The sequence below is a fragment of the Equus quagga genome, chromosome 13 (assembly GCF_021613505.1).
Source record: "Equus quagga isolate Etosha38 chromosome 13, UCLA_HA_Equagga_1.0, whole genome shotgun sequence".
Taxonomy (NCBI): Eukaryota; Metazoa; Chordata; class Mammalia; order Perissodactyla; family Equidae; genus Equus; species Equus quagga.
Window position 1 is genome coordinate 33,443,131 of NC_060279.1, and position 64,064 is coordinate 33,507,194.

At 53.2% G+C, this 64,064-nt stretch overlaps 3 protein-coding genes across 6 annotated transcripts; 1 reads left to right on the top strand and 2 right to left on the bottom strand.

The window, feature by feature from the left end:
- Nucleotides 1-872: 872 nt before the first annotated feature.
- On the bottom strand, nucleotides 873-25,494 carry LOC124251123 (sodium/potassium-transporting ATPase subunit alpha-2). Its single transcript, XM_046683629.1, has 23 exons — nucleotides 25,356-25,494; nucleotides 20,728-20,832; nucleotides 20,460-20,519; nucleotides 19,120-19,323; nucleotides 18,505-18,618; nucleotides 18,106-18,240; nucleotides 17,283-17,400; nucleotides 15,365-15,633; nucleotides 14,317-14,515; nucleotides 14,075-14,184; nucleotides 13,786-13,920; nucleotides 12,888-13,077; nucleotides 12,591-12,766; nucleotides 9,007-9,143; nucleotides 8,344-8,494; nucleotides 8,067-8,235; nucleotides 7,679-7,833; nucleotides 7,289-7,412; nucleotides 6,943-7,088; nucleotides 6,608-6,738; nucleotides 4,104-4,205; nucleotides 3,900-3,991; nucleotides 873-2,945 (listed from the first exon to the last, which is right to left on the bottom strand). The coding sequence occupies exons 1-23, from the start codon at nucleotides 25,365-25,367 to the stop codon at nucleotides 2,917-2,919; spliced, it is 3,063 nt and encodes a 1,020-aa protein (XP_046539585.1). The 5' UTR covers nucleotides 25,368-25,494; the 3' UTR covers nucleotides 873-2,916.
- Nucleotides 25,495-39,626: 14,132 nt separating this feature from the next.
- On the top strand, nucleotides 39,627-47,329 carry IGSF8 (immunoglobulin superfamily member 8). Of its 4 annotated transcripts, none has more exons than XM_046684250.1 (8): nucleotides 39,627-39,747; nucleotides 40,241-40,411; nucleotides 43,559-43,936; nucleotides 44,633-45,094; nucleotides 45,472-45,879; nucleotides 45,980-46,393; nucleotides 46,751-46,881; nucleotides 47,061-47,329. In XM_046684250.1, exons 2-7 carry the CDS (start codon nucleotides 40,369-40,371, stop codon nucleotides 46,864-46,866), a joined length of 1,821 nt encoding a protein of 606 aa, XP_046540206.1. In that variant the 5' UTR covers nucleotides 39,627-39,747; nucleotides 40,241-40,368; the 3' UTR covers nucleotides 46,867-46,881; nucleotides 47,061-47,329. The 4 variants fall into 4 exon arrangements, with proteins under 4 accessions (XP_046540206.1, XP_046540205.1, XP_046540208.1 ...); XM_046684249.1 differs by having other exon boundaries at nucleotides 39,668-39,813; XM_046684252.1 differs by lacking the exon at nucleotides 39,627-39,747 and adding an exon at nucleotides 39,974-40,033.
- A 3,331-nt stretch (nucleotides 47,330-50,660) lies between these two features.
- KCNJ9 (potassium inwardly rectifying channel subfamily J member 9) lies at nucleotides 50,661-54,555 on the bottom strand. The gene is made up of 2 exons (XM_046684186.1): nucleotides 53,706-54,555; nucleotides 50,661-50,992 (listed from the first exon to the last, which is right to left on the bottom strand). Exons 1-2 carry the CDS (start codon nucleotides 54,553-54,555, stop codon nucleotides 50,661-50,663), a joined length of 1,182 nt encoding a protein of 393 aa, XP_046540142.1.
- Nucleotides 54,556-64,064: the final 9,509 nt, after the last annotated feature.

Genomic DNA, 64,064 nt, shown 5'->3' on the forward strand with positions numbered 1-64,064 from the left:
CAGGAAAAGTGTTGCTGGCAGAGGGACTATCAAGACTAGAGGTCCTGAGGTAGAATTAAATGAAATTACACAAATAAAGTTTTGATGTAGCTTTGGCAGAAAGTGAACTGCAGTTAATGCTCTAAAACCACTCCTACAATCACCATCACAATCACTGTTGGAGTGGTGACAAACGGGCCAAGAACAGACTCCTGACTGCTTTCCAAGATCCTGCCACAAGGTTGTAACTGTTGATGTCCTCAATCCCATTCCTCGGAGGAATGCACACCACCCCTCCACGCCTCCATCTCCAGCACACAAGCATCCCTCCCTACTGCCCATCACACCCTATTCATGCAGGTCCCCAAAGTCTACTACTTGGGTGAATTTCAAGGATTGCTTTGACTTTTCCCTCCACGCCTTAAAGACAGCACCCAGAACAGGGCTCTGGATACAGCATAGACTGTTTGATGTTGACTGTCAGGGCCCGTCAGTCCACCATCTCCTCCCCAGCTCCCTTAAGATTGAGAATTGGCCTGATTTTGGTCTGGAACAGAAAAAGCCAAAATGGCTTTGAGGATTTGGGCCTAAATAGAATCATAGACCCTTCCCTGTCCTGGACAAAGCTTTGTGGCTCTTGGGGTGGGATCAGCCATGAGGAAGGAGGCCCCTACTATTTTTTCTTCTAGATCATTTTGCAAGCTAACTTTTTCCCCTCTAGCTTTCTCCACCGACATTATCTGCTCCAGCTTATTTCGCACCTAGCCCTATCTCCTGCCTTCTCTTTATTGCTTCCTCTATAAGCCAAGTCCTGCCACAGCATACTTTGCAATGCCCAGTTCGGGAGGGAGGCAAGTATCAAGTATAGAAATCGGAACTATGGAAAAGATTTCTTTTGTCATAAAGAAATGCAACTTTATTATTTTCAAGTACATATGTAGTACCTCAAACTAATGTCTTACAAAAGATCACCAAGTAAATGTCTGGCAGATGTTTCTTTAACAAATACATAAGAACCGATGATAATTAGCCCATGCACGCACTAATTCTAAATGGATATTCCTAAAGTGCCTGAAAAGTATTGTTTTAGGTAGATTAAATATGCCACCCCTAGCAATATTGTTTATGCTCTTAATTTACTAAACAAATGCCATTTTTATTGATTGTGCAAAGATAAACTTTTGTCCACAGTCAATAAATCTCAAATTAATCAGGCCCAAGTTAATACAGTTTCCTATTTAGTTTTCCAAGCCCAAGGCAATGACTCATTTATTTCAAGGTACTTCTGATAAAGTAGAATTCCAGTGTAATGAAGTAATAGCCCTTGGGTGGTTGTTTATGGGCCTGACCTAATGTTTGTTTTTTGTGCTTCCTTCCTTTCTGCCTTAGGCCTTCTATTTTCCTTAGGTGTTTCTGTCACTTGCTTGGTTCATCTGGGTCTTTCTCTACAGGACATTCTCAGTACCTTCTAAGCCAGGCTTAGAGAGTGGGCAGAGCTGCCTGCAGAGCAAACGTGTTAGGTTGGGAGGGGGTAAAGGAAGGACAAGTTTCTCTCGTAGGAACCTGAAACCAGCTGCTCATCTCAGAAAGTGGGCACATCAGCTGAAGGACATTTGCCAGGGGAGGAAGAGCCCTGTCACCTGAGAGGTCAAAGGCAGGTCTCCTAACGCCTTCCCTCTTGTTGCCCAGAGGGTCTGACCACCTTCAGGACCCAAGCTGATTCTGCATGTCCCTGGAAGACAGGGAGGTTCTGGGAACTTGTCCACTGCGATTCTAGACGGTTGCCAGGGGACTCCTTTTCCAGGGCTGGCTTGGCAGTGCCTGGGAATGACGCAGGTTCATCCACATGGGCATGAAGGGAAAGGGGGTGGGAGGGGCAGAGAATGTACTGGCAGCTATCCATTTTGGAACAACACGGAACTCTGAGGATTTAGTCCTCTAAAGGGTGGGGTGTTATCAAACTGTGTGTCATTGAGAGAACTGGAGCATCTGTGACACCTGGGCCTCGTGGACCAAATAGACCACCAACCAAGGGTCAGTGGGAGCTCTGTGGCAAACGGGTGTGGAATCTCAGTGAAGCTCCCGGGATTGCCTTCTGGCCCCACCTCTGCTGCTACTCTGACATTTGAATTTGGCCTGCAGGCGGGGTGCTCTCTCAGGGCAGGACACAGAGCTGGAGCCCACAACAATCTGGAGACTCGACACATCTGTCAAATGCCCTGTCTTTGACTCTCTCTCCTTTCTGTCTCTCTCCCTTTGTTGTTTCCCTCCTCTGCCCATACCCCAACCTCCCACCTGTCTGCCCAGCTCTCTTCTAGAAGTTCCTAACTAGCCTTGACTGGGAGACAGGCCAACTTCTCCAACCAGCTCCCCTTTCTGGCCTCAGGCCCTAGCACTCACCAAGAGGAACCATTTGTGATTTCCAGGTCTGAGGGGGAAGCAGAGGACAGAGTTGGGCAGGAAGCTAAGGAGGGGTGAAGGTGGGAAGTGGGGTGAGGCTGGAGAGATAAAGGGACATTGACAGTTTGGGATGGTTTCCCTCCCCCCTGTTTAGACAGGTGTCTGCCTTTGGATGTTGATCTGTTCTAGTGGGAGGTGAGGGTGAAGGGATAGGGAATAGGAAGGGATGGGGTAACACTCAACTCCTCAGAAAAAATAGACAACCTATTGGAGTGGGATGGAGCAGGATCTGAGGAGGGGACCCCAGCATGTAGTGTCTAATCTGCTCTGATTGTTCATAGTTTGGTCCATGGGGCAATCATCCCAAGCTCTTTTACCCACTCCCCCGAACTTAGTCTGCTTAATTGCCTCATTCTCTTCCCCCAAATCTTCCCCCCAAACACCACCCCAGTTTTTTCCACCCCTCCCCATCACCATCCCTGCAACATGTCCAGGGCACCCCGTGTTTCCCGTGCCTGGTTCTTCTTTCCGATGGGCTCAGTAGTATGTTTCCTTCTCCACCCAGCCTGTTAGAGAGATTGGGGTGGGGGCTGCAGCATGAGTGTAAAAGGAGGCAAGAGAGAAATCTCCTAGGGGCCTGAGGGGTTGAGGCCAGGTAGAACAGAAGCCTGGTGGAGGCACTCAGGAAGGTAGCTGCGGGCAGGTGGAAAGGGAGGGGAAGGCAATCCAGTGAGCTGAGGACACAGACTAGGGGAAAGGAGAGACTTGTCTTTAGCACAATGGAGGGTGGGCAGAGTAGGTTGGGGGTGAAAATGCAAATGCCTACAGGGGCTATTCGGGTAACAGATGAGCTCTAAAGGGGAGCTGTCCGCTGTTGCTGTGCAGAAACGTGGCCACGGGGTTGACAGCTCTTGTGATTTTTCAGAAGTCAGAAATTCAGATTTTATGTGAAAGCCTCTAAGTTTTAGACATTGGACCAGTTAAAAAAAATACCCACACAAAATACGGAGGCCAAACCAAACAATATCCATGGACCATATTTGGCTTGTAGGCCATCCGTTTTCAACCTCCAGTAAGTGATCAAAAATGCTTGTTGGAAAAAAAAATACTTGGTTGATGCCTGGGTTCTAGTGCCAGTTCTGTGGCTCCTTACTTTGTGACCCTGAACGAATAAATTCACCTCTGTGCCTCTCTTCATCTGTAAGATGTGGAGGTGAGACTAGATGACCTCAAAGGACTCCTCTAATTCTGATGTTCTATGATTCCAGGTGGAAGGTGGAGGGCCTCAGAGACCAACTGTGTGTTAGGTGGGGCCGGAATCTGAGAGCAAGTGGGCAGGGAGAACAGGTTCCACAGAGTCAGGGCTCTTCCCACCTGAGACCCCAGGATCTGAGGGCACCGAGGAAAAGCAGCAAGGATCTGGGGTAGGAATGGAGTCTGGGTTTGGAGCACTGGGGGAGCACCCAGCAGTGGGGGGTGGCACTTGGCTGGGGGCTGGGGTGAGGTTCGGAGGTGCTTACCACCAGGATATCGCCGCAAGATGAGCTTTCGGACCTCATCATAGATGAAGATGAGGAGACTATAGGGGAAGGCACAGAACCACCAAGTGACCCTGAAAGAAAGAGAGGAGCCTGTCAGAAACATCAGAGGTTGGTCACATAAAGTAGAATCTGAATAGACCAAAACTTGAATCCTAGAAGGGTTCCTTCTAGAGAGACACTCACTTGAGTGGGTACATGCGGAGGGCCACACCCATGCCAGGGCAGTAAGACAGAAAGGCAGCCAGTGCAGTCTCCTCCAGGAGCCCAAAAATCAGAATCTTGTTCCTGGGAAGGCAAAGAAAGCAGGTTTAGGTAGCATTTGAAGGGAGGATGAGACGGGGAGAGATCCAGGGAGAGCCCTGGTGGTGGAATGGAAAGAGGAGAGAAGAAAAATACAAGGGAAGGGTTATAAATGACATCTTCCTGCACCCTCTTCAAACACCCTCCTCTCATGCTTTATATGTAACCAAGGACAGATTTTCTTTAGTTTTTCTGCTTACAGATTTTATCTCCAATTGTTGTCTATAACACATATATTCATCTACTAAATACATGTTTCTTATATGTTGAGCGTGCTGGAGATGCTGTGGTCCACACAAACTTCTTTCTGGAGACACGGGGCCTGCCCTCATGCAGCTTATAATCTTATTATCCAGGCACATGCTCTGTGAAAGTGTCGTCTCCCCAGCAAACTGCTTCGAAAGCTCCTTCAGTTCAGGGCACAAGTATGTTTCATACATTCTCAGCCCCTGGTAGTTGTTGGTCATAGATATTTAATAAAGAAGAGAATGTTTGTAAAGTACTTAGCAAAGAGAAAGCTCACTGGATAGTAAGTGCTTACTATATGGGCACTATATCAGAATTGACAAGCAGGGTAGAATAAGGTTTTGAGGGCAGAGTTTCTGGAGTCAGAGAGGCAGTGTCTGGTCCCAGCTCTGCCGCTTACAAGCTTTTGGTTGTAAGCAATGTCTCTTAACTTCTCTAAGCCTCATGTCCCTTCTCTGTAAAATGGACATATTACCTTTATACCATAAGATTGCTGGGAAAATGATGGGAGATAACGCGTGGAAAGCTCTCAAACACGGAAAGTGCTCAGTGGCATTATTACTCAACTTTTTATAACCTCAGGCACTGCCCCTCTTCACGGCTTAAGCCAGTGGTTCCCAAACTTTTCACTCACCAAGGACTCCTCTTAATTTTCTCCTCTAAAGGCCAGATTTTAATTGATTTTTGTCTCTCAGGCTGCCTTTGTTATAATGAACATATTTCCCCACTTAAAATGAATTAGAAATATCCACGGCTTCCAAATAGAACTGTGCAGTAGCATGCGATCTCTACCTTGTACTTAGGCTTCTGCCCGAGAATACACTTCAGTAAGCCTAGGAGCCTTCTCATAGGTAAGTGCTTGATTTAATGAAGCTTTTGAATGATGCAAATAGCATCTCTGAGGACCCCTGAGGGCCCAAGGACCCCAAGTGGGGCTTGAGCTGAGGCCGCCTCCGGCCAGATGACTTGTTAGTACTAGTTCCCCTTCCCTGTATCCAGCCTGACTAGTTTTGTTTCTTTTTCATTGCCTCTCAGATGGGCTGGATTTAGCCACTTTAGTTATGTTCCCACCTTCCCGTGTCACCCATGCGCTGCGCAGAAAGCAAGCCCCAGAACTGGACCCAACTTCTTGGACTCTCTGCTCCTTGTTTGCTTCTCACTGAACTTTCCCCAGTAGTGTTTGTAGCTTCCAGGAAGCTCCTTCCTTCGTGTTACCTTTATTTATCTAACAGACTTCTCACTTTCCTCCCCCTGGGATCTGAAATGCTATTAACTTCACCAGGGTTTTGGCATCTTTTTTTTCCCCCATAGTAAGAAATTGTGACAACTCACTTGGGAAATTATACCCATTGTTTCCAGTAGAAGAAACTAGAACAGGAATGGCACCCTCAGCACTAACCACCATCCGCGCCGGAACCACAGAGCAATTCCTGAGGACCTCACAGGTGCCAGAGTCTGACAGGTGAGCCACTCAGTGTGGTAGCCAGGAGCGTGGGTGTTAGAGACAGACCTGGTGAACCCTTACAGCGGGGTGACCTTGCACACATCATTTAACTTTTTTGGGGTCTCTTATCCATAAAATGAAAATAATACCTACCTCACAGAGCTATTGTGAGGTTAAAGCACATCACTGAATCACTTAGCGCATTGACTGGCACATGGTCACTCACACTATGAGATGGCACTGAACTTGATCCTGGGCAGCTCACAGCCCCCACGTGGGTACCACATCACCACAGGGCAGGGCTATAAACTACAGCTACCTGCTGAGTGTGGGGCAGCACGGCAGACCCTGTATTTAGGGCTGGGCAAAGGATGGGGGTGGGTGCCGCTAGAGTATGAGATGGAGGAAGGAAGGAAGGGAAGAAGTATGGAGAGAAGATTAAAAGAAGGCAGGTTGAAGACCATAACAAAGCACATTTTAGGAACAAAATTAAAACTCATCAGAAATGGTCATATCACTGCTTCCTCTTCTCTCATCCATTTCAAACATGGCTATGGATATATAGCTGGATAATGAAAATCTGACGTCCCCGCAGCAGACCTGGGCCCAGGGGTTGAGCAGAGCCCGTGTGGGTTGGTGAGTGTGCCCGGAGCGCACTCTCCTGGGGTGGTGCGTGGGCGGCGGGGTGGGTGCTCACTTCATGCCCTGCTGGAAGACAGAGTTGCGCCGGGTCTTGCAGATGATGAGGTCGGCCCACTGCACGACGACGATGCTGGCAAAGAAGGCCGTGTGGCAGGTGAACTCCACCACCTTCCGCTGCTCATAGGTCTGGGGGCAGGGCGGGTAGAGAGAGGAAAGTGGGAGAGGGAAGTGTAGGACCAGCATGTAGCACCGTTCAGGGCAGTGGTTAAATCCTGGGCACTTCACCCACCTTTAGCCCCCATCCCCCTTAGCCACTCCTACCCACTACTGCCAGGCATTTAGCCCCACCCTCTCATACACATGCATCTGCATTTGCACAGCCCCACTCACCCACTCCTGTCCGTAGCTGTCCTCCAGGTCATTCATGGACCGGTCATCCCAGTCAAGGCGGATTCCCAGAAGCCGTGATGGCAGGAAACCATTCTCTGCCAGGATCACAAAGTAGGTGAAGAAGCCACCCAGGGCCTGGATCATCCCTGTGGGTCGTGGGCAAAAGGCAGGGCCTGGGTCAGAGAAGGCAGCAGGACGGGGCCAGTCCCTACTGGCCAGAGATGAAAATCCTTGACCCTCGGGAGGCTGGCCCCTGGTCTGGAATTTTGCTGGGGGCTCATCCCTCCAAAAGCTGGAGAAAGAATCCACATGGGGTTCCCTCCCGAGCCCCAGGGCCCCGCCGCACCAATCTGTCCGTAGGCCATGCTGATAAGCCTCTCATTCACCAGCTTGTCTGTCTGTGAGTTTCTCGGCTGCCGCTTCATGATGTCACTCTCAGCTGCCTCATAGGCCAAGGAGATGGCAGGGACCTGTGTGACGTGGGAAGTGGGGGAAAGGAGGGTATTTGAAGGGAGATGATAGGAACAGAGAACTATCAGCAGTGAAGAACATTTGACACAATTCAATAAACATTTAAGACTCCACCATATTCTAGGCCCTATGCTCATCTTCCCTTCACCCTTCATGGCCTGGTCAGATGCCCTGGCGACATCCCTCCTTCTATCTGCTGCCCATCCCTGTCCACTGCACCCATGTGATTGCCTTGCCTGTCCCCTGTGCCCACCCCTGGCCTCACCATGTCAGTGCCCAGGTCAATGCAGAGAATGGTCACGGTGCCCAGAGGCAGGGGGATGTTGGCGATGATGAAGAGCAGGAAGGGGGTGATCTCGGGGATGTTGCTGGTCAGGGTGTACGCAATGGATTTCTTCAGGTTGTCAAAGATGAGGCGGCCTGTGGGGAGGTTCTGAGGGCATCAGGGAGATTAGAGGGACCCTTCCCCACCCCTAGCCCCTGAGGCTGCCCATCTTCCTGAGAGGGGAAGATTTTGTGTTTGAGGGAAGCCAAAGGACGCAGTGGATGCCTGAATCCTGAGTTGACTCTGTCATTGGGGTAAAAGGCACAGGAAGCAGATGTGCCGACCTCAGCCATCCTGGATGCCATACCAGCCCACCCAGCCTCCTCACCCTCCTCCACGCCCGTGACGATGGAGGCAAAGTTGTCGTCCAGCAGGATCATGTCGGCTGCCTGCTTAGAGACATCAGAGCCAGAGATGCCCATGGCAATGCCAATGTCAGCCTTCTTCAGCGCGGGGGAGTCGTTCACTCCATCACCCGTCACCGCCACAATGGCTCCCTGGGGAGAAGATACAGCCAGAGCTGGAGGGTGAAGCACCTGCACACACCTGGCCCCTGGCCCCACACTCCTTCCTCACCCTGTCCTTGCCTTCCTCGCCTTGCTCACCTGCCTCTGACAGCCCTCCACGATGATCAGCTTCTGCTGCGGAGATGTCCGGGCAAAGACAATCTCTGTGTGGTTCTTGAGAATCTCATCGAGCTGCTCGGGTGTCATGTCCTTCAGGTCAGAGCCGTGCACCACACACGCTTTGGCTTCTCTGGAGGGCAGGGGCAGAGGCGGCTGATTCCCTGGGGCCTGAGCCAGCCCCGCTGCCTCTCCTCACCGCGGCTGGGGCTCCAGTTTCCCTGCTCATTAGGGTCCCCCACAGCTTCAATTCTCTCCCTCCATGCTCAGTGACCTCCTCTCCCCATTTCTCTCTATGAGGAAGTGATGCTAAATCCTCGCCATGCAGCATCATCACCATCATCAGTGCGGTTTGCTAGGCCCTGTGCTAGTTCCTTATACATATCCTACTCCTATTGCCACCCTGTGATGTAGACACCATCCTAATTTTGTGGTTGAGAAAATAGAGGCTCAGGAAGGTAAAGTGATGTCTCCATGGTTACAGCTAATCAGTGGCTCAGCCTGGACACACATGCTAGACTGAGGAACCAGAGGTAAGGCCTATAAAGATCCCAGAGGTGCTATCCAAATACCCCAGGGGACACTCAAGCAGTCTGTGGGACAGGATGGGTTGATCTGGAGGTGGGGGTCCTGCAAAGGCCTCACCTGGGGTTGACCTGACTGACAGGAATGTTGAGCCGGGCTGCAATGTCCTCCACAGTCTCGTTGCCCTCTGATATAATGCCCACGCCTTTGGCAATGGCCTTGGCTGTGATAGGGTGGTCCCCGGTCACCATGATCACCTGGTGGGAGACAGAAAAGTGAAAAGGAAAGCAGTATTAAGGATTTTCCTCCTCCTATTCGTTTCCCAAAGCCAGACCCCCAGATGGTGGGGCTAGTAGATCCCAGCCAAAATAATGGAATGGTATGTGTGTGTTTGGGTGGGTGGGTGAGAGGGAGAGACAATGACAAGTGTTCAGGGGATCAGAGATAGTTTGCTTTAATAGAGGACAACCTCTACGACAAGTAGCAAGTTAATGAGGGACTCGTGGAAGAGAAGCCTCAAAGATTGTTTAGGAGTTTGGATTTCATGGGATATGAGGCTGTCAGAGCTGGAAGAACCTTTAACAGCTCCCGCATTTGCTGATGAGCAAACAAAGGCTTAGAGAGGGCCCGTGATATGCTCAAGGCCAGAGGGAACTAGGACATGGTTTTCTTAGTGTCCAATGTGATTGCTGCAGGCAATGTAATCGGACACAGTAGTGATGAGAGGGAGACATGTCCTCCCTCCCTCCCGTCCACCTTCCACTGCCTTGTTCATCATGCCTTCACCATGTGGGAAGAAGGTAATTCCTGCCTTAACCATGGTGATGTTCATTGCCATTGTTGCAGAATGGATAGAGTTGGCTGGGGAGGACGGTTGGCATCTGAGAATCCACTTAAGAGACTATCACAGGCATAAGGTGATCGGAGCTGGATTCGGATAGCATTTGCATGTGTGGGTTGTGGGGCAGATCCCACAGATACTGAGAAGGAAGCTACTTTAGGCCTCATTGCCTTCTCTTCCACCGCCACCACCCCACTGAAGCTGCCCCCCCAAGGCCACATGGGCCTCCCAATTGAAAAACAAAATCATCTTTGCAGTCCTCCTCCTACTTGACCCTCTGAGGCATTTGGCACTGTTCACCACCTCCTCCTTGAAACCCTATCCTCCCTTGGCTTCTGTGGGCTTCTTTATTCCTGGTTCCCCTCCATCCCTCTTCATGCTCTTTACCCCCCTTCTCAGGGTGGCAGCCAGGTAGACTGGACGAAGCGGCTTTGGAGTCAGATGACAGACCCAAGTTTAAACATTGACCTTCCCCAGCTATAGGACCTTAGATGTGTCCATTCACTGAGTCTCAGCACAATGGAGAAGATGAGTCCTACCTTTCAAGGTTGTCGTGAAGAGTAAATGGCATTAGGTGGACACAGTAAATGTTAGCTGTGACTTACCACCCCCACCCCTCCTTCACTGGTTCCTCTTCCTCCACTTGCCCCTAAATGTTGGTATCACCCAAGATTTCATTCTCCTCCCCTTTCTTAAACCATGTTTGCTTCTGGGCAATATAATAAGACATACTAGTAGGTCTTTAATTTGCACTCATGTGCTAATGAGACTCAAATCTCCAGTCCTAACCCTCTTTCTTGAGCTCTAAGCCATATTCCAACTTTCCTGGAACATCTCTTGCGGGGTGTCTTACAGACGCTTCAAACTTAAGGTCAAAATTGAACTGATGATCTCTACTCCCACCAACTCCACCCATCGTGCTCCTCTACTCCCTGTCTTAGATACTCTCCTCTCAATTCATTCTGTCCATTTGTCCCCTATAGCTTCCTCACCTCCCATATCCAGTTTGCTCACCAAGTTCTCCAAACATTGCTCAAAGGTAACTCCTCCTCTCCACTCCCTTTGTCGCTGCCCTTCTTCGGGTCATCATCCTTTGCCTGAACTATTGCAATAGCCTCTTTCCCTGTCTCCCTGACTCCAGTTCTTCTTCACATCCAGTCCCTCTTCCATCCAGGTAGGCCTCTAAAAGCTAGATCTGCCCTGTGACACCTGTGGCTCTCTGTGGATCACAGGATAAAGCCCAAGTGTAGCATTTAAGCAAAGTCTTTCCAACTGGCCTTGGCCCAACGTTCCAGTCTCAATCCCCAGTGCTGCTCTGCCACCTCCCCCCACAGCCCACACACATGCCCCGTACAGCCTAACCACGCAGGGTACGCTCTGTTCCCTGCTCTTGACATGCTTTCCTCTCCCTCCTGCCTTACCAAATACTCTTCAACCTTCAAGGCCCAGATCAAATATCATGCCCTCTGTAAAACATTCTCTGAGGCAGAATTAACTGCTCCCTGATCTGAGTTCCTGGGGAGGTACTTTCCCCAGGCCTCCTTGATAGTTCTGATCGTGGCCAGCAGCAGCCTGATGAGCAGGACGAGCACGTGCTTTCCGGACAAGCAGCCCATGCTTCATATAGCCAATCCACCTCTTACCGGCAGTTTTATTTTGGGAAAACTACTTGCCCACTCTGAGTCTCAGCTTGTTTTATTTTTAAATAGGGATAATTATGCCTACCTTAGAGACAGAGTGGTTATTGAGATTCAGAAATCACATACAAGTCCTCTAGTGGGATGATTAAGAAACAGCAGCCTGCCTGGGTTCAAATCCTGGCCCTACCACTTACTAGTTGTGTGGCCTCGACTATGTTACTTTGTGCCTCAGTTTTCCTCTCTGTAAAAAAGAGCAAATACTGGTGCTTACTCGTAGGGTTACTGTGGAGATTAAACAAGATCTTACAGGTTTAGTGCTAAGAATAGCGACTGATTCATATAAAGGATCACAAAACAATTGGCTGTTTCGACTATCTGACCCATAGTAGGTGCTCAGCAACTCTAGCTATTATGATTATTCTGTCATTAATTTTAAAGGCATTTGTTCTCCCAGAGGCCAAGCACTGTCTTATTCCTCTTTGCACGTCCAGTGCCTAGCGCACTACCTGGCCCTCGGTAGACAGGTTGAGTTGAACTGATTTGGTAATAAGTGAGATGTTGAGAAATGAGGAGCAAGAGACAGCACCAGAATTGGTGACTGGATAGGTTAAGGGGGATGGCAAAGAACCATATCTTGGAACCAGCAAAGTAAGCTCTAAGATGGAAGAGATTTCTGTTTGTTTGTTTGTTAAACTCCAGCACGTTGAACAGTGCCTCGTACATAGTTGGTAAACAATAAACATTTGTTGAATGAATAAAAAATGTACCACAGAGGAGGGAGTGGTCACTGAGAAGCAATTGCAGTTGGACAGGAGAGCCTGGGAGAGGTGTGCTGGGTGGGATGAGGGCTGGAGCCCGTCTACAGGGTTATGAGTCGGGGCTGACAAGAGCTTACTAATTCCATCCCAAATGGCTAGAGAGAGTGGGCAGTAGTTGGGCAGGCAGGACAACCAGATCTCCAAGACAGGGGTGCCAGATCAGCTTGACATCAGAACAGCATAATCCGTGCCAGGGAGGGAGAGGATGGACGTGGGAAAGTGGCCCCTCGGAGCAAAAGGGATGAGGGTGAGGGCCCCAAGGCAGGGGTCGACCTTCTCTTGCAGATGGCAGCTTCTCCTCTCAGTCAGTGTTAAGGAAGCCATCAGTGCCCGGGCAGCAGCCCCTGCAGTCCCTCAATCTTTGGTGTCTGGGAGAAGTTGAAGGGAAGGGAGTGAGGCCAGTACCTTGATGCCTGCACTTCGGCACTTGCCCACAGCATCTGGCACAGCAGCCCGGGGAGGGTCAATCATAGACATGAGCCCCACAAAGCAGAGCTTCTCCGTGGGAAAGTTCAGCTCATCTGTGTCAAACTTGAAGCCCCGAGGAAACTTTCCAGAGGGCAGATTCAGTTGACAGAACCCTGAAGGGGCAGAGAAAGGAGGAGTGAGAGCAGCAAGGTGGCTGCCTGGATGTTCCCAGTGCTCCTCACCCCAAATGGGGGATCCCTTTCTCAGCCCTGCCCCCAGGCTCTGGCCCCTCACCCAGCACACGCTCCCCTAGTCCTCCCAGCTCCATGTAGGCATTCTGAAAGGCATCTTGCATCTCCTTATCCAGAGGGATCTCCTTGCCCTGCACCAAGATGGTGGAGCACCGGTCCAGGATGCGTTCTGGGGCCCCCTTCATCACCAGCACATGGCTCTGGGGGCTGTCTTCTCGCTCATGGATGGACAGCTGGAAAGAGGATAGGCAGTTACGGAGGGGGCCATACCTCCAGTACCCACTATGGGGCCTGGAAGAGAGCAGAGGCTGGTAAGGAACCCTTCCTTAATAAAATAACCCCTGGTCCATCAATCATTGTCAACATAGGGAGAGTATCCATGTATGGAGGGGTGTTTGGACCTCATAGTCTCAACCTTGTAACCAGAGTCACCTCCCCATAGGACATTCATTCACTCAACAAATAGTTACTAAGATCAGTTAAGATAGGCTCTGTGCTAGAGGCTGGATGGCTCTCTTGTCAGCATCCCCCACCACCATGCTGCCTCAGTGGGGCTTTACCACTATGACTGATATGGGACATAGCTGAGACTGCGTTCTTGGCATTTAACAGATGCCTACAGGCTGAGGGATACTCTAAGGAAATTTCAGAAGTATGGTTCAATGGGATGGGAGAGTTGAGGGACCAAGGCCAGAGGATGGGGAGCTATGGGAAGAAGAGTTGAGAGGGGGACAGATTGCAGTAAGGAATGAAGATCTGGGAGTTAGGGGGTAATTGCTACCAGAGATGTAGTCACAAAAGTTGCCTTGGAGCTAAGGCAGAGGTAAGGGGACATGATCCTCAGATGTCCCCACTCCTCCTGTTGATGATTCCCCCTTGGCTCTGTGCACTCCCTCGTTTTTGTCCCTCCTTCTTTCCCTGTCCCAGCACCCCAACCAGACCTGGTACTTGTTGGTAGAGTTGAAAGGAATCTCCGCCACCTTGGGGTTTCTATCCCTCATCTTCCGCACGGAGCCACAGGACAGCTCAATGCACTTGAGCAGAGCTGACTCGGAGGCATCACCGGCTGTGTCCCGCTGACAGAAGAGAATTCAGTGTCATCATGGGGCCAGGGAGGAAGTGGAAGACCAAGGGAGGAGGTCACCAAAGCCTTCAAGGCAGCAGGGTGCGATAGGAAAAGCTGGGAGTCAGCAAGGTGGGCAGGCTATGGACATGCCCCTGACTCCTTACCTTAGACACGGAGATGTTCTCCTGCCCAGCCTTGAAAACTGCACGGTTGCAGAGACCAGCAATCCGAGACAGGGCCGTCCATGTTGGGGATCGTTTGTCAAAAGTGGCCCCTGGGAGGAAAGGAGGGAGAACCAGGAGCTTGGATCTCCTTTAGAACACTTATCTCACCCCCACCCTCCTCACCACACCAGCACCCTGAACATCCTCCAGTCTCCTTCGCCCCCTCTGGAGCACCCAATCACCAGACTGGTCTTCAGTGGTGTCAGCCTCATGGATCTGGTTGTCAAACCACATGTGGGCAACAGTCATGCGGTTCTGGGTGAGGGTGCCTGTCTTGTCAGAGCAGATGGTGGAGGTGGAGCCCAGCGTCTCTACCGCCTCCAGATTCTTCACCAGGCAATTCTTCCTCGCCATGCGCTTGGCTGTCAGAGTCAGACACACCTGGTAGAGAGAGAGGAGAATAAAAAAGGAATAAGTCGGGAGTCAGGGATGTCCATGATCTTACCCTAGACCATGGCTCTATCCCGCCCCCTTGATCCCACTCCACAGACACCTTGGGACCTAGGTGTAAGAGTGAATGTGTTGAATTTAGATGTGTCGAACTGAGATCATGGGTGTATATTTAGACAAAATGTCTAGTAGGGAGTTGAACATATTTGGCTAGAGCTCCGGAGAGAGTGAGTAGAGCTGGGCATAGAGATGTGAGAGTAATCCACACAGAATGGGCACTGGAAACTGGGAGCAGATGGGCTCACTCGAGGGGCATAAGAAGAAGAGCAGAGAGCTGAGGCTTGAGAATCAGCATTGGGGGAGGAGGAGACATGGCAGGGGACAGAGGAGAGGAGAGCCAGGATAGCGACGCGTCACAGCCATCAACGAAGGAGGGAATTCTAGGAGGGTGGACAGCAGTATCCATTTCAGCAGCAGAGTTAAGGATAGGGGCTGAGAAAAGGTCACTGGATTTGCCAGTTATTCACTGATGACCTTTGAGAGAACCTTTACAGGAGAGTTGGCAAGAATGAGCTCCACACTGCAGGGGGGGGATGAAGAGTACATGAGTTGTGAGAAAAGGCCATCAGGACAAGCTCCAGGAGAGAAACTAGTGCCAAGGTGTAGCCTAACCTGAGATTTTTTCAGACTCACACTTTAAGCCATGTATTAAATGAGTATCTGATACGTGATTTTAGAGGCTGGAAGTAAAAAATTGCTGAAAAGCAATAAGCCTCTATTACTTTTGAGGAAAGGGAAGCAAGACCCTCCCCTGGTGGCACCTCATCCTGACCCACTCACGGTGACAGTGGCCAGCAGACCCTCAGGCACATTGGCCACGATGATGCCGATGAGGAAGATGACTGCCTCCAGCCAGCTGTAGCCCAGGATGAGGGAGAGCACGAAGAAGGAGACCCCCAGGAATACGGCCACCCCTGTGATCAGCTGGATGAAGTGCTCAATCTCCATGGCGATGGGTGTCCGCCCAACCTCCAGGCCTGAGGCCAGGGTGGCTATGCGGCCCATCACTGTCCGGTCACCTGTGGCAATCACGATGCCCCTGGCAGTGCCTGCAACACAGGAGGAGACACGAGGCTGGGTGCTTTGGGGGCTCCCAGGAACTGAAGTCCCATCCTACTTCCTGAAAAAGGAAAACATCACAGAGTAAACAAGCCAAAGACTCCAATCCTGGAGGTCGCTTTCAGTGGACTGTACCCCACTCGGCTTCCTCTTCCTGCATAGATCACCAGTCCCAGACTGAAGACAACAGTGGATTATTTTCTCTTATACTTGGGCCTGGGGAAAAGCCTTGCAAATAAACTCAAAGTTCAAATTGAGGAGATTCCGTTAGTGAAATAAGAATATTGCCTGTGGTATTTCAGTAAAATCAATCTCACACTTGTTATCATCCGAAAGTATATTGTGAACACAAAGTAAAGCGCTTATTATGGATTCTCCATGTGGTCTCAAGATTTTCTTTCTCAACATTAGGCATGAATCTCTATAGAAGAAGCTAGGCAATTACTGACCCTTATGTAGACATTAAAGGGATCTTCGGGGGAGGCAGTGTGGTTCAGTGGGAAGAGCACGCATGTTGGGGCCAGCCAAACCTGCGCTTGCATCCTTGTTTGAATCCTACCTAGGGATTGCTTTAATAATTAAATGACAGGGTGCTGTAAGGAACCTAGACTAGTGCCTGGCACATAGCAGGCATTCAGCAGATGTTAGTTCCATTCATTGCCCTCCTCTTGTCAAAGCCAGTTTCAGAATCAGCATTGGAAATATTTTACCAGGCATTTTTACCAATTGTGGGAAATGTAGAACAAATTTCAAAGTCTCAGTACATTTAAAATTTAGGAAGTTTAATGTGTGGTGATTTTTATTGTAATTCCAACTTGCTGAAGGAGGGGGAAAGCCCAGAGAAACATAATACACTGAAGAGAAATGAGTGACAGGAAGGGAAAGGTGTGGAGGCTGGGTACAAGACCTCCTTTGCCTCTTTCTCCCAGCTCTCCTCGACTCCCTCTCCAAGTCAGCCCTGATTCAGCTCACTGGCATGACCAGAGAGGGCACAGGTTTCTGTTGTGCTTGGACTCCTGCTATTAAGTGGTGGCAGGTCCAGGAGCTCTTATAGAACCCAAAACAGGGATGATGCAAACTGGGCAGCCTGTGCATGACGTCCAATTCCCTTTGGTGAAGCACAGGCCTGGATGCAGCCGGAAGGAGGGCCCAAGTGTTCACCTGACCTGAGAGCTTTCCTGACCCTCCCCAGCCTGAGGCTGTGGTCAAAGCAAGGGTTGGAGAAGGAAGCAACCAGTCCCAGAGCCAGGGGCAATGGAAGCCATCAACAAACCAAAGACTCCTAGGAGTCAAGGCTAGTTTGGGAGGCACGTGAGTGCATGTGTGTTTGTATTTGTGTGTGTGTGTACAGGGGCTCTTCATCCAATATCTGAAGGCTTGAGAATCCACTCAGGCTTGGGGCAGACAGAATAGAGAGCTCCCCACAAGGAGGTAACTTTTCCATGGAGTCATGCCGCCCCAGCCAATACCCTGCTCTCTGGAGGGGACTATTTCTGTAATGTTCCCCTCAAGTCCCTCCTCTGTAGCAGAGATTTTGACAAGTAAGTACAACCACAGCCCCTAATTCTGACTGGGGATTCAGGATTCAGGCTCTTCCCTCGGTTACTAGGAGGAGCTCCTCAACGGGCTAGCTTCTCACCTTCCACACAGTTGGTAGAGAAGAAACAGATATTGCGAGTCTCCAGGGGGTTCTCATGGGTGAACTCGGGGGAGCGGGTCTGGGGCTCTGACTCGCCTGTTAGGGATGAGTTATCCACCTGAGGAGGAAGGGGGTGTTTAGTCAGCAGCCTGGCAGACACACTGGTGCAAACACAGCTGTCTCCTGACTCCAACCACTCTCATTCTCCATGACTCGAGAGACAAAATTACACTCACCCTCATCGCATAGTTATAGCATTACTCAGCTATTGTCCCTGCTCTGGCGTGGAATTCTGGCTCTCACTGACTTCTTATGTGACCTTGGGCTAGTTACTTAGCCAGCAGAGCCTCCACTTACTCATCTGTAAAATGGAGAATGTAACCAGAATCTCTGCATCGCACAACTACAGGGGGCACCCCTAACATTGTAGTCTATGAAAAGGGCACTTCCTAGGGCTGTGCATGGCACAACTTGTGTGACCACATGCAACAGCCCTTCCTGATTACACCATTCTTGCAGAGTTAAATTAGATAGCATGTGTTTATGTATACAAAGCATCTGACATATAATTGTTCCTCAATACAAGATTGCTATAAAGTGGATACCAAAGAAATACCCAGGGCACAGGGCATTCATAACACCTAGATACCAGGAGACAATGCATAAGCGCTGTATGTGAGACAAGGTTCAGCTGGGCGGTAGGGGACAGGTGTTGGCATTTGCACCTGGATCTCCTAACCTTTAAACCTCTAACTGGGTCCCTCTGAGCTCTATGCAAACTGATTCTTAGACCCAGCCAGTTGCTCTAAGGTCGCCTCCTCACCTTACAGCCATGAGAAGAGATGATCCGGAGGTCAGCAGGCACGCGGTCTCCACCCTTCACCTCCACCAGGTCTCCCACCACCACCTCCTCCGCATTGATCTGCATCTTCTCTCCTTCCCGCACCACAAGGGCTTGCTGCGGGGAGGCCACGGGCATGTCGTGAAGTGCTTATCTCTACTCCTACCTTCCCCTCCTGCTGGTCTCCCACCTCTCCTCCAACCCCACCAAGGAGGAGGAGAAACCTTGCACCCTTAGCAATAAAACTAGATCCCGGTGTGGAGAGCTGGAGGGTATTTTCTGCCTAAGCCTCCATCTCAGAGCACAAGGAATTGAGAGGGGATGAGCTGGAATCTCCCAGAAACCTTATGCCCCAGCCTGGAGTCCAGCTGGACCATCTACCTGAGGCACCATGTTCTTGAAGGAATCCATGATCTTGGAGCTCTTGGCCTCCTGGTAGTAGGAGAAGCAGCCAGTGACAATGACCACAGCTGCCAGCACCACACCGAGATAGAGCTGGTAAGGAGAAAGAGTTTGAGGGATCTGCCCTTCTCCCAACCCCAGAAGGGCAGCAGCCACCCAGGATGAGCATTCAATGCCACCTTTATCTGTAACTGGGAGTGCAAATGGTAGAGGAACGTCCTTCTCTCCAACCTCTCCCTCAGTCTTCCAATCCCCAGCCTCCCAAGACTGGAAGGGACAGGAAAGTCTCAGGAAGTTCCCAGGACTAGGACTTTCTCTAGGGGGTGAAGACCCAGGGATGCAGACAAGTCTACTTAAATGTGAAAGAAAGTAGGGGCTGTCTCATTTGTTAATGATTTTGTGTGTGTGTGTGTGTGTGTTGGAGGTGTTTAGAGATATGTATAGAAACCTCACCCCTTTTCAGCCTAAAGAGCAGAGGGGCCTGTGGGACTGTGATGTGAGGGTCTTGCCCTCTGTCCCCCCAACTGTTTTGGAGATTCGGGGTTGGAAGACAGAGGCATGGGCTGGTCCAGGGGTCAGGCGTGCCCGGCTCACATTATCATTGGATGGTTCATCTTCCATGGCAGCCTGGATGCCGTAGGCCAGGAAGCAGAGGATGGCCCCAATCCACAGCAGGATGGAGAAGCCCCCGAAAAGCTGGCGACAGAACTTGACCCACTCAGGGGTTGTTGGAGGTGGAGTGAGGGCATTGGGCCCATCCCGAGCCAGAATGTCCTGGGCCCTCTGGTTGGTGAGGCCCTGAGAGAGGTAAGGAGAATTGTGGGAGGAGGCATCCAGAACCAACCTGGGCCCTCAGCACCTCCCACCAGCTCCTTGGCAGGGGAAAAATGTCCAGTGGAGAGAAAAATCCCGCCTGGTTGGGAGGGGTGGGGGTTGATCAGGAGAGGCCACACGGAGGAGGTGGCATTTGCAACGGGTGTTGGAAGCCTTAAAGGCTGAGAAGGATTTTTGACTGTGGCCCCACCTCTGGTCATCCTTGGATTGAGACACGTTTTGGTTAGGGCCACAATATCTCCTCTGGAGGCAGCCTGGATAAGGCTCTCTGGAAAGACATCTCATTTTTTCCTCCCCATGTCTCTCTTCCTTCAGAGTCCCCCTTACCAGGGATTCAAGCAGAGTCCTACGTAGCGAGGTGACCTGTTACTATGATTATGGTAATATGTTGGGGCCCTGCTCTGTATGCAGCACTGTGACAGATGCTTTATATGCATTTCTCTAATCCTTACAATAGCCCTGTGAGATAGGTGTTGTAGACCTGCTTATTAAAGCAAGGAGACTCAGAGAGAGAGAGGAGAATCAAAAGGTCACATAAATAGTAAGTGGCACAATTGGATTGCCAGGCTCATAATTTTGAAAAGTAAAAAAAAATCATACACCAAAAATGTAGTGGTGCACACCTCCTCCTGCAGGCCTTCCCTGACTGCCCTTTTGAAAATTCCATGTCCCATTCCTTTACCTTAATTTGTTTTCCTTAAGGACACTTTTCATTGTCTGGCAGTGATACCTATTTACTGTGTGTCACCTCAGTAGACCATGAGTTCCACAAGGCAAGGACTTTGTGGGTCTTATCCATCTCTGGATCCCCAGAGCTGACAATAGAGCCTGGGGTAGAGGAAGCTGGCTGCCTGGAGGCCCTCTGGGGTCTGGGTTCTGAGGAGTCCTGGCTTCCAGATCCACTGGAAAAGAGCTATGGACTAGGAAGCAAGGCATCTGGGTTCTGGTTCTGGCTCTGCCACGAACTAGTCACTTGTCTCTGGGCCTCAGTTTCCTCATCTGTAAAGAGGGTTGGATTACAGTTCTAAGCTCCTCCCACCCTGAGGCTGCATGGTTCTCTCACCTCTTTGGTGCCCGCCCTAGAAGCCCCCCCCACTCACCTTAGACAGGTCCACTTGGTATTTGCGGCCCAGCTCATCCAAGGACAGCTTGTGGTCATCCTGGAGAAGGGAAATCGAGTTACTTTGGGGAAGGAGGCTGAGCGCGTGTGTCTAGAATGCACGTGAGGGCACTGAGGGGCACAGGGGTGAGGCAAGGAGCACAGGCGGGCTGGGCACGAGCTTCTCTGAGTGCACTGGGCTGACAGAGCAGCTGTCCCAGGACGGGGCCCCTTTCCTGTGGCCCGGGTGGGCAGGCTGTGGGCCTCACCATGGCCACCTCCTTCTTCAGCTCATCCAGCTCCTTCTCCTTCTGTTTCTTCTTGCCGCCCCCATTCTCCGCAGTGGTGGCTGCAGGCGAGTACTCTCGGCCAGCCTGCAGGAGGAAGGGAGGGCCCAGAGAGTCAGAGACGACAGAGGCTGGAGCTTCTCTTCCCACTGGACAGTCCAGCAGCCCAGGCATTGGGAGCGGGGGCCAGTGGACTCAAAGGCAGTGATCGTCCCAGGGGAGGAAAGGGGAGTGGAGGGTGGAGGGGACCCCAGCCCTTCAGTTTGCAAACTATTAGCACAGCCATGGGCTCTATGTGTAAACTTCAGGGAAGGCTGAGGGCTCTGGACTCAGGAGCCCACTCTTAGCTGTTTAGTAGTTGGGCTTCTGCTAAGATTTCATTTGTTGAAAGAATGCTGCTGCTAAATACAAAACAAAATAAACAAAAACTTTAAAAAGCACCATTCCATGCTATTTAGAATTCTGGAAGGGAGTGGACAGGGTTGTGGGGGTGGTTTGAGGAAGTAGAAGCAGCCTGTAGGACTGTCCTTGTCCCGACACCATGGCTGCTTTACTTAGAGAGGAGTAGAGACAGTTCGGAATTTGGGAGAGTCAGAGTCTTTGCGGAGCCAGGGGTCAGGGCAGGGAAGTGTCTGGAGGATGGGGAGCTGAAGGGTCTGGTGGTGGAGTGTGGAAATGGAATGAGCAGGGGTCATGACTGAGAAAGGTCCACAGTTGGAGGGTCAGAGCATGTCCAGGGAATAGGCACAGAGAGCATGCTGGCAGCCCTCTCCATCCTGCTGGGCCGCCCTGCCCACTACCAGGCAAAAGGCAATTGACAGGACTTGAGGCCCCAAAGCACAGTTGGGTGAGAAGGGAACTGGGCCCCTTTTGTCCAAAATATAAGAAGTTGTCTCTGAGAATAAATCTAAAACTAAAATGCATGTAACTCTTAGGTCCAGGCATTCCTAGGTCCTCTGATAAAATCAGGTGAACACTTAACTCATGAGGCCGCCATATTTCCCTTCCTCTTCAGGGCTTGTGGTCTCCTTACCACCTCCAGCCTTCCAGAGTCTCATAGGGAGCTTCTGGGGCAGAGGGTGGGGAATTTCTCCTTCCAAGGGGAGGCTGTCTTGGGGTGATAGGATAGGAGGGGGGCTGGGGAAAGCCTGGGGTGGCCATGACAAGGGCCTTCTCCCTCCCTCTTCCTCCCCAATCCACTTTCCTCCCACTTCCCTCAGGAAGTGCTGCCCTTGTTAGAGAGCACTGCTCAGTTTCTGTCCCACGCCTCCATTTCTCCACTGGGTCCTAAGGGCTGTGCTAGGTTTTCAGGGTGTCATTTCTTTTCACAAAGAGGGGATACCTGGGTGGGATCTACAGTCAAGGTGCTTGCCCTTTTTTGCAGGATGATGGCATTTTTTTTTAAAGTAGACCTTTCTTGTAGAGCAGTTTTAGGTTCACAGCAAAATTGAGCAGAAAGTACAGAGTTCTCATATACCCCTGCCCCTGCACGCACAGTCTCCCCCACTATCCACATCCCCCACCACAGCGGTATATTTTTTGCAATCGATGAACCTACATTGATACATCATTGTCACCCAAAGCCCACAGTTTACATTAGGGGTTACTCTACGTGTTGTCCATTCTATGGGTTTGAACAAATATACAACGACATGTTTCCACCATTATAGTATCCTACAGAGTAGTTTCACTGCCCTAAAAATTCTCTGTGCTCTGGGATAACGCATTAGTTTTCCCATCACAGAGTCGGGAGCAATCCCAGGAATGTAGAGCTGCCTTGGTCTGACAAGTGAAATCAGGAATTGGGGGGAGGCAGCGGGGGGGAGATGCAGTGGGAGGTGGACATTGATGTCCCGTAGACACTAATGAGCTAAAAGGATATGAGCTTTTGGAGGCTATGTTGCTCAGAAATGATCTTTTCAGCAAAAGTGATGAGTGAATCTTGCATTTGTTTCCATATGAAGCATCTACGAATCAAGTGTCATTTTGGCTTGCAAAGGCTGATCATCCTGGGGAGACTGAAGCAGCTACCTCTCCCCTCCCCAGTGACTTAAGGGCGTTCATTCAATTGAATGAATTGAAATGCTTTGGAGTCACAGCCCTAAGGCTTTGGGTTCTGTCCATGGTGGGGCAGGGCTGAGAAATTGATGAAAAGGAATGAAGGGACAAGAGGGAAGAGATCAGGCTGGGCAAGCCTCAGTGTGAGCCTCCAGACCTTCAGGGGCAGGCACAGGTCTGGGTACGTGCAGAGGAGGGGGCTGCGGCTGGGGGCAAAGGAGCAGAGCCCAGAGAATTTCTGTCCATTCTGATGTGAAATAAAGTTTGTGAAAATTAGAATCAAAGGCACGGTTTTTAAAAATTGCCAGCCCACATACTCTTGGCATGTTGACCGGTGGCTGAGCTCAGCAGCGCCAGGCAGCGCCCCTTTCCTAAGCCCCCACCCTATTCTGCAGGCAGGGGCAGGACTTGGGACACACTGCCCCTGCCCCCTCCTCCTGTCCTGGCAAGGATCTCAGGCTCTGCAGCCAGGAGCCTGCGGAGATTTGGGGCCAGCAGGCTGCCCAGGCAAGAAAGAAAGAGAGGAAGCAAGGACCCCCCCTCCACTCCTCCCTCTCCCAACCACAAGTCCCCCTCTCTGGGTCTTGAATGCTAAAGGAGAACAGAGAGTTCTTTCTGAGAAAGCCAGAGGCTGGGACAGAGTGGGGGCAGCTGGAAATCAGCCACCACTCCCCGCACTGCAGTCTCTTGGTGGCAGCTGGAGCGGGCTGGGCTCCCGCCCACCAGTTTCATCCCTTCCCCCAACTCCCACGCTGCCCTTCATGGCCACACATAGGGTGACAGTTAGGCCTTGCCCTGGAGAGATGATGCAGGGAGAAAGAGGTAGGAGGCAAAAAGAGTCTTAGAAGGGGGAGACGGGTAGGGGGTGGGATTTCCCTCTTCAGGGGTCTTCTTGTAGGTTCAACTCCAAGCTCCAGCCCCAAATTCCCCCACTTCACCCATCCTCTTGGTCCACACTGAACCAGATCTGCTCCCTGACTGTGATGGGGAGGTGATGGGGAATTCAGGGAAACTGGGGGAGAAGCCCAGACCCGAGACCGCTGGGGTCCTGGAAGAAGTCAAAGTCAAATCGCTTCCCAAACGGGACCTCTTGAGCTGGGTCCCCCCTGTTCTAAGGTGGAGGTGGGGAGTGGAGGGTCAGCCTGGCCTCTCCTCAGAGGTCCTGCTCCTCAGCCGGGGACTCCCTTTCCCTGGGGGAACAAAAGATGTCAAGGAGCAGCTGAAGGTGTATCTTCCCACGGTTGTGGCCTCTTCCTCTGTGAAGGCCACACCTCAGAGACACTCCTCACAGACCCTCACACACTGGCACAGACTGGCATCCATGCTCACGCATGGCGGAAGGCCTGTAGGTTCGCAAATGTCTCTGCTGAGACACAAACACAGGTGCTCATCCATGGGTATCTGTATCAACTCCAGCCTATGGAGAACCCATGGGTCGTGCGCGCACGCACACACACACAAACACACACACACACACACACACACACACACACACACACACGGTTCTATTTATAGCTCCTACCCTAGCTCAGGAACCCTGGTGTCCAAGCTCGGAGTTTTCCCAGCTGCTAAACTCAGTGCAATAACATGTCCTTACCTGACCCCTCCTGGGCCCAGAAACTGCCCCCAGGTCCCCACAGGCACCCTCTTTCCGCAGCACCCTCCCATTGCTCAGCAGGCCCTGTTCCTCCCTGCCCTCTTCTGCCAGCCTTCCACAAAAGGAAAGCAGCTCGGCACAGTCTGTCAGGGGATTGGATCACTTTTCTCCATATGGAAATTTCATTTCCAAGAATTCGAAGCCCTGTCCCTGCCCGCTGCCTCGCCTCCGTGGTTGTTAATCTTCCCCTTGGCATATTTGGTGCTGCAGAATGCCACGGGCGCTGGTGGATCGAGGGGGGTGCAGGCAGCTCTCACCAGCCTCTGGGAAAGTCCTCAAAGCCGATGGCCCGGAGCCCGAGGACAGTGCTGCCCGGAACATCCGGAGGGGTGCTGGGGGCCCATCTCTCTTCCTCACCACACCTCTCCCAGCTGTCCTGGGAACTCAGGGCCCCTGGAGCTGGTGGCTGGGACGGATGCTCCCCTGCCCTTCTCCAACTTCAAATTGGACACCCATCCTCTCTGGCTGGGACTCCCAGAGGAATGGGCATTTTCAAGGGGTGGCAAAGGAGGGGAGGATTAACGGTGCCAAATATCCCTTCAGGAGATACAGTGAGAGAGGAGGACTGTGCTGGGAGATGGCAGGGAGGAACCCTGATAGAGATGCCGGGTGGAGTGGAGGGAGAGCTGGAGGGATGTGTGTGGTGGGCTGTGCGGCTGATACTGGGGGGCAGCTGATGAAGAGGAGAACACTTGGTCCTGTGACACAGTGAGTCTGGGCTGCATTTGTAGCTTGGAGACTGTTTCCAAATTCAAACTACCCAACTCGGTCAGCTTCCCTCTGCCCCTCCCTCCACATGCTATCCCCATCTCATCCTTTCACTCTAGCCTCCCTCACTCTCCAGAGAGCCCTGCTCCTCCCTACAGAGCGACTCCTGCTCTTTGGGAATACTCACCCCACGGCCCATCTTGGCGTAGAGTGGCTGAGGGGACCTAGACTGAAGAGGTCACCAGAAGGATCCCAAGCCCACACTGCCGTTCTGGGACAGCCAGAGACCCCGGCAAACAGACAGAGACGGCGAGCAACAGGGTAGCTTTAAATAGGTCCCTCTCCCCCTCTCCCCCGCCTTCCCCTCCGCGGGAAAGAAACGTTTGTTGAAACAGGATCCCTGAGGACTCCTCCCCTCCCGCCCCTTAAGCAACTGGCTGATGGAGGTCTGTTTGTCCCACTCTGTGCTCCCCCTTGGCTCCCTTCACCCTCTCCCTGGCCTGCGGCAACCCCTACTGAGGGAGGCAAGGCAGTGAGGGAGAGGGGAAAGAGGGAATGTGCCCCTTAGGGGCAAGTGGAGGGGGAGCAGTCCCTCAGCATCCTGGGATGCCAGAGGCCATGTGATCCGACTCTTCTTATTTCCCTGATGGGGAAACTGAGGCCTAGGGAGATTAAACAATTGGAACTGATAAAACAGAACCGGAATGTCCCTCTTCTGAGTCTACATCCAACTTCCCAGAGAAAGAAACAGACTGTTCCCTCTACTGTTGAGGTTGCGGGGACCCCAAAGCTGGAAGCAGTAGTTAGTGCTGGAACCTAGGCCAGCCCTTGTGAATGAGGCACCTCAGAAGGGGCCTTGGTGAGAGCCAAATTGGCTCTAGAGGAAGCTGAAGTCGAGATGGAGGGCAGAGGGTCTCCCCAAGCCCTCTGGATGTAGGCTTTCCAAAGTGTGAGAGGAGAATCAAGACTCCTGGGGCCAGGGAGGTGGCTGGGGGTGGGCAGGCCGGGTGTAGAGGAGACAGCCCTGGACCCAGCCCAGCAGAGATCCATGATAATATCTCTGGGTTTTGTTTACCCCTTGTTTATGGATTGAATATGCCACTCCCTTTGTCACTGTTGAAGAGCTCTAGGTTCAATCTATGCCTGGGGTTGGCGAGTGGAATGGGGAGAAGCTAAAAGAGAGAAAAATACAGAGTTTCTGAGAGGTATACAGAGGTCAATATCATGACAGGTACCAGACCCATGAACTAGAAAGGGGGGCAACTGCTTCCTTCTTCAGTAGGGGAAGGAAGGCAAAGCTGCAGCATGCAGGACCGAGGTTAGACACACAAGAGGCCTCTCTGCCACGAAGTGCCCGGGAGTGGGGAGGGGGCCTCACCTCTACTGGGAGTGTCTTTAACTTTGTACCAGCTGGAAACAAGGGTAGAGGAGATAACCTGGGACAAGGCTTGATGATTCAGGGTCTTGTTGCTGCTCCTTTGATGAAAGAGCCAAAGAATGAGAGGCAGAGGGAGGAAGAGGGAAAGCAGAAGGGCAGAGAGAGAAGAAAAAGATCCTGTCCCTGCCTTTTCCTGGGAGCCATCAGAGGACAGGATTCTCCTGGAGTGTCCCCATTTCTCTGGGCACAGAGATGGAGTGGAGGGAAGCCAGTGGATTGGGGGCAGGTCTGAGCACCCTGAGCCCAAAGGAAGTGAGGAGGAAAGGAGGGAGGGGATGGGGCCCTGAGTCCTGAGACACAAGTTGCCCACTGGCTGGACTGGTTCCCTCCCAGGCCTCAGAGGGAACTCCCTACTGAGGGATTATCAACCTCTCTTCCAGCAAATCCACTCTCTCGGCACAGGGCTCATGTCTGAATTCCCCAAATAACTGGCCCCCTCTGCGCCTGCACTTGGGATTTTCCATTACAGGGATCGGGAAGGTGGCATCCTGCTTCCCCACTTCTCCTGGGCTAAGCTGGTGGGTGAGTAGGATGGAGCAGATACCTTCTCTCCACCGACACTTCAGTGGGAGGAACCAGAGGGGAAAGAGATCCCAGTCTAAGCCCCTGTGTGTAGAGGAGAGAGTACGAGAGAAGTAGCTGAAGACGTAGCAAGAAGGCTTGTGGGCAGATGTCAGGAGAGACTGCTGAGGGGAGAAGTCAGTAGAAGAGTGGCCCACAGGTGGCTGGGTCATTCAACACTGGGGCAGCTAAAGGGCAGCCTCGTCCTGGGCTCGGGGTGGACAAGAGCATGACGCAGGGTTTAGGAAGCGCTGTTCCTTAGGTTCCCAGGGTGGACCCCTGGGTTATCTTCTGCCCGGTCCTGTCCAGGACACAAGGTGAGATAGAAGAGAAAACCAGCCTCAGAACTCGAAGGCATGTAGACTTCAGGCACTGCATTCTCACAGTTTTTACTCCCCCACTCTCACCCCTGCTGGCACCTCCCAGTACTGCCCAGTCCTTTCAAGGCCCTGGCTCTGGTCCCTGTAGCCAAGCCCAGTACCGGAAAGGACTGTGCCCTTCCTCTGCCCATACGGCCTGGCGGGGGCTCCCTGCCATGCCCTGTGCTGGGGTTAGCACACAGCCCCCAGAGCACCACTGCTCGCACACTGGGGGCTCGGAAAAAAGACAGGGTAGACAGGACACTAAGGGCCCTTCCTCACCCATGCCTCACTGACCACCTCTCTGCCCAGGCCAGTGTGGAGTCTCTGGGAGTCTACCTCCTTCTCCTCCATCATGGACCTCAGATTTCAGGACATCAACGGGTGTAGCCACCAGGTCCTTTGATCTGAGGGACCTGGGCAGGACTACTGCTTCCTTTGAACACAGCCAGTGGTACCAGCTTGGATCAAGGCCCTTGGAGTAAGAGGAACAAAGCAGAGAGTAAGAAAGACTTGACAGTAGGAGGTGGGAAGGCCAGGGTGACTGGGCTGGGGGATGGGTTTGAGAGAAATTCATAGGTCAGAAAGGGGATCAACAAAGGGCAGGATGGGTGGTCTTGAATCAAATGTTTAGTTGGTATGGGAAGATCTGGGAGGTAGGGGGGTGTGTGTGTGTGTGTGTGTGTGTTTGTGAAAGAGAGAGAGACACCAAGAGAGGGTCAGAGAGAGACGGAGAAATGTATATTTATCTGTGTATGCGTGTGTGAATGCACACGTGTGCTACCTATGACTTTGGGGACGTGATTGTGTGGGATCCTGTGTGTGAGGAAGAGATGGTGTGAAGGTCCCAAATGGTGACTCCAAAGGAGGAGCTCCCCCAGGCAGGAGAGGGCAACACTCATTTGGACCTGTGGTCAATCTATTAAAAATCAGTTATTCGTATCCCCTAGTGCATTAGTATACTGGTGTGTGTGCCAGTGTGTGTGCGCGTGAGCACGTGTGCGTGCCTGTGGCCAGCCCCGGGGTGGGTGTACGTGAGAGTCCATGGGAGAATATGTGTGAGCACGAGGGAGGGGGTGGGGATGCCGCTCAGCTGCAGATGGGTTTTCAAGGTCTCCAAGAAACAGTTTTGTTTCCTAAGTGACTGGCCTCCTGGGGCTTCCAGCCCAGATTTGAAGGTTGTTTCAAGATCATGAAAGAGAGAGAGGGAGGGAGAGTGGGAGGGAAGGAAGCGCTGTGCTCTATCACCCCCCACTGTCCCTCCTCCTGCCCCCTCATCCCACTTCTCTGCCCCAGGCCCCATCTGGGTCCAGCTCACCAGCCCTGCTCCCTCTCTTCCTGCCTTCCTGCTGCCAGCCCTCTCTGGGCGATCTCTCCTTCTCTCCCCTCTTCCATTCTCTGCTCCTCTCCTTTTCCCTTCTTCTTCAGGGCCTGTGATCGTTGTCACCACTGCCAGGCATCTGATGCCTTCTGAGGGAGTGAGTGAAAATTTTCTCCTTCCAAGGGAGGCTGTGTTGGAGTGACAGGATGGACAGGGAGCCTGGGAAGGCCTGGGGCGGCCATGACAGGTATCCAAGAAAGGTGCCTCTTCCCACTGCCCGCAGGTTGTAGTGACCTTGTGGTGGGAAGGTAGGCTGGGAGCTGCAGTGTGGCTGTCCATGTCCTGCTGCTGCCTCAGTTTCCCCACTGGACCACAAGGCCAGTGTCAGATTTTCTCTCCATCTCTCCCTTGACGTCTGCTCCTCTATTTTCTTTCTGGTCTTTCTTTTCAATCTACTCAAAATAGATTCTGAAAACCACTTCCTCTGTCTCTCCTGGCTTCTATTATCTTTAATCTTTCCCCCAGAGTATTCTTTTTATTGGTTAAAACCACATTATAAAGAATTCAGAAAATGGAGAGGAGAAAAGAGCACCCCAAAGAATTTTCCTCGATCGTTCTGCATCTGCTCCAATCCCGCCGATTTCTGGCCCCTTTACTGCTCTCTGGGTTTGGATTGCTGCACGCTCCTGTTGTACCTAGACACGCAGGTGCAAGTCGGAGGGAGCAAAAGGAAAGGATCAACGGTGTGGCCAAGGGGCCCATGTCAACCCTCCTTCCTAAGCACGATGGCCCAGGGCTGTTCCGTGCCTCTGTCTCCCCACCTGCTGTCCCCACTGTGGTCTAATGCAAGGGGCGCATGCCTGCAAGTCAGGCCAGCTGAGGATGGTCCTAGTGGGGCCACTAACCAGCTGTGTGACCTTGGACAGGAGACGTCCCCACTCTGGCCTTGGCATCTTCATCTGAGTAATGAGAAGCAGAGCTAGAAAATCTCTGAGGTCCCTTTGCAGCGCTGATGATCCTCAAATTCCAGGCGACTTTCCCCTCAGCTCATGGCTCAGCTCATGGCTCAGCTCAGGTGAAGAGGAGAAATTTCCTACAGTTGTATCTGTGCGAGAACCCCCAGTTGAAGACCTGGCTTCAGAAGGAGACCTGAGGGGACAGGTACTCCTGCTCTGTTTACTGGTATGACACACAGAAATGAGTCTGATCCAATTGACTGTTGGCATAGAAGCAAGGAAAGGCTCAGGGTTTGGGCAGAGACCACCCTGGTTTCTTACAGAGAGCCCCTAAGAGAGGTGGGACAGGGTCTGGATATCTTTTTGGGGATGCAGACAATGCTGGGGGGGAGGCTGGAGACCCCTGACATTGCCTGGCTGGCATTTGATCAGCAAATACCAGATGAGTGTGTTGCCAGAGATTCGTTGGGCTGGGAGAAGTATGTTAGGGGCGACGGGGAGGAGGGGGTTAATGGGCCTTGCTGAGTGTGGGGGGCAGGGGTCACAGCTGGGCCCTCTAGGGTTCCTGTTTGCCTTTGATTCCATCCGGCAGGGAGGGAGCGGCCCCCGAGCCCCCTGAGGCAGGTTTGCTTTGGCCGGAGATCTGACCCAGACACTGGCCCGGAGCACCCGCCTCCCTGTTCCCCCTATCAAGAGGCAGCCCAGCTCAGCCCCCAGCCTCCTCCGTCCTACCTCCTTCTTCCCTTACCAGGCCCCCTCCTCTTGGCCCAGGTTATAGCTCTGTTTATCTGCCTCCTCCCTTTGGTGTTCCCGACACCCGGCTAGGACAGGATGCCCTGCAAACATCTGGCACACAGGGCCACAGCCTTGCTCCCACATCACGAGTTCTCCTTGGGACTTCAGGGAGCTCGGCCTCCTCTGTGCCTCAGTTTCCCTGCAAGTCCAGGATCCTTTCACTCTCGTGCTCCTGTCTGGGTGTTCTCAGCACTGCCCCTTGGGGAATGTGAGTGCCCCCCTGGCTGACCCAGTCAATAGCACCTGCTCATTTTCAAGCCATTGCATCATTCAGACATCCTACTGGCATTTGTTGGCACTTACTGTGGGCTGGATTCTGTGCAGGGTACTGGAGAAACTGTTACAACCAAGGCAAACAAGGCTCCCACCCTCATGGTCTTCTTGTCAAAATCTCATGCCATTTAGTCGCCAAAACCCTTCCCATCCCTTGACCTCGCCCCGCCCCCCAAGGCCAGCTCCTAGCCCTGGGGGACTCCTCCTCATTTCCTCGAGCTCCCCTCACTTTACCTCCATTTCTGCAGAGTGAGATGGGATGGGCCTGGGCTCTGTGTCCCACTTGGGTGATTCACCCATCCCAAAGATGCCAGGAGAAAGGCTGGGCCACGGAGGACTAGAATGGCTCTGGGCTGGGCTGGAGGGAGGGCACGGGCTTGCATACAGGACTCACTCTACCATTGACTAGCTGTGCGAACTCGAATAAGTCCTTTATGTCTCATCAATAAAGTCAGGGGGTGGGCTGGCAGGGGTTCTCATCCCTCACTGTATATCTAAGTCCCAGACCTGGGCCTCACCCCGAGGGATCATGTTTTAATTGGTCTGAGGTGGGACCCAGGCATCAGAATCTTTTAAAACCTCCCAGATGGTTCAGTGTGCAGGCAGGGTTCGGAACCATTGAGCCAGATTGTCCCCAACAGTTAATGAGGCACCATGCCAAGCACTTTAGCACTTTCCATGCGTTACTTAGTTCAGTCCTCACAACAAGTCTATTTTATAGATGGGGAACCCGAGACACAAAGATCCGGAGAAGCCTAGCAAGCAGGGGAGCTGGGATGCAAACCCAGGCAGTTCAGTTCCAGAACCTGCACATGTAACTTCCGTGCTGCAAGGGCACAGAGTGGGATCTGCTCTGGGTTCTTGTCTCCGGGAGCACAATGTGCAGAAACTCCCAGGCTGCAATGGTGAGAGTAAGGAGTGTCCCAGAAGATAAGGGGAAGGAACAGCGCCGCTGCTGCACACCACTGCATTTAGAGGGCGGGGGGAGCTCGGAGAAGGGGGAGATGGTTCTCCCCCGAAAGAATTAGGAGGTCTTCCAGGAAGAGGTGGCATTCTAGTTGGGCGTTGACAGGTAAGTAGGATATGGCTCAGAGAGCCAAAGAGAGGACTTTCCAGGCAGGGGGAACAATGTGGGAACAGGCACAGAGGCCTAGAGCACCCAGTGCATAGAGAAGAAACATGGGAGCCAATACTGGAAATGGGTGTTGGAGCCATGTCGTGGAAGGGCCTTGAATGCCAGACTAAGTGCCATTCTAAATGCCAGTGTTTCCTAAAAGGCTCTGATGATCAAAATCACCTGGAGTGTTTGTTAAATATACAGAAGAGCAGGCACATCTTTCAGAAATTCTGATACATGAGGGCAGGGGTGGGGAGTGGGAGTCTGTATTTTTACCACCAAGCAAGTTTGGGAAATATTGCTATAAGCCATATGGAGCCCTTTCAACTTTTTGAGCAGGGGAGTAATCTCATTAAAACTGTGCTCTAGGATGGCTCATTTGATTACAGGGTATGTGTGTACCTTGGCAGCGGTGTTGGACTGGAAGAGAGAGACAGGTAGGAGGTTGTGGCAATAATTTAGCCAAGAGGTGATGACGGTCTGGAACAAGGTAGTGGCAATGACGATGAGGAGATAGGGACAGATATGAGAAAGACCTTTGGGAGATTTGGCAGGGCTGGCCCGTGGCCGAGTGGTTAAGTTCACGCGCTCCACTGTGGCGGCCCAGGGTTTTGCTGGTTTGGATCCTGGGCGCAGACATGGCACCGCTCATCAGGCCACGGTGAGGCGGCATCCCACATGCCACAACTAGAAGGACCCACAACTAAAATATGCAACTATATACTTGGGGGATTTGGGGAGAAAAAAAAAAAGAAGATTGGCAACAGTTGTTAGCTCAGGTGCCAATCAAAAAAAAAAACGATTTGGCAACTGATGTTATGTCAGGGTGAGGGAGGAAGGAGTTGGAGATGCGGGGTGGGTTTTGGTGCAAAGTTAAGTAAAATAAGGGTATGGAAGAAAGGAGATTGTTCGGGAGAGAAGTCACACGTTCGCTCTGGGGCACGTTACGTTTGAGGTGCTATTGGCAGGGTTTCCAGCTGAGGGTGATCAGTGGGCGATGAAGTGCAGACTGGAGCTTGGAAGAGAGGACGGGCTGTGGATGTCACCAGCACAGAGGTGACCGCTGTACCGGGAGAGCAGAGGAGAGTGCAGGGGCTTGGACAGAACCTTGGGTAACACCCAGGGGAGAGACAGAGGAGTCAGAAGATGGGGAAGTAGGTGAGCCAGAGAGATGAGGGAAGTAGACCAAATAAAGGGGCCTGGAAGCCGAGAGAGGAAGAAGTTTCAAGCGGCAAGAAGCTAACAGTTCCGATGCTGCAGAGAGGCCACAGGGAAATGAAAGCTGGTCGCCTGTGGTCAGCTCAGAGGTCACTGATGTGATCTTGGAGCAAACCATTTCTCTAGAGGGTAGAGTTTGGAAATAACACTGTGAAGGGTAAAGGAGAGTGTGATGGGGAAGCTGAGGCACGGGGGTAGGTCACCTTTTTCCAAGAGGATTGTAGGAAGTGGAAGGAGAAAAAAGACAGCGGGAACCGAGAGAGCAGAGGGGTGGGAACAAGGGGACAGACACGAGCCACTTAGAAGAACTTCCTGGCCTCTCCTTTGCCACCGGTTCTGCTCCACCAGGCACCCCAGCTTTGATCACAGCGAGGCACCGAGATGTACACATTCTCATTTCATCTTCACAACCATCTTCAAAAAACAATGAGGTCAATACTTTAATAATTCTCATTTTACACACAATGAAACTAGGGCTAGAGAAAGTTAGTAACGAGATGCAGGCTACACAGCTGGTAAACCCAGGTCCACTCAAAGCTGTGCTGTCTGGTTCTGAATGCCAGCCCCAGAGTTTTTGATTTAGTTGGGAGCGCACACACCTGAGCTCCTGATTGGTAAGCCACCTCATCCCCTAATTTTTAGGATTTTTTCTGTCCAGTCCCCTTCCTCAGGGACAGCTAGTCCTGGAGTGGGCATCCTCAGTGCCAACGCTTGGTGCCTCAGTGCCCAGCTGGAGTGGGCAGTCCCACTTGCCTGGATTCCCCATCACCCTGTCCTGCCAGCTGGCTGGACCTGCACCCTTGTCATTCCCCGGGACACCAGCTCCTCCTGAGGATGGTGGTTTGTCCTATACTGTGGCAGCATGGCTACACGGTCAAGAACTGCTGTGGAGTCAGAACGCCTGGATAAGAAATCCTAGATGGACCACTCACTGCACAAATTTTTAGCTTCTCTGAGCTTCGGTTTCCTTAACAGATCTAACTTACAGGGCTGTTTTGAACATTCAAATGCTCAATGCATCTTAACTCTTATTTTCTGCTCTTGCTTTTCAACATCCTGGCCTTGGAACCACAATTTCTTTTTGAGGGGAATGAGATCTCCAGCACCCTTCCCTCCACAGAGGACAGAACTCAGCCCTTCCCAGGTCGTGCGGGAAGCCAGCCTAGGTTGTTTCCAGAGGGCTGGACGGTTTAGGCTCTGAAATAGGAGGAGAAGCTTTCTGTCAGCTGTGGATGGAAGGGACAAGTGTAAGACAAACTCCTGAGGGAGTAACAGTGCCTACCGTGGAGGCCATCTGGCCACCAGAAAGAAAGGACCCGACTTCACTCTCTCTCGCTCACCCACCTGCTCACTCGCTTGCTCAATTACTTGGCAAATGTCTGTGGAGCTTGCCCTCCTTGCAGGCACTGTGCTAGGCATGGGGCAGAGCCTCAAAGGGCCCATGGTGGCCTGGAGAAGCTCACAGCCAAGATGGAGAGGCAGATGGGTACAGCAAGCCGTGGAGTGACAACGCAGAGTGGGGAACGCCATCACAAGGCAGAGGACAGGGTACTGTGGGAGCAAGGGTAGGTCACATCAGCTCCAGGACTCTTGGCCCTCTCTCCCACGGTGAGCGCTTTCTCCCCCGCCGGCCCATCTGCTTCTTTGTTTGTGTAATCTTTATTTCTGGCTTTGTTTTCCCTTTACTTTCCCAATAGAGAGCCTTTGGAAAAATTCCACCCTTGTTTCAGTTGGACTAGGGAAAAGGGGAATGTCCAAGATGGCCAAGGGGTGCCGGGTTCCTGCAGAGCCCAGGTGTGGACAGTGGAAGAGGCAGGGCTGTTGGGAGGGAGGCCTGGGAAGAGCACGCAGCATGGGGGATGGTGACAAGCAGGAGCTGAGCTTGGCTGAGATGGCTGAGAGGCCATGAGTTCCCGTACCCTCTCCCCAGCTCTCCTCTTGGCCCCCATGTCCTCTGTTCTGATTGGAGGGACAGTGACGACCCCCTTCCACCTCAGGGAGCCCTGGGAACCCCAGTTCCATTCCTCTTTCCCCATCCAGGGATGGGAGCCTAGAGTTAGAAGTGAGCCTTCGAGATCATTCATAGCCCTAGAGGTCTGTGTGTGTGCAAGAAATCCCCCCATGCTGCCACACACACAACTCTCTCATTGATTCCTCTTTTCCTGGGCCTCCAGCACTGCATTCATTCATTCAACAAGTATTTATTGAACACCCACTGTGTGCTAGGAGCAGAAGACATATTAGTGCAAAAAGACAGTTCTTTCCAAAGGTCGCATAGGCACCAGTTGTGTGTGTGCTTGTGTGTGTGTAGGCACACACAGGTGTGATATGAATAAGTGTGTGCAGATTAGGGAAGCAGGAGGAAAAAGAATGTTAGTAGCTTAAGTCCAGGAGTCAGCCTGCCTTGAATCTGGGCACTGCCATTCAGTAGCTGGTGACCTTGGGTAAGTGATTAAGCTCTCTGGGCCTCTCTCTCTCTCCCATCTGCAAACAGGTACTCGGCCCCCAGGGTTGTTGCAAGGACTGAGTGAACGAGTGCACAGAGTGCTGAGCACCGTGCCCAGCACAGAGCAGGAGCCCGGCAAGTATTAGCAATTATCGGCACCTCCTTCTCACCTCACTCAGAGCTGGGTGTGGACAAACTCATAAATGAGCCGTTCTCCAAAACTGTCTCTTGCGCAGCCTCAGTGACTCAGAGGCAGCCACCTGGCGATAACTACCTCCTGCCCCCTGAGGCTCATCTACAACACACAGCCCACAAACCTCTGTTTAGCCAAACGGCTGCCATCCTCTGCGCTTGATCATTCTCCTTCTCATACCCCAGGCTGCTGGCATTGGGGAAGAAGTGACATCACACAGTGGAGGTTGCCTCAGCCCCGTGCTGCCCCCCACACATATGTCTGCACCATCAGCTCCCTCTCAGCTGGCTGGCAGTGGAGGAGCGGGATGGGAGAGCATCTAAGGGTCCGCCCAGGCACCCAGCCCTATGGGACTGAGGAACAAGGGACTTACCAGGGGAGGGAGGATGAGGGGATTCCTGCTCGGAGGGAATCCATCCGCAGCGTTCTGGAGTGGGCGGCAGCTGGCACCGATCCGGGGTATAGAAATGGCAGAGCCTGCTCAGGAGTCAGGGCCAGGTTGTACCAAGGCTAGGAGTGGCACTGTGGCTCTTCTATTCTTGAACAGCTGGGCCGCCCCCTTGGCATGGGGTTTGAGGACTTGGGCTTAGCGTGGGCTCAGCCAGGCTGCAGGAGGGTTCAGGGAGTAGACACAGCCCACCATGGGGGTGCAGATGCCTGGCTGGGGGAAGGAGGGAGAGAGTCCACCATGAATGTGTGTGGGTATGGGGGATGGCTCTGCGGTTCTGTGAGTGTGTTTGGGTGTGCGTGATGTCTGTTGGTTTATCTTTGTGTGCTCCCAGGTCCCCGTGTGTGCGTCTCTGTTTCGGTGCGAGTCTGCATGAGTTGCTCGTCAGGTTGAAGGTAGATATTTTCTCTCTCTCTGCCTCTGCCTCTTTGCTTGAGCCTCTCAGCAAGTCAGAAGAGAGAATTTTCCTTTTGGAAGGGTGGGAACACATGGCCCATCAGGATAGTATGGGTCAAGGCTTTATGGACACACACAAATCACAGGCCATTCCTGTGTGTGATCCTAGCTCCCCAGGCTGGGATTCACCCACACTGAGAAGTGAGCGAGCTGACTATTACATGTGTGTTTCCAGTATGTCTGTATGTCTAGTATCTGGTGGGGCTGTGTGCTTGTTTCTTTGATATGTTTGTCACTCTGTCTCTGAGTGTATATTTGTACATGCTGGGTCCATGTTTAACTGCCTTTAAGAAGCCTCCTAACAGGGGCTAGAAGCACACGCTCCTCCACACCCAGACAATCCCAGGTTCAACTCCGAGTTTGGGCAGTAACTCATCCATTAACCTTGGACACATTCCTTAACTTCTGTCCGCCTCAATTTCCTCACGGGGCTAATAATAGCACTAGCCTCACAATGGCTGGTGAAGATTAGATGAGATCTTGTTACGCACCTGGCACAGGTCGGAATACGGAGACGGGCCCGTCTTTGCGCCTCTCTGAGAGCCACGTCTCAGTGGTCGTGACTGTAATGTGTGACATCTCAGCCAGATTATAAACTACTTTAGGGCAGAGCATGGGTCCTAATTATCTTTAACGATACTGAGGACATCTCAGCGCCACCTTGGTGCATTGCACATATGTCATCTTGAGGGGAAATGAATTAAATAAGCATGTGAGACATAGGACTGGTGTCTGATGTATGCCCACACCTGGTGGTACCTGCAGGGTGAGTGGGAAGCTGGTGATGGCATAGCGATGACACAGACCCCCATGGTCACTACTGCAGCCCTCACCTACGTGTCTCTGCAATCCCAGGCTGCCTCACTCCTTTCCCTGCTCACCCCCCACACAGGCACCAGCTAAGGTGCGGTTAAGCCTGTGTAGTTTTTTAATGGGCCAGGGGTGGGTACAGGAGCGCTCTGCAGTCTGCGTCATATATCCCTTGCAGCAGGTGCTTGTGTTGTGTGTACGTGTGTCTGTGCCTCGCTCTGTTGGGGGGCTGTGTGTGTGACGTCTTTCTGTATGAAGCTCCTCTGTGTTATCCTGGGTACGTGCATCTGTCTGTATGTGTGAAGCGCCTCCTGCCTAGGGCTTTGCTCTCCTCCCCTCAGTTTTCCCAGTTACATAAACATCTGAGGGGGGACTCAGGCCTGGGCTATGGGCGCCCCCTGCTGGCGGCCTCCAGAACTCACAGTCTAGGGAGGAGCCTGTGGAAGCCCGCAGTGTTCTCCCCAGGGCCTCTTCCCCACTGGAGACCCAGCCCAGCCCCTTGACACTTACCTTCCCCCAGCTCCCTCCCAGCCCCAAGCCATAGGTGCTGTCAGCTCCCTGTGAGTCCCCTCTCATAACACTCATCCTGGGGGTTGGTTGTTACTTGCTTTTGCTAGGTCTCCGTGGAATGACTGTAGTCCCTCAAGGCAGGGAGCCATGTGGGCCTCATTTACCACAGCATCTCCAGTGCCCAGTAGGAGGCCTGGCCCAATCAGTTATTTGTTGAATGACTGAGTGTATAGGGTGCAGAGGCTTGGGAAGAGAGAGAGTGGGGTGTGGGAAGATTTGGGGCTGAATTTGTCATATCTTGGCCGCTTAAAAGCTATGTGGCTTTGGACAAAATGCTTAACTCTTCTTGAACCTCAGGTTTCTCATCTGTTAAATGACGCCATCTGGAAAAACATGCTGTAAAGACTAGAAATAATATCCAAAAGGGCCTTATTGTGTGTGGGCATCCCCAAAATGGCATCAATGATGATGATGATGATCGGCAACATCTCTCATCTCTCAAGCATCAGGAAGGCATTAAGTCCGTTCCACTCCCAAACAAAGGGAGAGTGCCTTTCAGCTTTCATGTACCTCAGTCTGGCGTGTGGATGGATTTAGGCGAAACGGATCTGGAGGAATCAGGCTGTGGATATGTCAGCGTGGGAGGAAACAAGCACCCTGCTGCTCTGTCCCTGGGCTGGTCCTGGGCTGGTCCTGGGCTGGTCCTGGAAGTATTGGGAGGGGAGAGCAGACCTCTGATTTCCCTTTGGGGTCCCCAGCATTTTGCCTCAGAGTTTCTTCGGTCTCTCTCTGAATGTGGCTGCAACTGAGCACCTCTCTGAGCCAGGCCCTGCGCCAGGCTCTAGGGACAGAGTCAAGGAAGGTCTGGTCTGGCCTGTGCCACTTCTGCTCTCAGGGCTTCGATTTCCTCCTCCGTAAAAGGGGGTGGGAGTGAGTGGGAGGGTTGGGGGATGAGTGTGGGCAGGTAGGGTGTTAGAAGGTGTTCCCACTGAAGGCCACTTTGACAACCTTAGCTTTGCAGAGGGGGTTGTCCCTTCCTCTCATTCTGGCCACACACTTCCTGCCCCTCCCCACTCCCCACCTTCTCCATAGTTGAGGAAGAGACAGAGCAGCTGAGAAAGATGCCTCTTCCATTCTCCCACCTCCAGGGCAGGCCCCACCTTTCCCAGTGCAGAGCTGTCCTCCCTGGAAATAGAGACACCTTCACTTAAACTGCAGGCTCACCCTCTCCTTAAGATTAAATGAAACCCTTTATTAGAAGTAGTTTAAATAATAACTCAAAAACAAAGCAAAAAAGACATCCTAACTTCTATTTTGCGTCATCCTGTGCCCAGCACTTTATGTACATTATCTCAATTAATCGTTACAAAACCCGTTGGGGTGCACGTCATCCCACCTCGATTTGCCCACAAGATAACTGAGGTTGAAAGAGGTTAAGCAATTTGACCAGGATCACCAACCAGGAAGTGACGGCGCCCAGACGGCCCACCCTCCTAACCCACTTCCTCTGGTTCTGCCCCGAGGGGGTGGCAAACCCATCTGCCGTGACCTTGCAGAGCCCTGACACGCCTTTCGGCCCAGATCCTCCGCCTTCCGGAACTCCTGGGTCCGACCCATCCCCACTTCTGCAGGGTTTGCGGTGAGGCCTAGCGGCCCAGAGCAAATAATTGGATTCTAAGTGCTTGGCTATAGTCACCTAACCGACCCCAGGGTCCCGGCACCCAACTCAGGAAAAGCTCGGCAGGTGCGGGATGGGGGTGGGCTCTGCGCGGAGCTGGGCGGGGATTTAGCTGAGCCCAGGTGCTGCCTGTACGAGCGGGCCGGGGGGCGGGGGGGGGGGGGGGGGGGGGGGGGGGTCAGGGCGGAGTCAGTAACAGCGGCAGGCGGAGCCGGGGCCGAGGTCCAGGACCTGGGTCAGGACCGAGCCGGGGACCAGGGCGGGGCCAGGATCAGGAGAGGTCAAGGCAGGTTGGGGACCCGGGCGGGGTCTGGAGCCCGGGGCCGGGGCCGGGGCCGGGGCGGGGCCGGGGCCCGGGCGGGGGCGGGGCCCGGGCAGGGCGGGGCGGGAACGGTCTCCGGAGTCGCCGAGGCGGGAGGGAAAGCAGGGGGAGGAGGAGGAGGGGAAGCGGAGGGGAGGAAGGAAGGGACTTGGCAGCTCCCGTTCTGCTCAGCTCGGCTCCGCGCACCCACGCCTGGCTGCTCCGCTTCGTGCCCCCCACCTGGGCATGCGCCCCCTGAGTTCCCGGCCACCCAGAGCCCGCGCCGTCCCCCGGAGCCTTCCCAGAGCGGGCCGCGCAGGATGGGCGCCCTCGGTCCTCCGCTGCTGCTGCTGCTAATGCTGGGTAAGCCCGGCCCCCGCCCGGCCCTCCGCCCCGCCAGGCAGGTGCCTGCCACCTGGCGCCCACTGTGGCCGCCTCCCCAGCGTTTCGGAGCTCCTAGCACCCTCCTCTGTCAGGGGCGCCTCCAGCTTCCCTGGGCTCGACACCCATCTGCCCTTTATGGTTGCCCGCCGAGCTAGTCTTGGCGGGGATGAAGGCTCCCCAGCTCTAGGCCTCGGGGTGGGGCACAGTGAGGACACACCGAGGTGCCGCCTCAGGGACCGCCAGGCCTCCGGGGGCCAGGCCCCACTTCTCAGCCGGCATACTCAGGTCCTGGGGTCGCTGCACCCAAATGCTGCGACTCCTCTTTGCCTCACAGTCAGCATCAGGCCCAGCCTTGGGTGCCCGCCCTGCGTGGGCAGTGCCTACCTGGCTTCATAATTGCCTGGGGTTGGCTGGAGGCCCAGGGGCTGGTTCTAACCACGATATTTGAAGTAAGTCTCCCCTAATTGCCCCCACCTCCCTTCATCATCTGAGGTTGGGGGCAGTTCCCTCTCTCACCCCCATCTCCATCCTGGGCAGGTCTCCCTTTGCCCCACTTTCCCTCTCCCAGATGGCAGTTGGCTCTATAGCCTCCTACCAATTCACATCCCCTTAGTCCCAGCTTCCCTGCTTTAGGAGAAACCAGGCTCCATGGAGACTGATGCTGGGATCTCCAAGCACCCTGTGTCTCGTGGTGGGTGTTCACGGGGAGGTGTTCTGGGCCACCACTGCTGGATGCATGAGGGCAGTGAGAGTGGAATTGGTTTTGGCCTGAACTGGAGGGTTCCCTGTAGAAGTTGGTCTGGGGAGGAGTACGGCACGAGGGCAGTGACATACCAGTACAGATGTTCAGGAGACTGAAGCCCTTAAAATAAGAGCACAGAGTGGGGGCTGGGGGGGGTGGCCTCTCTGCTAGAATTCGGAGCTGCCATAGTCAAGTCGCAGGCTGACGTAGCCCCAGCTGCCTGTTTCTAGACGAGAGCTCCACTGCAGTGTCAAGCAGCATCTCCCCCTGCTGCATAGGTCCCTGGGCCCTGTGGGACTAGAATGAATCCTCTCCGTGGGGCCCTGGGTGGGAGGCAGGAGGATGTACAGAGGAAGGAGCTGTGGGGCCCGGTTGCCTAGCACTTGGCCCGTTTTCCCCAATGGACAGCGTGGAGCAGAGAGAAGCCCAGGGGAGGTGGGGCAGTGTGGTGCACAGAGGTGGAAGCGCCTGCCTCATACAGGCACTTAGGTTCATTTCGCAGATGAGGAAGATGAAGTAACTTGCCCCAAAGAACACATCTTGTGAGTGTTGGGGCTAGGATTTGAACCCGGATCCATCTGACTACAAAGCAGGCCTCTTTGTTCTCCCTTCCCTCTCTAACACCCAGGAGGGGACCTGGCTGGGGAGAGAGCGCAGCCTGGCAGCTCCTTTCCTAAGGCAGTGGGGGTGACTTTCCCATGGGGATCTCCAAGCATCAGCAGTTGTGGAGCCAGGAAGGTGGGAGGGGGCCCTTCTGAGCAGAGTCTGCCCGGAGGCCAGGGAAGGTGTCAGCTCGGCTGTCTCCTCCATCACTGATTATGAAACACCCTTGGGCAGGGCCCTCCTGAGTCACACACTCACTCTCCTTGTCTGAGTGGAAGCTCTTAGCTCTCCTCCAGTGTGGAAACTGAGGCCTGGGAGGAAGGGCCAGGGCCAGGCCATATAGCTGGGGAGAGGATAGGGCTGGAACCTGACCTCCTGACTTCCAGCCTGTGCTCTAACCAAGCAACCATAAGTTCTCCTTGTGACTTGGCCACAGGAAGACGGGGCTAAGATTAGCCCAGCTCAGGAGGGAAAGTCAAGGGGAGCCCTTCTGGGGGGACTGGAGGACAGAGTTTGACCACGGACTTGGTGTTTTCCTCCAGCCTTTGCAGAAAGGCCCTGGGTATGCCCCTGGGAGTGCCATTCTGGTTCATGAAGTCAGTCCCCACAGGCCTGGCCTTGGAGTTCCCCATCTTCCTCCCTGGCTTTGTCCCTCTGCAGGGGCATGTGGAAGCCATCCAAGGACAGTGGGATCTTGGCCAAGACATTATACTTCTCCTGCCTTACTTGCTCATCTGTAAAATGGAGGCAGGGGGCTGACGCAGCCCTCCTTACATTCTGCGTGCGGTTCTGTAGTCTTATCTAGAGGGGCTATGGAAGGATGGAAGGAGAGAAGGAAGAAGCTGAGCCCTTCAAGGCCGCCAGGAGTGTCTGCTGGAGCAGGCTGGGGTCTGGGGGTGGGGCCAGACTGAAGAAGAGGTTTTGGCCTCTCTGAGGAGAGGAAGATGGGAAGGGGCAGCTGGGGGTTTAGTGTCTCCCTACAGAAAGGGAACCATATGTAAATGAATGCACACCATATGCAAATAAAGGCTTTTGTTAGGGAGTTGGGGGGGGTGCATTGTGCATCAGCTGGGCCAGCAGGAAGATTGGCAGGCCTGGGCTGGTGGGGAGGGGATCTTCTGCCCCCAGAAGCCAGGGCAGAGGCTTGTTCTTGCCCCATAAGTCTCAGCTGCCTTGGCAGCCCCGTGGGGTGGGAGAAGTGAGCTCATGGCACAGCTGGAGCAGGGAGGGCATTGTGTGGTGAGAACTGACTGGGTCTGTGCCCTGTCCTGCTCAGGCCACTGGCTCCATTGTCTGGAGTCCCCTGGCCCAGGTGACACAGCTGAGCCCACCAGCCATTCTGAGCAAGATTTTGCCAGCTTCCCTCAAACAAAGGAGGGGGACATGTGGTCTCAGAATCCTTTAGCTAGAAGGCTGTGCTGACCAGGCCTGGAGCAGGGGACTGCAGACAGGAGAGTGGAGAGACGGTGAGGCAATCCAGGAATGCTTAAATCAGGAAGCAGATGTAGGTACTCCTTTCTGCCCCATGTGCTCTGCTTCTGGCCTGCCAGAAATGGGATGTTTCTGGGTTCCAAGGCAAACCTGGCTCTATACCACCTCCTTGAGAGCCAGGTGTCTTACTTCCCAGTATCCTTTCCCTGTTCTCAGGACAGGGTCAAGCTGTGTCCCAACTTTCCCCAGGTTTCCTTTCCTTTCATGTGCAGGGGTCAAAAATGGTGCTGGCAGTGGGGGGATGCGATGGGGACCCAGGCCTGCTCAACTTCTCCTGTCCTTCCCTACAGGAGTCAGGTGCTGTGCCCGGGAGGTGCTGGTCCCCAAGGGGCCCCTGTACCGCGTGGCTGGCACAGCCATCTCCATCTCTTGCAATGTCAGTGGCTACGAGGGCCCTGCCCAGCAGGACTTTGAGTGGTTCCTGTACAGGCCTGAGGCCCCAGAGGCTGCACTGGGCATTGTCAGCACCAGGGATTCCCGGTTCTCCTACGCTGTCTTCGGGCCCCGAGTGGCGGCTGGTGAGGTGCAGGTGCAGCGTCTGCAGGGTGATGCCGTGGTGCTCAAGATTGCTCGCCTGCAGGCCCAAGACGCTGGCATTTACGAGTGCTACACACCCTCCACTGATGCCCGCTACCTGGGCAGCTACAGCGGCAAGGTGGAACTGCGAGGTACTGGGCCCCACCCACCCAAAAGGCAGAAAGTCAGGACCAGGAGGGACCTATCTAACCACTCTCAGGTTTTTCGGCCGAGGAACCTGAGGCCCAAAGAGGTCAAGTGATTGCACAGTCACCCAACAAGTTAGTGGCTAGTCTGGACTCTAACCCAGATCTCTTCATTCCAGTCCACTGCTCTTCTTACTCTACCGAGCTACCTCCTGGGAGAGAGAGAGGTGTCCTTAAGCTGTCCAGTCCCCTCTCCATTCCCCGAGAGGGTTGGGGAGCGTGAGAGGGTGAAGGACTCCATTCCTGGAGATTCCAGGATCCAGATCTGGGGGAGGCGGGGGAGAAAGTAGAGGTAGGGTGGGAGGAGTGAGGCCATGTGACATTCTTGTTCTCTTAAGTTTCTTTGTCTTCTGAGAAGGAAGACAGAGCCACTTTTCTGAGTATTTCAAACGGGGCTCAGTCCCAAACATAAGAGTGAGTTGGCGATGGGCTGGTTCTGTGAAATTCAACAAGTATTTATTGAGTGCCTGCTGTGTGCCCAGCACTGTTCTTGGCACCACTGGGTTACAGAAGAAATAATTCCACATGAAGCCTTTACCCTCTAGGAGCTCACAGTCTATTTAGGGAAACAGGTTGTATGTAGGAAACAGTAACAACGGCCGCCCGCTCCCAGTCCTTCCTCACTCCCGCTCTTCTCTTCAGTTCTTCCAGATGTGCTGCAGGTGTCTGCCTACCCCCCAGGACCCCGAGGCCGCCAGGCCCCAGCTTCACCCCCTCGCCTGATGGTGCATGAGGGGCAGGAGCTGGCACTGGGCTGCCTGGCGCGGACGAGCACGCAGAAGCACACACACCTGGCGGTGTCCTTTGGGCGAGCCGTGCCCGAGGCACCAGTGGGGCGAGCGACTCTGCAGGAGGTGGTGGGACTCCGGCCCGACCTGGCCGTGGAGGCCGGAGCACCCTATGCTGAGCGGCTGGCTGCAGGGGAGCTGCGGCTGGGCAAGGAGGGGACTGAGCAGTACCGCATGGTGGTGGGGGGTGCCCAGGCAGAGGATGCGGGCACCTACCACTGCACTGCCGCCGAGTGGATTCAGGATCCTGATGGCAGCTGGGCCCAGATCGCAGAAAAGAGGGCTGTCCTGGCCCACGTGGACGTGCAGACGCTGTGTGAGTGCCACGCGCCCCACGGTGGGAGCCGGGAGCCAGGCTATCTCAGTGGGCACCGTGGCCACCAGGGGCACTAGATGGTCATCGTCTGACTCCAGGGAGCCCACCTTCGCTAGAGTGAGCAGTCTTGTTAGCATTGCTCCGTTCTCTCTCCATGATGGCTCTTCTCTGCTCAGAAGTTGGGTGTGGAGGTCGCAGGGTCATGGCTGAGGGGTGAGAGTCAGACCCCTGGGTGGGGAAGCTGGTCATACCCTGTGGGGCAGATGGGTGGCCCTGAAGTGCTGTGGTCAAAGAAGGAACTACATACAGTTGGGGAGTCAGGTGCTCTGTGCCCCCTCCTGCCTCCATGACACCCCTTCCCTGCTCCTGTGTTTCAGCCAGCCAGCTAGCAGTGGCAGTGGGGCCCGGTGAACGTCGGATCGGCCCAGGGGAGCCGTTGGAACTGCTGTGCAATGTGTCAGGAGCACTGCCCCCGCCAGGCCGTCATGCTGCGTACTCTGTGGGCTGGGAGATGGCACCTGCGGGGGCACCTGGGCCTGGCCGCCTGGTTGCCCAGCTGGACACAGAGGGTGTGGGCAGCCTGGGCCCTGGCTATGAAGGGCGGCACATAGCCATGGAGAAGGTTGCTTCCAGAACCTACCGGCTACGGCTGGAGGCTGCCAGGCCTGGTGATGCGGGCACCTACCGCTGCCTCGCCAAGGCCTACGTTCGAGGGTCTGGGGCCCGGCTTCGTGAGGCAGCCAGTGCCCGCTCCCGGCCCCTCCCTGTGCATGTGCGAGAGGAAGGTGAGAGGGGGTGGGTCGGACCCTTGACAGGGTTTGGGGCCTGTAGAAACCTTTTCTTTCTGTTTCTGTGCCCTCTGAGCCCACGTCCTTTGTTCTGCAGGTGTGGTGCTGGAGGCTGTGGCATGGCTGGCAGGAGGCACCGTCTACCGCGGGGAGACGGCTTCCCTGCTCTGCAACATCTCTGTGCGGGGTGGGCCCCCGGGGCTGCGGCTGGCAGCCAGCTGGTGGGTGGAGCGACCAGAAGAGGGGGAGCTGAGCTCTGCCCCTGCCCAGCTAGTGGGTGGCGTGGGCCGGGACGGTGTGGCAGAGCTGGGGGTCCGGCCCGGAGGAGGCCCCGTCAGTGTGGAGCTGGTGGGGCCCCGAAGCCATCGGCTGAGACTACATGGCTTGGGGCCCGAGGACGAAGGCGTGTACCACTGTGCCCCCAGCGCCTGGGTGCAGCATACTGACTACAGCTGGTACCAGGCGGGCAGCGCCCGCTCGGGGCCTGTCACAGTCTACCCCTACACGCATGGTGAGTGACTGCCCGCTCTCCCCCTTCTCACTCGCCGCCTTCCTCCAGCTCCATGCTCTTCTGCCTCCCTTTCCATCTGACCCCCCTACTACTCTCCCCTTTCTCCTCGGCATCACTTCCCACGAAGGGTCTTGGAAATCCAGCTCTCAGCCCTCCAGGGCCCATCTGCCCCAGGGTCCTTGGTGGTGAAGGTTGACTTGAGTGCAGATAGGGCAGGGGGCAGACGGGAGGGCTGTCTCTGCATGGGGAGGAGGTGGGTGCAGACAACTTGATAGGGAAGGTGCTGGGACACAAGTGGGACCGTGGGTGGAGGGCAGTGGCACCCCAGGCTGAACACAGCCCTCCTCTCTCACCCAGCCCTGGACACCCTGCTTGTGCCCCTGCTGGTGGGTGCAGGGGTTGCCTTCCTCACCGGTGCCATTGTCCTTGGCACTATCACCTGCTGCTTCATGAAGAGGCTGCGAAAACGGTGATCCCTGGCTCCCCAGGTGAGGGAAAAGACCCCCAACGTTGTCTCCCCCAGTCCTAAGATGAGCTGTCCCTCCCTGGTCCCGCCTGGAGGAGGACTAGCCGGCTCTCAGTTCTGCAGGACCCTGTTAACGAGTGCGGGCCAGGGGAGAGTCCCACTCAGGACTCTCTCCTTAGCCCCTCCACACTCTCTCTCTAGTTCTCGCAGGTGTTGACCGTCTTCCAGCCCAGCTCCAAGCCTGCCTCTGGTTGCCTGGATACCCTCTCCCTCTGTCTGCCCTTCTTTTAATTTATTTGACCTACCCCCAGCCAGAGTGGGGGACATGGCCCCCATTCCCCACTCCTTCCTTCCCGAACTCCTCCCTCTGGCCTTCTGTTCTTCATCTCATACCCAACCTGTAGGGAGGCCGTTCCCTGTCCAAGAATTAGTTTTTCTAAAATGTGAATAAACTTGTTTTATAAAATCCAGGGCTGGTGGTGTCTTCCCTGCCATGAGGCTGTAAAAGGCTGGGTGTATGGCAGAGAGGTCGTTGGGGCTGACAACCTATTCTGGATGACCCAGGCCTCTCTTCCCACCACAAACACCATCTGGCCTCTGTGGGCCATGCCACCTACCCCAGGAGAGGACACCTGGGTCCCATCTGCTGCCTGGGCTGTCAGTGCCAAGCCGATCACTGTTGGGACTCCTACTCATGGAGGGGAGCACAAAAAGGGGGGGTGAGTTCCAGCTTAGCCTGTCCCCTCTCCTAGCGTTCAAGTCACAGGACAGGGGCTGCCAGGACCAGTGCCCTTTTCTGAGTTGCCCGCACCACTCTGCCTGCCTCATTCTCCTAGTCCAGTTAGTCTTGGGCCTGACTCCTCCCACCAGGCCCTGGGGCCTCTGCCTTTTTCCTCTTGATCCTCCTCCTTCTGTCTGACAGCAGCAGAATAGAAGTCCTAAAACACAGCCCCCGGGTGGCCCAGTACTCAGGGGAAGGCCTGTGTGTCCACAAAGCCCCAGCACATACCCTCCCCCATGGCCTGCACGTACCCTCAAGCCTTGCCTCACCCTCCTCCAGTGTCCCAGGGTCTCCCTGAATTTGTCTCTGCGTAAGGATTCTCTGATCCTAGAAGTCTTAGCTGCACTGCAGCTTAAGAGGCACCCAGTCTCCCTCTTTCAATTCAGTTATTTAAACATTTAGTGAGCATTACTAGTTTGCTAAGTGTTATTTTTACAGAAGGGGAAACTGAGGCCCAGAGAAGTGATGTGACTTGCCCAGAGTCACAGAGCTCATTAACGACAGCATCAGGGCTAGAACCCAGGGCTCCTGACTCCTTGCGCTGTCCACAGCAGTGCCCTGAGCGGTGACTGAGCAGCAAGGAGAGGCGTGCCAGGGTCTCGTGACTTCCACGCAGCCTCAGTTTCTCTGCCTGTGCAATTGCAATGGGTTAACTACTGTGTGAGTGTGTGTGTGTGGCTACAAACAGTCCACTCCCTCCTCTCCAGACTCCTCCTGTTTCACTGAATTAAAGCAAAAGGACTCCCCATCCCACACCCCAACCTTTGTTCTTGGGGGAACAGCTGGCACCAGGGTTCCGAGACCTCATCTTTGACTGATGGTGACCCAGGTGACCCTGTGCCTCGAGGCAACTCTCTGAGTGGGCCCAAGCTGGCATGGGCTCCCTCCGTGACCCCCTTTCCTGCTTCCAGGAGGCACAGTGTCCCACAGGACCCCAGCTTCCCAGCCTGGAATGGAGCAGACTGGCGTGCTTTCCCTGAAAGGGCTCAGACTTTTATTAAAGGACAGGAGTAGGGTGTAGCCAGGGCCAAGGAATGGAGGTCATTGCTAGGCCAGTGCTGTCTGAGGGTGTGCCTGCCTGGACACAGACTTCTCCCGGGAGGCCAGCCTCAGGTCCCCTCTACCTTTGCCGCTGCTCCCCCATCACCAACCAGGGACTTTGCTCCTGGTGACTGGGATGACACCAGGAAGGGGGTGGACATAGGGTGGGAATATGTGTCTCCAGGGACTCCTGTCCCAGGTGGGCAGACAGCAGGCCACAGACAGACCAGATGTTTGGACTCCTCGCTCCTCTCTTACATTTTCTCCCACTTTCAATCCTGCCTCTTAAGCCCTGCAGAGGATTCGATCCTTTGTCACGCATGCCCTTCCTGTTCCAGCTCCCCCCCACCTCTCCAAGAATCCCCTCCAGGCCTCCAGACTGCTTCATCCCATCTGTCTTGCCTACTCATCTTCCCAAAACACCACTGCCAGCTTGTCACTGCCTTATTTCCACTGATGGGTGAGTCCCCAGGCCCAGAGTTAAGACTCTTAAGCCTGGGTTTCAGGGTCCCTCCCCCCGCCCAATACTCCACCCTTTATATTTCAGTCTCCTCCCCCAGACATCCGCAGCTTCTGCTCAGCTTGTAGGCCCCACCTCCTGATATGACCTCCAAGTCTTTGCTGAGAGCAGTGGTTCCACAGTACGGTCCCCATTCCAGCAGCATCAGCAGGACCTGGGAACTTGTCAGAAATGCAAACTTTTGGTCTCCACCCCAGACCTACTGAGTCAGAAGCCCTGGGAGTGGGGCCCGGCAATCTGTGTTCTCAAGTCTTCCAGGTGACCCTGAGGCCCACTCGAGTTTTCTAACTGCTGACTCAGATCATTCTCTGCTTACTCAATCCCTAGCCTTCTGATAACCAAACCCTCTCACCCCCTGCTCCAAGAGATGGCTCAGGTTCACAGTTTCAACCATATCTTGTTCACTGGCCACGAGTGTATTTCTCTATGTCCCCCATGCATGCTGTATTCCAAGCATGGAATCGAGTCTCTGACTGTCCACCCCACATGGTACTGGGTCAGTGCTCAGTACCCACTGGGCACCCAATGAATGATCTGAATGACTCCTTCTCATGGTGCCCTAAGACTAGTTCTGCTTTCCCAAGGGCTCCTGTGTCCCAGCTCTAGTGAACTCATTTTGTCCATCTCTGCCCTGGGCCTTCTTCCTCCTCGAAACCTCTCTCTCCCCTCCTGCCTCCACAGTGGTACTTATGAGATCTCACTCTACTGTCAGAAAAGAGCCATCTCTTGTCCTTCCCCAGGCCCTGCTCCAGGGCCCCGGTTCTGGCATCTCCCCCACTGCATGCTGCCCTGCTTATGTGGACAAGGTCATCCATACCCTGCTGAGCCACCCCAGCAGCCTTTCGTCCTCTGCTTGGCCTGTCACAGTGGTGGGGGTAGAGCTGGCAGGGCACCCTCCTTATCTCTGTCCACCTTCCTCTCCTCTGGGCCACTCAGGCTACTGTGTCCAGTGAAACAGGTGTGCCAGACACAGGGAAGATGGCTGAGGAGGTGAGTGGGGACCAAACTCCAGCCCACACTCTACTCCCCAAGCCATGTACCCTGGTTTGGGGTGGCGTCGGTCTGGAGGAAAAGGGCGCCTTTTCAAGATTTCACAAAGATGCTCTGTGGGTTAGCAGCAGCCCTGAGTGTACACCTGTCTGTTGGTCCACTGGCTATCCATCAGCTGTCTATCTACCTTCCCATCCAATCCACATAAGTCCATCCTTCTGTCTATCCATCCACTCAAGAACAGATGTGAAGTCACATACAGACAGGCTGGTAAGTTCTCTCATCCCCACCCTTCATTCTCCTGAAATCAGGAGCCCTCCTTTCCGTATTGGATCCGAGTCTCGAGATTCTGAGGGGGCCTCTCCAGCTTTAGTGTATTCCCAGGGGCCTAGCCTCCTTCTCCACCTCTCACATCCAGCTCCCCAGGTGCCTGTGTCTGGCCCTGCCACAGGGGTCTGGAGGAAACTGGTCACACTTTGGACTCACTCTCTGGGGGTGGCAGGCAGCCATTCTGCTCTTTGTCAACTCCAGCCCCTCCCCCTGCCCCCTCCCCCACCCCTTCCTCTTCCACCTTCTCATCCAGCCGGCTGGGGATGGACCAGTAGAGATGGGCATCAAGGCGGGCTGCAGCCTCAGCCAGCTCCCGGGCACTGCAAGAGGGGGTGGGCACCTCAAAGGTCTCATGGAAGCTGGCATAGTCCACCTCATAGAAGCCATCCTCCAGGGTCAGCACTGATGTGAAGCGGTGGCCCCACAGCACCTCGTCCACCAGGTAGGAGCTCCGAGCTTGGCACGTCATTCCTGAGGAGAGACGCATGGGTCAGGGGGTATCCCAGCCCTGGGCTTCCCTCTCTCACCTCTCATTCCACATCCCTCTTCCCAGCACCCTTCCCTATATTTCTCCCCGAGGGCCCCTACTCCACTTTGGTCCAGCCCACTTTCTCCTTCTTCCCAGCTCCTGTACTTGCCCAGCTCCCTCACCCTCTTCCACATTTGTCCCCACCCCTCTTAATCTCTAGCCCAGGCTCTACCCTCCTCTCCACTGGAGATGTCAATCAGAGAAGCTTAACCTTGAAACTGATCTTAGGGATCATCTATTTCAACTTCCCTCTCCAGACAGGGCTCCCCATTGGAGCATTCCCAATAATGAGCAACTAGCTTGTGCTTGATTACCTCCCAGAACTGAGAGCTCACTACCTCATAAGGAGCCCACTTCTTTGTGTTGATGGCTCTAATGGTTGGATCATTCTTCTTTATAAAGAGCTAAAATCTGCCTCCTGGGATTTCCACCCCTTGGTTTCATTCCCCTGCCATCTGACACCCCTTCGAGTATCTGAAAACTGGAGTCTCAGGTTCCATCATGTCTTCTCTTCTTCAGGCTGAACATCCCTGTCTCCCTCCATCATTCCTCATGTGATCTGCCTTCCAAAAGTTTTTCATTCTTGACTGCAAACCAGAATGGCCATGGAGGATCCTTTAAGCACTTTGAGTGTGATAAATACTCCAGTTGTAGCCTGATCCATGCATAAAAGAGGGCTCACCACTTCTCTCTTTTGGCCATGATGCTTTAGCTAATAGGGCCCAAGGTTACATAAACATCTTTGGAAGCTGTATCACACTGCTGCAACATTAAGCCTGTGGCCAACTAAAACCCCCAGTTCTTTTTTCACCAGAGCTCTTCCATGCTGTGCTTACATAAGTGATTTTTTTAAAGCCTAAATGTAGAATTTTATATTTATTCCTTTTAAATGTCATCTTGTTGGGTTTTGGCTCATTATACTTGCTTTTCAAAAGCATTTTGGATCCTGTCTCACCCAAAATATTACCATCCTTTCTAGCTGTGTCTGTCTAGAAAAATCAGACACCCTCCATCCCTGTGTTCTCCACCCCCGCCCGCCCCCAGTCCTCCTTGCCCTGAGCCTGTGTCCTGTCCTCTCTGTTGGGCTGGCTCACCCACCAGGGCAGGCGATTCTCCTCTTACCCCAGGATCTCCCCCAGCCCATGGTGCCCTCCAAACGGGGGGGTTGGATGTTGGGGAGGGGCGGGGACCATGGAAGAGTGAATGTGAGCTAACTGGAGACTGCCTCTCAACATTGAAAGCTCCACCCTGAGACATCTTGGGGACATTGGTATTCTTGGTTCCTTTGGTGAAGGCTGGAATAGGAAAGATCCAGTGGGGGAAAGGGAAGAAGAGGCAAAAGGGACACTGGGGAAAGAGGGGCTGTGAGGAAGAGAGGGAGAGGCTGGGATACAAAGGGAAAGAGGGCTGATCAGGGGCTTCCCTGTAAGGAGAGGGGTCACCTCAGGTGATGGCAAAGGAGTGACAGCCAGAGAGATAGAGAGGAAAGGGAACGGGTGAGTTGGGGAAGGGGAAGGAGCAGGGAGGAGATGGGGGAGTAAGGAAGGAACAGGACCCACTGAAGCAGAGGGTGGTGAAGCAGACTCAGCGTGAGGGGCCAGGGCGGGGTCAGAAGGCCTAGCCTGCGGGAGAAGCCAGCAGAGGGCACAGCTTCAGCAACGGTGGCAGGAACTGCAGGGCCCCCTTGTGGGCCTTTGCTTGTCCACTTGCAGTTTGTTTTATCCTCTTCCCACTGCAGATGCAAGTCCCAAAGGACCCCATTTGCCCTCCCTGCACTGGTCTTTTCCTACCTGCTCCCAAACCCTTCACTGTGCAGGCCTGAGGTGGAAGTGCTGACATCACAGGTGCGTTGCCAGTTCCGTCTAGGAAGGGGTTAGAAATGCTAAGATCATCTATTTCCTTTGTCAGTGGAAGTTTTTGTCAGTGGAAGAATCTTTTGATGGATGGGGAAACTGAGGCAGAAGGGATCCCTCTCCCTACGGTCCAGCCTAGGGATAACTCAAGTAATGGAAAACCCTCACCACCAAATTCCAGGGCCCTATACCTCTCCGCAATGAGAAAACCGCCCAAGCTAAGCCCTCCTTCCAATGCTGGAACCACTAAAAACCAAAGCCAGACTGCCTGTGTCCTATCCATGCCTACAAATGGTATGGCCACTTATTTAGCTTATAACTGTGGACAACTTATTTAACCTCTCGTTGGGGCAATCTCCTCTCTGAAAAATGAGCACAATAACAAGAAGTTCCCTTCGTGGGGTTCTTGTTAAGTTCAGATGAACTCAGGGGTGTAAAGTGCTTTGCAGCCGTGCATGGCACAGAGTAAGCACCCGGCGAGTGTTGGCGGTTATTAGGACTCTCCTCTAGTCCCAGTGACACAGAACTCTCGGCCCAGGGCCCCAGGCTGGGGCCACTTCGGAGAATTCCTCCAAGCTTTCTCTTGGCTCTCTGCGGGGTCACTTTGTTCACACACCCCTCCCAACCCAGGTGCCCCATCTCACCTCAATCTCTCATCCTCCACCAGCCTCTCCATCCATCCTCCCCATCTCCCTGGTCCCTCTTCCTGCCTCTGCCTTCTGCGGCCCTGCCCTCCCCCGGCCCTGGTCCCTCTAAAGCCAGTTCCCCGCCCCCCCTGCTCCGCTCCTGGGCCCGCCCGCACCCGTAGCTTCCACCATGCCCTCGAGGATGACGACGATCTCGAAGTCGTCCCTCTCGAGGGCGCGGCGCGACGCCTCCCAGAAGGGGCTTGCGGCGTCGATCTCGTGGCTGATGACGAGCGGCGAGACGAGGAAGAGGCGGTCGTCGCCGGTGTCGAAGCCCACGCTGAGGTCGGTCTGGTGCAGCGGGATGAACTCGCCCTCGAGCGTCTGGCGCGAGCGGATGAGCTTGGCGCGGATGGAGGCCTCGACGATGTGCGAGGAGCGCAGGTCGCCCACGCGGAACATGAGGCAGAGGCGCCCGTCGCGCAGCGACACCACGGCGTGCGAGGAGAAGACGAGCGTGGCGGCGCGCTTGTTGGGCTGCGAGATCTTGACGAACATGCAGCCCACCATGAAGGCGTTCACCATGGAGCCCAGGATGGCCTGCAGCAGCAGCAGCACGATGCCCTCGGGGCACTGGTCGGTGATGACCCGGTGCCCGTAGCCGATGGTGGTCTCCGTCTCGATGGAGAAGAGGAAGGCGGCCACGAAGCCGTTGAGGTTGTTGACGCACGGCGTCCACGCCGTGTCCTCCAGGTGCTCCAGGTCGCCGCGGCCGTAGGCGATCAGCCACCAGATGGCGCCGAAGAAGAGCCAGGTGAGCGCGTAGGCGAGCACGAAGAAGAGCAGGCTGAGGCGCCACTGCAGGTCCACGAGCGTGGTGAAGAGGTCGGTCAGGTAGCGGTACGTCTCGCGCACGTTGCCCTGCTGCACGTTGCACCGGCCGTCCTTCTCCACGTAGCGCTGGCGGCCGCGGCGGCGCGGCGGCTCCTCGGGCCCCGGCGAGAAGGCGGCGTTCTCCTGCGCCATGGCGGCGGCTCAGGGCGAGCGCGGTGGGCGCCTGCGGACGCAGGGGGCCCCGGGCTGCCGCCGCTCGCCGCCCCTCGCCGGGCGCCTCGGCGGCGTCGGGGATCCTGCAGGGACTTAAAGATGGGCCGGGTTAACGGACCCGTGGGAGAGGCGGAGACCCCCGGGCCAGCTCCAAGTGGCTCTGAGCGAGTCCCTTCGTGTCTCTCAGCCTCGATTTCCGTATCAGTAGAACGGGAATAAAACGCACCACCCCAGCTGCCCCCCAAGACCACAAGATCGTAGAGTCAATGAGATAATGTATACGAACTGGATAGCACTATGCAAGTTTGATGATGATTTCCAGGGGAAGAGCGTACGAGAGATCCTGGTTGTACCACCTCTAACTGGAGTGTGTGGCCCCTCCGGACATCCCCGGGCAAAAGGCCCAGGCAGGGAGGGAGTTTCCTGAAATCCTTAGGCTGTGGGCTCCTTGGAGGCAGGCAGGGTCATCTTCCTGTAGGTGTGGCGCCCTCCCTGCCCTAAGGCCTCCTCCGCCCCCTCTCTGGCTAATATCAGGGCAGTCCCCTAATCACTGCTCTCTCCAGTTCAGCCTGACGGCTAACCAGGCTCTTTTGAGGTTCACTCCAAGACTGACACAGAAAATCTTTCCCATCCTCCCTCCCTGCACCTCACTTACTCTGCCTCCTCCCACATCTTCCTCCTCTGAGCAAGCTTACAAAGGAGAAGGAAATGAAAGCGGAGGAAAGTTAAGTGAAAAATCGCCAGTGGGCAAGGGTTGAGCATTCACACTTTAGGAAATTCCCACTGGAAATCCTCCCTGAGGACTAACCATGACCATTGCTGCTGTAGTGTGAGCCCCATCTCCCCTGGGTTCTTTCTACAGTGGAGACAGCCCAAAAATGGGCAGGAGGTATAGAGCATATGAGATCCACACAGACAGGTGGGGTAAAGGAAGTGCAGAGTTCATCAAGAGTTAGGCTTGTGTCCCTCTAGTATCCTATTCATCATGAGACAAGTAAATCAGATCAAGTGAAGCCTAAGCACCCACATTTACCTCCCCCACTCTCTCCATTCTTTTCCCCCAGCCTCCTACTTCCCATTGACTACGCTTACAACAGCTCCCCCACCATATGCCCCAAAGCTCACATTCTAAGGGAAGCACACCTGATTTTGCTTCTAATTTTTCCCCCTGAGGAGGTCTTTGAGCTGTAATCTGCCCTGGGAGACAGATCCAGAGCCTTCCCTAGGCACCAGGGGCCCCTAGGATGTATGGAGCACACAAGGAAAGGTTTGGAATAAGGATTTGGGACTCTTCAACAACCTTCCCTTCTTCATGGGAGCCATCCCGTCTCCCCCCTCCAAGGAAACCTGGGCTGGCTGGGGAGCGTGGTGGAGGGGGTGGGGTGGTGGAAGGAAGGAGTGTGACAGGGATCACAGATGGCCTGGATGTTTGACCAGGTCCTGGGGAGAAACCACCTGGATATGTAACTCCAAACCCGGAGCTCCAGAATTTTAGTTCTGGAGTGAGGGGCTCTGCAGCCAGACCTCTGGAGGCTCTGTGCGTGTGTGTGTGTGTGTGTGTGTGTGTGTGTGTGTGTGTTGGGGTAGAGGGCAGGAGAAACCAAAAAGAGATGGCTTGAAGCTTAAGGGCACTCCCACACACATTTATTTTCAAGGAGGAGTCATGGGACACAGGGTCCAGGAGCCCCAGTGCAATGGCAGAGTAGGGTCTTCCCCTCCCCCTACAATGGGTTTCTGTTTCCTTCACTGCGGTCCAGGATGTCCTCGAGAAGCGATCTCTAAGCATTCGCTGGCTCAGAGACCCCAGGTCATGCAGAAAAGAACCTGGGTCCCTTTCGTCCTATCTTCAGCCCCAGGTGGGCTTTCAGCTGTTTGCTCAGGGTCTTGGGTAATCTCACCCCCAATCTGCCCCCTTAGATCTCTCTGCCCAGGGCTGGGGACGTAACCCCAGAATCTGATCGCCCCCATGACTCCCTCCTCTCCATTGCCCCAGGGATCCAGGTGAGCCTTCCTTTGATTGTGTCCCATCTCCTGTCTTCCTGAATGGGGGCTGCCATTTTTCTCAATGGGATAGGAAAGGTGTGAAATTGTTGCCTCTATCCCAGGACCAAAGACTTGATTTCTGCACTTCCCTCCAAAGATTCCTGTTCCTCCAGCCTACTCCTTATTTCTTGTGCGTACTGTGACCCCTTTTCAGAAGACCCCAGGGCCACATTTTCCTGGATCTCCCTTTCTCCCCCTAGGGAGTGCTGGCCAGCAAGGGGGCTTATTTTTTGGAAAAGGATCTGCTGAAAACTCCCTCAGGAACCAGCTCTTCCCAAACCCCCTCTTGCTTGGGAAACAGGGGCCCAAACCCAAGTCCCCCGCATCTCAACTCACAGTGTGTGGAGAGGAGAGTAGCCGGCAGCAGAGACCCCTGGGGGGTAGCGTCCATGCCCCTGACCGCCCCCCCCCCAGCCCCCTTGGAGGGTGGGAGCCGCAGACACTGCTGTTTCTCCTAAATGTAGCGGCAGCTCTGACTAGGACTTGCTATCTGTGTCATCCCCACTTCCCAGGCTCCCCTGCTCCTCTCCTGTTTCCACAGCAACCAGTCTGGCGACAGCTCTAGAGCATCCCCCTCCCCTCCCCAGTCCTGGGTACCACTAGAGGCTGATCCACACGCCATAGCTATTTTTAGCCAAAGTCCCTCCTCCTGGACAACTCAGAGCTTGCCTCCTCACCCCCTCAGGAAAAAAAAAAAAAAGAAAAGCTGGCACATTGTCTGTTTCCTACGAACCTCCTTGCTCTGGGAAAATATGGGCCCTGAGATGTCTGGGAATAAGGCGTTTGGTTTCCTGGGGATTCAGAGGGCCCTCTGGGAGCTGGCAGCTCATCACCTCCAACAGGGGCCTCTGGGTGCAGGTGCTGCTCCTGGGTCAGGCCCACCATAACAGTCTCCATTTTTGGAGAGGCCACCCTGATCCAGAAGGAGGTAGCTAGAAGGAAAAGAGATCCACTCAAGGAAGGGAGTAGGGTCAGGCGTTCTAAATCTTTGTCACTGATTTGCAATGTGACCCATAGGAGTCACTTCACTTCCCCTAGCCATAGATGCTCCATCTTTCACAGAGTGTGGACGTGCGCAAATAGCCCCTTTCTGCCTTTTTCACAGGGCGTACAGATCAAATGAGGCAATATAAATAGAAGGGCTTTGACGTGTATTTTGTTAATAGCAAAAGGTCTAGAAACAACCCAAATGTCCAACAGACAGAAAAGGCTAGGTTAAGGCTTACTAATTAGTCATTCAACAAACTTTTCTGGAGCCCAAGTGCCAGGCAATGTGCTAGGTGGAGCTGGTTACAGAAATGAATAAGTCCCTGCCCAGAGGAGCTCACGGTCCAGTGGGGGAGAAAGACACATAGACACGTAACGCTAACACTGCTAATAACAAGCATCAACTGTGAACTAGACACACACCTCATTTACCGAGCCTGTGAGATGCCCTATGAGATAGATATTATTTTCCTCCTTTATAGATGAGAAAACTAAAACTGAGAAAGGTTAAGTGATTTACCAAATGTCAGAGAGCTGGATATTGGCAGAGATAGTAGTCAAACTCACACATCTGTGTCACCCCCCTGCGTGCTCTTTTCACAATGTCACACTGCCTCAGCAATGTAGTATCTATGGCATATCAATATAATCAGTTACTGTGTTTGTATATGTAAATGTGCATGTAGGCACACTGTTACATAAAAAAGCAGAGCATAACAATATTTTTATAAATTGATCATAGCTGTATAGAAGTAGCTGCAGGAACATTGATAAAAATCCGAAAAAAAATTTAGAGAGATGGCAATACTTCAATATTCATTTTCCCCAGGGAAATAATTAAAAGCAGACAGAGGTATACGAATGCCAGGTGGTGGTGTTCTTGTCAGTATTACTATACTCAAGATATGGATCTATTCTTCTCCAGATTGCTCAAAGCTGGAACAAGGGGATATGAGCTGGGGGAGCAGGAAGACGTAGACATGGACACTGAAGGGTTAGAAGCTCCTGGAATGACCTCGCAAGGTGGGAAAGGTGGTACTGAGTAATATAATCTTGGGAGGCAGAGACCTGGGTTCAAATCCCAGCTCTGTCCACTACTAGCTGGGTGACTTTGAGCAAGGTCATTAACCTCTCTGAGCAGTTTCTTCATCTAAGAAATGAGAATAACTGTATTATCCATCTCTTGGGGGTTGTCATGAGGATTACATAAGGCGATGCCTGGCACCCTGTAAATGCTCGGCAAGTGCTACCTATATCTTCCTTCTCATCATTGTCATCCTCGTCCTAGGCATCTTCTGAAATCCCCACCCGGCTGTGCCGCAGTCCTCTGTTCTGGTGCCACCCAGTGAGACCTGCAGGGGGCACTCCTGGTACACTGCCCTCCTCTCCCCAGCCCTCTTGCCCGTATTTCTTGTTCCAAGTGGAAATATCGAGTTTTCAGCCCGAGATTGGCATCAGGAGGGCTGTTAAAGCCCCAGTCAACATCCCAGTCTCCTGAGCCTGGCCCTGTCACCTGAGCCTTGGGACGGCTAGCCTGCCCTTCTCTGTCCTGCCAAGCGGCTGCTCACGTTGGTTCCACTGTGCCAGGAGCCCAAAGAGAAGAAACCAAACTCCTGGGCAAGAACACATTTGCATAGAACTGGCCCCATTTCCTGGAGGGGGAAATCACAGGGCTGCAGGGCCCTCCCCAAGGTGTACCAGCCAGCCCCCTGCCTCAGTTGGGGCTGTCCTGAGCCTAGCGTCACTGACAAGGAAGGGACCACCACCCCCTCCCCTGATTCACTGATCCTGCACGTCCTGGACTTTACCTAATATCTAACCTCAGTTCCTTGTTTATCACTGAGCTTGAACAGAACAAGGAAAAAAAAGTTATTCTGGGTACCAGGATACAGAAAAATAGGCAGGATCCCAGCTTTCAGGTATTATGAGATAAAGAAAGCAACTTTACAGGGAATCAATAAAATATGTCAGTACAGCTGTGATGGTGGGAGCCTGGGTTCGGAACTGGAGAATGTTGAGGGCGGGAGGGGCACATCTGGGACCACATTGCTGGTCTATAAAGAACCCTGGTACAAAATAGGAAAAGGAGGTCTCTCTGGGCAGATGGCATGTAGCTTGGAGATTAAGTGGTACTTTTGGGCAAAAAAAAATAAAAAGAGGAATCCCTCTAGTAGACAGACCTCTGAGCCAGGGTGCAAGCATTGGCAAGCTGAATACAGTTCAGTCTTCACCTTGCCCCCTCAGGGTGCCTTTGTGCAGTACACAAACTGTACAACTGTATGTGGCAGCCCTCGAATCAACTAATCTGGAAAGGCTTCCTTGAGTAAGATCATGAGACTTCTTGGGCAAAATCTTGGAGATGGGAGAGGACGCGTGATGGGGAAAACAGGAGATGGTTGAAGGTATGAGTTTAATGGAACAGAGAGGCCAATCTGTTGGATTAAAACAATTTCTATAAATTTGAGGGAGATGAGGCCCTGGAAAACGCAGAGCAGAGGGAGGATATGGTTGAGGCGGTGGATGCAGCACATGACCATAGCTGGAGATTGGAGTGGAATGGAGAGAAGCAGACCACAGCTCCAGGACAGATGGGGCTCCGCTGGGCTCCTGAGGCTAAGGGGCTTGCTGGCTTTCTTGCTGTCTTCAGCAGAGTAGGAAGATCAGGAGTCTTCCACACACAGATCTGTTTTGCTTTATAGGATTAGGTGGAGGTAGACCAGGACTTAAAAGTCATGGCATTCGGAGGTGGTCCAGAATTAGTCCTCACTTTACACCGGGGAATGGGTCCCAAAAGAACAGACAGGACTGAGATCCAGGCCTCACGGCTCCTGGTCCCTGATCCTTTCCTTATTCCCTCTTGCCTTCCTCCTACCATGGTGTTAATTGAATTTATATTCATTAGACCCTATTGGGAAAGGTCTTAGAGGAACCACCTAGTTCCAGAAATTCTGAAAAGAATTCTTTAACAGTGTGATTAAGCATCCCCTAATTTATGTCTTATAAATGTGAGTGTGTGTGTGTTGCATTTATTAGAAGGTAGTGGTCTACCTAAATAATGATCCCCTGGGGGGAGGTAGCTCCATCCCTCTCTGGCATTTCTCCTCTGTGGTCTGAATCATCCAGCTTTGAGGTGCCCTGCTGCTAATGGAAATTGTTCGGCCCTTGTGGGGCTTGAACACTAAAATGTCACTTGCAATCTTGTCGTGAGCATTGTGGGTGCTCGACTCTTTCCAGCCAACTCCTCTGACTGTGAAGTGTTGCCTCTTCTGAGCCTCATCATACTCCTGACCCAAAGCTTCCCTCATCCTGCTGTCCACACCCACTTTTCCCAGAGGGAGCCCCTCGTGCTGCTGCCCACCTGTGGATTCTTTTTCCGAACAGGTTACTCACCCCTACTCTCCTCCTCTGTGCTCTGAGGGAGCCCCTGCCCCATTACAAATGAGGTCAGAGAAGAGATGAGGCCAAAGTAGGAAGGAGTGAGTCTGAAAGGAGCAATTGAAAATAAGAAAGACACAACTTGCTAAAGTGAGAGAAGAGAGGGAGGTCCTTAAAGAAAGATGCTTCCCCTAACTGCCATTTTGAATAGTGGACACTGGACATCACAACACTTGCAAATTTTTCATACCCATATGAGCTCATGTTGGCAATTAAGACTATGTTTAAAGCATACAAATTCACTCTAGTATCACTTTGAGACAAGCTTTGGAGTCAAACTGACATGGACTCAAATTCCATATCTAACGCTTTCTAGCTGTGTTACTCTATAGGAAAGCCACTGGACCTCTCTGAACTTCAGATTCTGCATCTCAAGTAATAGATCAATCTTGCATATTAAACACTTACAAATACTAATTTTCTATGTCTCTTAACATTGATTCCCTATCGGGGTCCTAGTGATCGTTCTGGGACTTCTTTTTTGTAAGAAGATTTAAAAATTAAAAACTCACATTTGATATGTACAAAAGAATATACACAATGGATATATGTATATATTATAAAATGGAAGAACAAAAACAATTTCAATCACTCTTGTAAAATTAGAAAACTGTAGTGCTGTTCCAGCTATCTTTTCCGCAGTCTTGCACCCCTGCTGAACTTCTGAACTCTTTCTAATTGCCCAGTCCCACCCCACCCTAAGTTTTAGTAAACAACTCTTCTGCTCTGCAGCAAAGATGAAGACCATTTGGAAGGAGCTTCTCCAGAGACTTCTTCACCACAAGGTGTCTCTTTCTGCTCCTGCCCTTTGATTCCTTCTTCCCTTGCCTCTCAGAGGAGTACCCTAAATGTTGAGCTAAGGAGTTTGGACTGTGTCCAGTTACTAAGGGGCACCTTTGGGGTTTTGATACCAGGGCACAGGGATTGACACGATGAATCCAGGTTGCCTTTTCCTTTGGGAGTGGAGAGAAGGATGAAGGGTGGGCCAAGGTCCTGGGCTGCTAGTGATCTTCCTGATCCTAGTATTGGCCATAAGTGAAAAAGGACGTCCTAGAGAGATATAACAAAGGGAGACTTGACAGAATTTGGTGGCTTAGTTGACATTTCAAGGGATGGAGCATTGGGCAACAGTGAAGGGCAAAGATGACTTGTAGTTTTTTAATTAGATTGACCAGGAGAAACACAGAAATAAGGAAGTCACGAGAACTCCCAGCCTTGGGGAGGAAGATGGTGAGTTCAGTTTGGGGCCTGTCCAGTTGGACTGGAAATCCCCTTCAGGCAATTGGAACTGTGGAGGTGACATTCTACAGAGAGCCTAAGGCTGAAGATAGAGATTTGGGTATAACAGGGGCGATAGGTGGAGCTATGTAAGTAACGAAGGCTCAAGAGGCAGGACATAGAAGGAGAACATAAGACTGAAGCTTGGGAATTAGAGGAGGAAGCAGCTGTTGGTTTGGGTGTGTGGGGCCAGCGAAGAAGATGAGGCAGGATTGGCCCCAGGTCCAGGTCATAACAGGCCTTCTGTTCTATGGTTAGGAATTTGGACTACTTGTAGACAGTGGGCAGTCATTGAAGGCTTTTAAATCAGAAAGTGACACAGTCACATTTGTATTTCTGGTTCCTTATTGGTGTTTGCTCTTAAATGAAGGAAATCATGATCTGAAGGATTGTTAGAGTGGAGAAAGACTGGAGGTAAGAAGAGTAGTTAGAAGGCTGTTGCAGTAATCCTGGTGACAGGTGATAGTGTCCCAGCCACAGCTGTGATTATGAGATATAGAGGAAAGGAGCGGTACTGAGGTGATTTAGAAAGCAGATGCATTGGTTAGCTAAGAGAGCTGAGGAATGGAAGAATGAAGAATCTAGGATAGGATTGCCGCCATGTTCCCCTTGATTCAGACCATCTTGCTCACCTCCAGATTAATCTTCCTAAAATTCTGCTATGGCTTTATCTACCACCCCAGCCCTCCCTGCTCAAGAACCTGCAATTGCTCCCCATTGCTTTTAGAAACTCAGAGTTGACCATGAACTGGCACAGCTCTATATTTACTCTGTGTCTTGCCCCCAACACAAACACTATGCCTGTCTAGTCCACTACCCTCCCCCCATGGGGTCTAGTTGAAATAAACATTTACCCATCATATGGCTTTTAGAGGCTGAACTAAACTAAAATTTCAAGTGTCTTTGCTTTTTTTTGAAAAGGTATATCGACTCAATATGGTAATACTGGCTCTGATTAGTAGTTAAATATGTATGATGAACAAAAATAGGGAAACAATTATTTTCTTCCTTAATAAATGCCACGGGTGGGAGATTGTAGATCAAAACCTCTCAAAACATGGATTCAGATAATGAAAGAAGTCCTTGGTGATGAAAAGGTTGAGAACCACGACCTTGTCCTTTAGTCCAGTGGACCAGTTTGCTGCTGTTTCTCAAGCAGATTTGTATTTTCATGTCCCCCCAAGACTTTGTGAATGCAGTTCCCTCTGCCTTAAATGCCCTCCCCACCATCTCCCAGTATCTGAATCCTCTGCATTCGTTAGGGCCCGTATCAGATGTCACCTCTGTCTTCCCGCATCTGCCCGGACCCCCTAAGTAGAGTGATCTTGGCCTTTCTGCAGCCTCCAGCGCCTCCCCCGCTACACCTGGGCTGCATGTTCAGCCCTATCTCTCCTTCCAGACCAAGGATGATGTTCTGCGCATTTCGCATTAAGGACTTCACTTAGTACTTAGGAAACGGTGAACAACGTGAAAATTGTGCTGAATGATATAAGCCTGTAGCCCCCGGAGCCCAGCCCCAGTCCGCCCCTTGGGCGCTCCCTGTAGTGCCACTGGGCCGGTGCTGAATTCATTTCCACCTCATTAACTCGGCCCCAGGCCCGCCCCCGCCGCTCTGCTCTCGTTCCCCACTCTGACACGACCGCCTCCTTTTTCTTCCTTCTCTCTTCTCCTGTCATCTTGCCAGCTCAGCTTCTATCGCGTCGCCTATCGTCTCTTTCTCCCTGAGTCTGTCTGGGTCTCTGTCT

Bases quoted from the DNA above. Each gene is read 5' to 3' on its own strand.
- LOC124251123 (XM_046683629.1), bottom strand. The intron at 18,241-18,504 runs GTAGATGGTCCA...GCCTCCCCGCAG, and splicing joins TCAAGAACATGGTGCCTCAG to CAAGCCCTTGTGGTGCGGGA. The intron at 14,516-15,364 runs GTGAGTGGGTCA...TCTCTCTACCAG, and splicing joins GTCTGCTGGCCACTGTCACC to GTGTGTCTGACTCTGACAGC.
- IGSF8 (XM_046684250.1), top strand. From the start codon at position 40,369: ATGGGCGCCCTCGGTCCTCCGCTGCTGCTGCTGCTAATGCTGG. The intron at 40,412-43,558 runs GTAAGCCCGGCC...CCTTCCCTACAG, and splicing joins GCTGCTGCTGCTAATGCTGG to GAGTCAGGTGCTGTGCCCGG. The intron at 45,095-45,471 runs GTGAGTGCCACG...CCTGTGTTTCAG, and splicing joins CGTGGACGTGCAGACGCTGT to CCAGCCAGCTAGCAGTGGCA.
- KCNJ9 (XM_046684186.1), bottom strand. From the start codon at position 54,555: ATGGCGCAGGAGAACGCCGCCTTCTCGCCGGGGCCCGAGGAGCCGCCG. The intron at 50,993-53,705 runs GTGCGGGCGGGC...GTCTCTCCTCAG, and splicing joins GGGCATGGTGGAAGCTACGG to GAATGACGTGCCAAGCTCGG.